The sequence below is a fragment of the Salmo trutta genome, chromosome 32 (assembly GCF_901001165.1).
Source record: "Salmo trutta chromosome 32, fSalTru1.1, whole genome shotgun sequence".
NCBI classification, from domain to species: domain Eukaryota; kingdom Metazoa; phylum Chordata; class Actinopteri; order Salmoniformes; family Salmonidae; genus Salmo; species Salmo trutta.
Window position 1 is genome coordinate 15,375,141 of NC_042988.1, and position 71,698 is coordinate 15,446,838.

General features: G+C 41.4%; 3 protein-coding genes across 7 annotated transcripts; 1 reads left to right on the forward strand and 2 right to left on the reverse strand.

Moving 5' to 3' along the window:
* The first annotated feature begins 4,760 nt into the window (after positions 1–4,760).
* LOC115171198 (putative E3 ubiquitin-protein ligase UNKL) lies at positions 4,761–20,286 on the forward strand. Of its 3 annotated transcripts, none has more exons than XM_029727781.1 (16): positions 4,762–4,973; positions 5,805–6,014; positions 9,038–9,214; positions 10,141–10,307; positions 10,994–11,129; positions 11,227–11,344; positions 11,474–11,558; positions 11,657–11,817; positions 12,303–12,491; positions 13,049–13,102; positions 13,779–13,956; positions 14,064–14,153; positions 14,252–14,485; positions 14,642–14,835; positions 14,953–15,210; positions 15,408–20,286. In XM_029727781.1, exons 1-16 carry the CDS (start codon positions 4,909–4,911, stop codon positions 15,561–15,563), a joined length of 2,472 nt encoding a protein of 823 aa, XP_029583641.1. In that variant the 5' UTR covers positions 4,762–4,908; the 3' UTR covers positions 15,564–20,286. The 3 variants fall into 3 exon arrangements, with proteins under 3 accessions (XP_029583643.1, XP_029583641.1, XP_029583642.1); XM_029727782.1 differs by having other exon boundaries at positions 4,763–4,973; positions 10,174–10,307; XM_029727783.1 differs by lacking the exon at positions 12,303–12,491 and having other exon boundaries at positions 4,761–4,973.
* Positions 20,287–20,398: 112 nt separating this feature from the next.
* LOC115171200 (uncharacterized) lies at positions 20,399–26,026 on the reverse strand. 2 transcript variants are annotated; one of them, XM_029727786.1, is made up of 16 exons: positions 25,853–26,026; positions 25,083–25,237; positions 24,832–24,950; positions 23,931–24,062; positions 23,677–23,841; positions 23,413–23,489; positions 23,093–23,306; positions 22,930–22,986; positions 22,809–22,847; positions 22,458–22,634; positions 22,166–22,361; positions 21,900–21,994; positions 21,667–21,777; positions 21,237–21,445; positions 21,044–21,084; positions 20,399–20,682 (listed from the first exon to the last, which is right to left on the reverse strand). In XM_029727786.1, exons 4-11 carry the CDS (start codon positions 23,965–23,967, stop codon positions 22,249–22,251), a joined length of 879 nt encoding a protein of 292 aa, XP_029583646.1. In that variant the 5' UTR covers positions 23,968–24,062; positions 24,832–24,950; positions 25,083–25,237; positions 25,853–26,026; the 3' UTR covers positions 20,399–20,682; positions 21,044–21,084; positions 21,237–21,445; positions 21,667–21,777; positions 21,900–21,994; positions 22,166–22,248. The 2 variants fall into 2 exon arrangements, with proteins under 2 accessions (XP_029583646.1, XP_029583645.1); XM_029727785.1 differs by having other exon boundaries at positions 21,237–21,448.
* Positions 26,027–27,800: 1,774 nt separating this feature from the next.
* LOC115171199 (insulin-like growth factor-binding protein complex acid labile subunit) lies at positions 27,801–34,215 on the reverse strand. Of its 2 annotated transcripts, XR_003871150.1 has the most exons (9): positions 33,527–33,635; positions 30,277–33,175; positions 29,942–30,046; positions 29,413–29,843; positions 29,163–29,265; positions 28,854–29,024; positions 28,641–28,768; positions 28,090–28,380; positions 27,801–27,824 (listed from the first exon to the last, which is right to left on the reverse strand). XR_003871150.1 is itself a non-coding variant. In XM_029727784.1 (2 exons), the coding sequence occupies exon 2, from the start codon at positions 33,168–33,170 to the stop codon at positions 31,368–31,370; it is 1,803 nt and encodes a 600-aa protein (XP_029583644.1). In that variant the 5' UTR covers positions 33,171–33,175; positions 34,098–34,215; the 3' UTR covers positions 30,993–31,367. The 2 variants fall into 2 exon arrangements, 1 of the variants encoding a protein (XP_029583644.1); XM_029727784.1 differs by lacking the exons at positions 27,801–27,824; positions 28,090–28,380; positions 28,641–28,768; ... (3 more) ...; positions 29,942–30,046; positions 33,527–33,635 and adding an exon at positions 34,098–34,215 and having other exon boundaries at positions 30,993–33,175.
* Positions 34,216–71,698: the final 37,483 nt, after the last annotated feature.

Here is a 71,698-nt window from a genome sequence, read left to right on the forward strand (position 1 = left end):
GACGAACCATCAAACAGGCAAACTGTCGATACAGGGCTAAGATTGAATCATACTACAACGGCTCCGACGCTCATCTAATGTGGCAGGGCTTACAGACTATTACAGACAACAAAGGGAAGCACAGCCACGAGCTGCCCAGTGATGCGAGCTGCCCAGTGACACGAGCTAAATCACATCTATGCTCGCTTCGAGGCAAGCAACACTAAGGCATGCATGAGAGCATCAGCTGTTCCGGACGACTGTGTGATCACGCTCTCCGTAGCTAACGTAAGACCTTTAAACAGGTCAACCTACACAAGGCTGTGGGGCCAGACGGATTACCAGGACGTGTGCTCCGGGCATGTGCTGACCAACTGGCAGGTGTCTTCACTGACATTTTCAACATGTCCCTGATTGAGTCTGTAATACCAACATGTTTAAAGCAAACCACCATAGTCCCTGTGTCCAAGAACACAAAGGAAACCTGCCTAAATGACTACAGACCCATATAGCACTCACGTCCGTAGCCATGAAGTGCTTTGAAAGGCTGGTCATGGCTCACATCAACACCATTATCCCAGAAACCCTAGACCCACTCCAATTTGCATACCGCCCAAACAGATTCACAGATGATGCAATCTCTATTGAACTCCACACTGCCCTTTCCCACCTGCGCAAAAGGAACACCTACGTGAGAATGCTATTCATTGACTACAGCTCAGCGTTCAACACCATAGTGCCCTCAAAGTTCATCACTAAGCAAAGGACCCTGGGACTAAACACCTCCCTCTGCAACTGGATCCTGGACTTCCTGACGGGCCGCCTCATGGTGGTAAGGGTAGGGAACAACACATCTGCCACACTGATCCTCAACACGGGAGCTCATCAGGGGTGCATGCTCAGTCCCCTCCTGTACTCCCTGTTCACCCATGACTGCATGGCCAAGCAAGACTCCAACACCATCATTAAGTTTGCCGACAACACAACAGTGGTAGGCCTGATCACCGACAATGATGAGACAGCCTATAGGGAGGAGGTTAGAGACCTGGCAGTGTGGTGCCAGGATAACAACCTCTCCCTCAATGTGATCAAGACAAAGGAGATGATTGTGGACTACAGGAAAAGGAGGACCGAGCACGTCCCCATTCTCATCAACGGGACTGTAGTGGAGCAGGTTGAGAGCTTCAAGTTCCTTGGTGTCCACATCACCAACAAACTATAATGGTCCAAACACACTAAGTTAACGTCTATTCCCCCTCAGGAGATTGAAAAGAGCCTCCTGACTGGCTGCATCACTGCCTGGTACGGCAACTGCTCGGCCTCCGACCGCAAGGCACCACAGAGGGTAGTGCGTATGGCCCAGTACATCACCGGGGCCAAGCTTCATTCCATCCAGGACCTCTATACCAAGCGGTGTCAGTGGAAGGCCCTAAAAATGGTCAACGACTCCAGCCACCCTGGTCAAAAACTTTTCTCTCTGCTACCGCACGGCAAGCAGTACTGGAGCGCCAAGTCTAGGTCCAAATTGCTTCTTAACAGCTTCTACCCCCAAGCCATAAGACTCCTGAACAGCTAATCAAAGGGCTACCCAGACTATTGCATTGCCCCCCCTCATTTACGCTGCTGCTACTCTCTGTTTATTATCTATGCATAGTCACTTTAACTCTACCTACATGTGCATATTACCTCAATTACCTCTACTAACCAGTGCTCCCGCAGATTGACTCTGTACCGCCTGTATATAGCCTTGCTATTGTTATTTTACTGCTGCTGTTGAATTATTTGTTTATTTTATTTAAAAATGTTTACTTATCTATTTTTTACTTAACACTTAGTTTTCTTAAAACTGCATTGTTGGTTAAGGGATTGGAAGTAAGCATTTCACTGTAAGGTCTACACCTGTTGAATTCGGCGCATTTGACAAAATACAATTTGATTTGATCACTTGGCTCTCAGCTGCTCAACATGCAGTAAGTCATTGTTTTGCAGGCCAGGAGTGTCCGTGTAGCCTCTCCCTGCTAACTATTGGTTTAATTTAAACAACATTGTTCCATAATGTTACAGTATTAGCTAAACCTGCTCAGTTTACAGTATCCTGGCACCAGAATTGCAAGCTTAATACTGTAATATTGCTTTGCAGCAGAGATTATGTAAAATAACTGACTTAACTGACTTGCCTAGTTAAATAAAGGTAAAAAATAAAAAATAATGCTGTAAATTTACAGGGAAATTTTTTAAGGTGTAACTCACAAATAAACCATGACCTGTAAATATGTAAAAATATTTCACAAATATTGACCATATGTCACTTAAACAATAAGGCACGAGGGGTTGTGGTATATGGCCAATATACCATGGTTAAGGGCTGTTCTTACGCACGACGCATCACGGAGTGAGGTGCCTTATTGCTATTATAAACTGGTTACCAACGTAATTAGAGCAGTAAAAAATAAATGTTTTGTCAAACCCGTGGTATACCGTCTGTCAGCCAATCAGCATTCAGGGCTGGAATCACCCAGTTTATAAAAATAAATATATGATCTGTAAATATATTCAACATAGCTCACACATAAAACTACAATTTGAACAAATGTAGAACGATTTGTGAGCAAATGTTTAGAAATCCCTACATTTAAAAATGTGGAATGTGCATTTGCACATTCAAAAAGTGCTTGTGGATCTGTATTCTGTGTTTACAGAAAATGTTGATTTTTTTCCCCCCAGCTGTCCATGTACTGCAATCCACAAATGTAGCTTCAGATGAGAGTCGGCTATCTCCATTCATTGGGATAATCTTTATGTCACGTGATGAGCAGTGACGAAATTACATCACGACTGTGTACTTCTTGTCCTTAGCTAGAAGAAAGAACACCTTCATGAAATGTGAGTATAACGTTTATTTATTCAACAAATGATGTTAAAATGTTCAACAAATGACTTTCGTATGAATATTACATTTGACCACATGCAATGCCGAGTGTGTGTACCGATAACTAGCAGGCGATCTCGTCACCTGTTCAGACAAACCACCTAAATTAAACTTACTAGCAGTTGTTGAAAAAGTACCCAATTGTCATACTTGATTAAAAGTAAAGCTACCTTAATAGAAAATGAGTCAAGTAAAAGTCATTCAGTAAAATACTACTTGAGTAAAAGTCTGAATTATTTGGTTTTAAATATACTTAAGTATCAAAAGTAAATGTAATTGCTAAAATATACTTATGTATCAAAAGTAAAAATCATTTCAAATTCCTTCTATCAATAAACGGCACCATTTTTTTTAACATTGTATTTACGGAAAGCCAGAGGTATACTCCAACACTCAGACATAATTTACAAATGAAGCATTTGTGTTTAGTGAGTCCATCAGATCAGAGGCAGTAGAGATGACCAGGGATGTTCTCTTGATAAGTGTGTGAATTGGACCATTTTTCTGTGTTGCTAAGCATTCAAAATGTAACGAGTACTTTTGGGTGTCAGGGAAAATGTATTGAGTAAAAAGTACATTCTTTTCTATAGGAATGTAGTGAAGTAATAGTAAAACTTGGCAAGTACAGATACCCCAAAACACTACTTAAATAGTACTTTAAAGTATTTTTACTTAAGTACTTTACAACACTGCTTAATTGTTAATTCAGAAATGTGTCAATTATTGGTGATCTGGCTACCAAGCTAAATTGAAATGTTGCAAATCATCTTTTTCAATCTGTCTTTCAGGGACTTAACAGGGCAATTGATGCTTTGGCAGGACAAATCACTCTTTCCCAACTGGTGTGGAGGTATTAAGAAATTGTAACATTATTTGATTAGAAATGTTAGAAATTCAGCTACTGTTTTCTGCTCCGTTTAGGCTTGCAAGCTAGCCAAGTCATTTGTTGTGCATCCTTAGATAAATGTATTAATATGTTGTTTCCTAGTCAATACATGCATTCTGTGTCTGAGTACTGTCAATACATCTCTGTATTGTGTTGCGTCATTGAGTTGAGGGGCTGGGCAATGTTGCCTGTTCAATAAAAGGCAAAGTTGTAAAAATTATTAACCTGACAATAACACTTGACCAGCTGCTTTTGGACCCTACTGCAACTCCCCACTAGTCAATCTGCCATTTATTTCAGACCTTTCCTTAGTTGTTTGATCTGACAGCTGACTCGCCCAAGGACCCACAGCAGCGTTTCCCAAAAACGGTCCTGGGGACACAAAGGGGTGGACTTTTGGGTTTTTTGTCTTAGCATGACTACACAGCTGATTCAGGGCAATTGGTCAAATTGATTATTTGAATCAGCTGTCAAGACCAACCTGTACAAACACTCCTTTACCAATAATGGCTATTGCCCTTTGAATGCAGGCGTGCGGGCAAGTCTGTGAACAGGAACTGGTATCATTGTCCTTCATCATAACATAGGGATGATGGTAATGTGATGGTGAGGTTGATGGTGCTGCTGATGATGATTTTGGTCAGCACATTTTTGATGTGATTCGAGGATGTGCGCTTTGCAACTTTGTACTTTTGCTATTTTTACAGATCCACATGCACTTTTTGAATGCGCAAATACACTTTCCACAGTTGTAAATGTTAGGGATTTCAGAATATTTGCACACAAATCTATCTACATTTGTTCAAATTGTAGTTTTATTTGTGAGCTATGTTCAATATATTTACAGATCATATTTATTTCTTGATTTATGGTTAATATTTGTGAAATATTTATACAGATTCACCGATTATGGTTTAATTTGTGAAATATATTTCTGGACTATAGTATTATTTTAATATATTCACACATCAAAGTTGTATTTGAGTTATGTTGAACATACGTACGGATCGTGGTAGACAGACATTTACAGAATAAAGAAACAAATCTCACTCCATACGCAAATGGAACGAAACGGGACAGTTCGCGCAGGCGCGTTTCATTGTTTTGACTGAAAATGCCGTCGGTTTCGAAAACGGCGGCGAACGCTTCTCCTCAAACCGAGAAACCAACCCACTATACGTAAGTAAAGCAAACGTTAAATGGACAAAGACGTATTCGTTAAAATACCGTGCTTCTTTTTTTGTACAGAATATTGTTTTATAGTTGGACTGCTTGATATTTCTTCACTCGTAGTGCAGTAAAACATGGTGCTTTTCCTTTTGTAAATTCTTCCCAATGCACGTAGCTAGCCTAGCGCTAACTTGCTAGCTACATATTCAAATTGATACAGTAACTGAATTTTAACAAATACATTTGTATAATTGTATTGTGTGACCGTGAAAATGTTCCACATAAAAAAAGAGGCGTAACATTAAAAAGCGGAATTCGCAGGAACTTGGTTGGTGGTTAACGTTAGCTAGCCAGCCAGTCAGCGTGCTAGCGTGGACTGGGTAACGTTAGCGAAGTTGAATGGTTTGCCAGCCAGCAGTGTTATCCTTTTCCTCTTTCCACCTCGGCCTTATTTGCTGTCTGTCTACGCATGTGTTTTGACGTACGTTCTGGTTGTTTGATAGAATGCAACGTCGAAAATCTTGCGTGGATTGTATGTGAATGGTCAAAGTAGATAGTTACTAGCTATCACTACCAAGTAGTTTTATCAGTTCGAGTGATTGTAAAATTCAGCTACATAGCTAGCTAGTGTCAATCAAATATTAGTTGTAGATGATGTAAACGTTTATCTCCTTACCTTTAGCATGGATATGGTTTAGTTTAAATTTCAAATAGCGAAGCTGTAACATTTCTATTAAAGTTAGATGTGATATTCCCCCTGAGCTTTGAACTCCGATACCACCTGACATCGTGTAAAAAAGTGTCTTTCATTAACACCGCCTTTGTCTTTCCATTTTGCAGATATTTGAAGGAGTTTAGGACCGAACAGTGCCCTCTCTTCTTGCAGCACAAGTGCACACAACATAGACCCTTTACATGTTTTCATTGGCATTTCCTCAACCAGAGGCGAAGACGACCGATTAGAAGAAGAGATGGAACTTTTAACTACAGCCCTGACGTTTATTGCACAAAATATGACGAGACTACGGGCATTTGCCCAGATGGAGAGGAGTAAGTGTGAAGCTTCAAGTTTTTTTTTCTTCTGTGAATTGTTATGTTCTGGTTAGATTGTTGCTACTGTATCATGCTTATCAATGTTGTGGCTGTTGTTCATTCCGGTTGAGAATTCACTCAATTTGCGCAGGTTGCCAGTTTAGTGAGCACACATATAACGGTGTTGCTAATATTTTATGGATGCTGCATTGTTTCAGTATGAAGTCAGATTCATGCGAATTCCTGAAGTGAATGATCATCGTTGCACAGAATTCAGCTCGCACCACGAGCTTGGTGATGACCTAGCTTGCACATGGTGTTGTTGACTTGTCTATTGTTCGAGCTAATGTCGATCCGTATGGCCCCGGAGTGGGACGACAGCCGTTCTCAATAATGCGGAACCAACTGAATGATTCAACCACATTCATTGTCATTTCATGGATGTTTTTTTGTAATTCTTGCTGGACACGTCTGCTTTGAGCTGCAGAGTGGGGTTGAGCTTCTTCCTCCAGCTTGCAAGGAAACGATGAACACACCCCCTGTTTTCTTGCTCGTGATTGAACCGCCTTTGCACATAGCCTTCTCCCATTGGTCGAGCAAGCAATGTTTATTGTTCATGAGTCCGTTGAATATGAGGTCGCATTGAACGAGTTCCTGCATTGTATTTGTATCCTTAATGTTAATGTTGTCACAAGTACTTATACATGGACGGGTATGGTTTTTACCACTTGTACTGTATCGTTATGTTCATTGTAACCTAAGTAGCATGAATTGATACGTTTCCGTGTGGTTTCATGCAAGTACAATACAAGAGGGATTTCCTAATTCAAGTATCAGCTCAGCCTAAGCATAACTACTCTTGTATGATAATTAATAGAGATGTACTGAGGGGTAGAAATGGAGTATGTAAGTCTTTATATATTCTTGCTCTATTATTTAATGGCTACTGCAGCATTTTTAGGCCCAACCCTCAAAGCATCAGCTAATTTCACTTTATTTTTTTAACAAAATCAGAGGAACATATTTTGAATGAGCTCATAAGCTCATTCTTAGAACTGTATTTTTTATTACTGGTGTGACATCAATCTACTGAAAATGAAAGTAACAAAGAATAGGCCTTATGAGCCTACACATTTGTAAAGACACAATCATGATAATGATACCATAAACAAATGGTAATAGATGTAGCCTAAAATATTTGTGACATGATATAGCAAGTCAAGTTGTACGGATAGAGTTTGTCACTTGAGATTACATATGAGAAGGCTTGTGGTGGTGCGGATAGACACCAAAGGAAGGATGAATAAATTCATAAATTAGCAGTTCATCTGCATCTACCTAAAATAAAAGCTACAGTATTCAGTTCCCATGTGTAACAAAGTCACAGGGTTATTGTAAAAAAACAAAAAAAACAGAATGCTACCCTGTAGTGAAGGGGGAACTTGCATATCAGGATATTATTTTTGACGATATATGTATTCATAATATCATATTATTTCTGCTATAGTTGCTGGTACCTACACCAAATCTCCAGTATTTTTCCTTCATAGAGAACAAGCTATCTTCTTTTTCAATAGGAAGCCAATTGCAATACTTATCGTATCAGCACTTAAGTATTGTAATAGTATTGTGAAGTCCCAGTTATTTCCCAGCCCTACTATCCTGTCCTGAGTAATATTACAAAATGCCCATACTTGGCCTACTGGAGCAGATGTACTTGTTAGTATACTTACTGGCAGCTCTATCAGTTAAAATTTTTAAAAAATGGAAATGTTGATATTTTTCTTTTTTACCTTTTATTTAACTAGGCAAATCAAATTCTTATTTTCAATGACAGCCTAGGAACTGCCTTGTTCGGGGGCAGAATGACAGATTTTTACCTTGTCAGCTCAGGGATTTGTTCTTGCAACCTTTCAGTTACTAGTCCAATGCTCTAACCACTAGGCTACCTGCCACCTGATGTGTTGGTTGGGGATTTTACAAGTCTCCCTACAAAATTAACAGAATTAAAGGTTCACTGAAAGGAAGCAGGCTATACAGCTAATAACCTAGCCTATTTAATAAGACATGATAGATGTTCTAGATTATATCTTGAGAAAGATGCTGTTCAACACTAAGAAGAACAGCTCTGAAACATGATATTCAAGCCACTCCTATAATTTGGGCCTATTTGTGTCAGAGCACCATAAAGAAATTGAGTAACGTCTCACTCACTAGTTCAATGACAATCCTCAATGGCACAGGTCTGGTTAAAGTGCTTTGGTCAGATCCACAGTTTAGTGGTAGAGACTAGCTGCGATGTTAAATGTATTTGTGGCAAATGTGTAGCGTACTGACTACTTTATAGAGTGGTTTATCATTGAGAGGTTGAGTTCCAGTTTCCTATATCAGTGTATTTGGAATTTCACAGCAGTAAGTAAACAATGTTCCTCAATTCAACCAGCTGTCATATTGAAAGTTCTATACAATATTTGAACTCTGCCTGAGAGCGAGCACTTGCACTCTATTCCTCATTCTACCAGTGGCTGCTCTTCTCGTGACGTCACATCCGTTGCCATGGTTACTGTTGCTGAGTAAGAAGCTTTTTGCTGTATTTGAGGAAATTATTGGTTTTCAATGTGAATTTGAGCACATTCATAGCGATGTTGCTATTATTTCTGTTCAATTCCTCACCATACATCAAAGCCTGTGAGAGTGCTGTATCTAAAAGGCGTTGCATTCCTCTGACTCCCACTGTGGGCATTGGCTACATTTTTGTTTGTCTGATGTGCATATTAAGCACCAAGAAGAACATTTGCCACTAATAAAGGGATGAAGACAGATATATCTCATTATGTTCTGTAACTCATTCCTTTAGCCTCGGTCTGTTTCCTTTCAATTAAAATCTGTGGAATGACTTCTTAGGATAAGCACAGCATAGAATTCTAGAAACATAGGGTAGAGACCGATTATATGCAGATTGTATCTCTGTCACATCAAATCCTGATCATTTTAATGAGGAAGCCTGCATTTGTCTAATCATCGCTTCCTTTCCTGTCTAGCTGTCCTTACTTGCACCGGACTACTGGTGACACAGAGCGCAAGTACCATCTTCGCTATTACAAGACTGGTACCTGTATCCATGAAACTGATGCCCGCGGGCACTGCGTGAAGAACGGCCTACACTGCGCCTTTGCCCATGGCCCACATGATCTCCGCCCCCCTGTATATGATATCAGGTGATCTATCATGCCTTTAGTAACCACTCTGTTCTCAAGGTGTCATACCTTCAACTAACATGTGAATAGGCTTGTTAAGCCAGTTAGCTGAGTACACAAGGATAAATCATGCAAGGTCTGACCATGCACTAACAAAATGTACCAACTGATTCCATTCGTACATCATAGTTTAATGAAATTCTTAAATTTACCCATATACTATATTTTTGAAGCTGGCTGTCAACCCCTTCTCTACCATTGTTAGTGTAACTTTGATTCAACATGGTACGTCTAGCTGTCTCCGCTGAAGTGATAATAGTCTGTATCCACTCCAGTACATGCCCATACATGGCAGTGGGAGAATGAAGCATGTTCATCTATTTTCTTAGCTCAATTAGTCTCCCTGATGCCTCTCAAATTGGCTGGGGCTAAGAGCAGATGAAAGCACAATTTTCTCTTCATAGACATCAGTCATAGTGTACTTATTGCCAGGGTTGTTGGTTTTGTTGACGACCATTTACTGTGCAAACAAAGTGTTAAATTATGGTTATTTCTTTAATGGGATGAAAGATTCAGTGGTATATTTGAAGTAATATCCCCCATGTATCTCAGAGATGGATACAAAAAGTAGGCCAATATCTGTATAATGCAAGCAATGGACTTAAACTTAACAATAACATACATTTGCTATTTTACTATGAACCATGTGTTCACATTTTAAATACCCGTCACTAGAAAATAGCAATACCCTGTCCAACGTCCCATGAATGACGTCACATTAAGGAATGGGAGCTTGAAATAATTCAACAAAAACAACAGTAAATGTGGTATCAGAGGTACGCTCAAGCGTTGCCTAGCAACTGTTGAGCAGAACAAGTCTGTAAGAGCAAGGCATTGCCTGAATATTCTACATTTGTCTCTTCATCTTTTTTGTTTGTTTTGTGTAGTAGCTCTCTCACTGATCTTCTTCATGTGCACAGAGAGATCCAGGCACAGGAAGCCCTCCAGAATGGCCAGTTGGGATCTGGAGAGGGTATCCCTGATCTACAGCCTGGAGTACTGGCCAGCCAAGCCATGATAGAGAAGACTCTTACAGAGGACCCCCGGTGGCAAGGTGAGCAGCAGACACATTGATTCTGGTGGCGGTGTCACCCAGAGCCACATTAATTTTCTATTGATTTGATTTCCTTGAGCTGTTGTTATATTTTGGCATTAGGTCAAGAACAGAATGTCTTATACTGAGTATGTTTATATGCACATTAATAAATCAATATTAAGCTGATTAAGGCAGAGTATGGCATTAGTCATGTAAACATCTTACTCTGCTTATCTTAATCAGCATAAGATCATAATGGTAGTAAGCATACGCCGATTAAAACACCTGGATTTCGGCGCAATCTTTTGCATTTTTAGGACATGTAAATGCTTTAATCAGAGTTCAGAGGTGTGCACGAGCTTCCTTTTGTGTGAGTGAGTATGCATATTAGAAATAGTTTTCACATACAAACGTTGTCTGAACTAAGAATCAAAATGTTTTCGCAAAAATAACATGGGCGCTGTGGTAGAACATTTTAGATATTTTTTTATTCATTTTTTTTTTATATATATATATTTTTTTGCATTCATCAAAGTCCCGTCAGGTAGCCTGATTTCAGATGTCCATGTAAACAAGATTATTAGGGGACTCGTTTTTGAAAAGCATGTAAACGTTTTAAATCAAGCGATTATGTTAATCTGACTATCCACAATAATCGTTTTATTGTGTGCATGCAACATACTCATTGTGTGCTTTCCTTCCAGACACCAATTTTGTTTTAGCGAACTACAAAACAGAGCAGTGCACCAAGCCTCCACGACTATGCAGACAGGGCTATGCCTGCCCTCACTACCACAATAGTAGAGACAGAAGACGAAATCCACGCAAGTTCAAATACAGGTAGGAGATTAGGACTGTCTAACGACAAAGAGAATGCCTTTTTACAACTGTGTAATAATTCTGTAATATGTAGTTAACCCCTTTAATGATGTGTCAGGTCAACTCCGTGTCCCAATGTGAAACATGGGGATGAGTGGGGAGAGCCATCGAAGTGTGACAGTGGAGACAGCTGTCAATACTGTCACTCACGCACTGAACAGCAGTTCCACCCAGAGGTAAGTGGGACATTGGACACTTTATAAACGCTTAGCACATTTTGTTTCTTGCAATGAGGAATCTGTCAGACCTTGTTTTGGGAAAATGCCACACAGTTATGAGCAGAGAACCTGTCTTTCTCACTTCAGATCTACAAATCCACCAAATGCAATGACATGAGGCAAACTGGTTATTGTCCTAGAGGGCCGTTCTGTGCGTTTGCGCATGTAGAAAGTAAGTGAAGCTCCTCAAAATAAGTCAACGCTGTCTTGTTTGTTGGCAACTTTTCAAAGTTAAAACCTCTCCTGTCTGTGATTTGTGTACTTTTTCAGGAATTCCCTCCACGGAAGAGACCATGAACTCGTTGCTAACAGCGATGCAGTCGGGCTCTCAGGCCAAGCTGGGCTCTCAGCAGTATTCAGAGTGTCCGGTCAGCGAGTGGGGCAGCAGTGCACACTCCATCAGCAGCATCAACAACGGCCAAGTGGGGAATGTATGTGATCTGATTACTACTCCCTCTCTGCTTCTCTCCACTGTCTTTTATAAAGGCATCTCAGTTTGTATGAAAAACATGCTGTCTATAGATTTAGACCCTGAATAGATATTTAAGCTGTTAACTTTCCTTATTCGTCACACCTTTGTTTTGTATATTCTTGTCATTTTATGTTTCCATTCTTCTGTTTTCTGTACTTGCCTTGTATTTCACTAGTCTGTAACATCATTTTGTTTCTGGTAGTACTAGTGCACCAAGAAATATACAGCGTAATTCAAATTAATATAGGATTCAACAGAAACCAAACCTTAACAATTCAGTGTCCTCTCTCTCTTTTTCTCTCTCTCTCTCTCTTTTTCGCTCTCTCTACCCCCCCCAATATTCCATCTTCAGCTATCATCTGCTCTCTGGCCTTGTTAGGAAAGCTGGGCTTGTTTGGCTGGCTCTAAAACCCTATTAAGACCATGTGTACTTCTCTCCCTCAGGTTTCATATTCTAATAGTCCGACTGTAACGCCAAACTCAGGAAGCAACAGTTCATTGTCCCCAATCGGACCCATCGGCAGGTCCAAATGCTTAACTAATGGTAGCTTATGTTCAGAGTCCACCACGTCAAGTGTGTCATCTCTGACGTCTAACTATCCCAAAGCGCCGGGCTTTGAACGCGAGGATCAGGTACTACAATAAGACTGCTCTCTCTCTTTCCCCGTCCTTACGGGAAGACCCCCGTACTCAGCTTAGTGTAGGGCCTGACCCACTGCTGTACACACTTTGGTCATAGTTTCCATTCTTTTGATTCAGAATTTTGATTTATTTCTATATTCAATTATTTGTCAGTCACATTTTTTATGTTATGTCATTTTCTATAAATTTGATGACTTGGTGAATACTGAAATTAACAACCAAGGCAAAATAAATAATAATTTACCGGTTCCAGGTCAAATTCAGTGTTGTGCTTAACGTTTTATGAACCTAGATTAGACATTATGTTTGGATATGGAACTTGTATTCATGTTATCTATTAGTTATAAAACAAATGTCTGCTTATTTAGTTTTAGACTGTCTTAATGGGTTGTGCTGATGACATTAGACATTTTCTCTCTTTTGATAGGGCTGCAGATGACTGATTATTAACTGAATTTTCTTCACTTAAGAAAGGTGTTGGCTTACTAAGACCCAGCCAATTGCTGGGTTTAAGTGTTGGGTCATGTGAATGTGCTGTCTGTTTTCAGATAAAGAACTATAAGGGACATAGCGATCAAAAGATGATGGACCAAGACAAGCAGGTGAATAACTAAAGCATTTGCCACTGCCTTTGTATTCCTAGAGGCTAGTGACTGTGTTTCCCCTATATTAATTTACCGCCGGCCCAAAAAATATGATTTATGGAGAATCATTTTCATTTTAAGTGTAAACTTAAATGACTAAAACCACATATAAAGTATGTAGAAAAGATAATGGAGCTATACATTTTTTAAATAAGATCATCTTTGAGAACTAACAATCACCAAAAATAAAAGCCATATAGTCAGGGAGTCTAAAATTCCAAAAATGGCATGGGGCCCCCATTGATATGTTAATGTTTGAGTCACTGATAGCATAAGCCATGGCAAAATGTGTAGAATTGCAGGAACTTAGATTTAAAACTGCAATTTTGCCACCTATGCTGAAAATAAACACAGGGGAAACACTGCAAGTGATATGTAGAACATTTTCTATTTAAAGGTATTCCTGTGGAGGCAAAAGGCTTTTGCTGTTATAATTTCAAAGTCATTGGGATTTGTCCAATCGACTTGATAAAAAAGGCCTATTCATAATCTCCCATCTAAAGCATATGACCAGGCACGTAATCTGTGGCTTGTCTTACTTCTTAACCGAGCACCAATGTAGTAAAGCTAAGTATTGCTCAAAGTGACACTATTAATGAAACAATGCCTTACTATGTACGCCTCTTTTTTACAGACACACAATAGTGTATTCTCTGGGATGAACCCTCTGGCATCCAGCATAACCTCCAGTATAGAATCTAGCCTGGCCTCCAGTATTGGATCAGATAGTTCCTCACCCACCACCTTATCAACAATGAATGCAAAAGCAACCCCATTCTATCCTGGGAGCAATACTGTGGAGTCAGTTATAGGTAAGTGTACTTGTATTGTGCAAACTTGTTTGAGGGGTTAATGTACCTCTTTTATACAAGGAATACTTATTTTTCTAATAAAAAAAACTACTTGCCTTTTCTTTCAGGTTCTGCTCTTGACCTGAATTTTTGTGACATCAATGTTGCCTCTCTTGATAAAGAGTTTGAGGAGCAAGAAAACAACAGTCTTGGTTTAAGTAAGCAAACCTTGTTTGAAACATTGAACACAATTGACTTAAGTGTGTTCTGCATTTTTAAATTGCGAAATTGATTTATGCTTCCTGTTGCCCTCTAGGTCAAAGGATGTTGGGAGGATCCGCTCCGGTCAACATTCCTGGCTCCCTTGCACGGTCTTCTTCATTGAATTCCAACTCATCGCTCTCTGCCTCCCCTCTGAGCTCTCTCTCCCAGTCCCTGTCCCAGTGCCTGTTGTCAGGAATGGCTCCACAGCAGACTCAGCCTCAGGGCCTGCTAACCAAACCTGAGCATGGCCTTCTGGGAACACCTACCTCCTCTCAGAACTCTCTGGGTAAGTAAACAATATAATATTTACTAGTGATCTTGACAAACATGCAAGAGTGAGCATTAATCTTTTACTTATGAGGCATCATCAACAATTTTATAAATGCATCACTTTTTTTGTTGCGCTTTGACATGAAACAATTGTCCTGATCCCACCTTGTAGGTTTGAATGGGGGAGCTAGCAGCATATGGGACTTTGTGAGTGGCAACTTCTCTCCCAGCCCATCACCAGTGTTCAGCAGCCTGGGCTCCACCACTGTGAGCAGCAGCGCTGACCTGAACCGGCTCTTCAGAGAGCTGGACGAGGCCAAGAGGAAGATCAAGCAGTGGGAAGACGCGTGGCACCAGGTCAAGCAGGTCAGCCACTAGTCCCATGCAAGAACTATGACATGAACTAAAGGCACTGCCTCAGTAAGCAATACATCCTGACCCTTGTTAAACCAATTATATATTTGACATGTCTGTCTGTTCCAGGCTTGTGAGGCCTGGCAGAAAGACTCCCATGATGCAAAAGAACAAGCAAAGTCAGCCGAGGCGGAGCGGCAGCTGGCAGAGCAGAAGCGAGAGGATACGGAGCGCAAGCTAAAGGAGCTCCAGGGGGACTTTGACGTGCTGTGTCGCTCCCCTGGCACACCCCTGCTTAGAAGCTATGGAGACCTGGACCAGCTCCCTCTACCAAAGCTCCACTCCATCCAGAGCCAGCTGCGTACTGACCTAGACCTTATAGATGGGGTAAGACGGGCCAGATACTAAGCACATTCTTATTTATAGTGATCAGGATATACATTATGGCAGACTATTTAGCCTAGTGAAGCATGTTAAAAAATAAAACGAATAATATATATATTTAAGATCTTGCTTGGAATCATTGTATTGAGTTATTATGTTGTGAGTAGTTTCTGATACAACCTCTTCTCTTCCCAACACAGGTAATATATCAGCTTCAGTCAAAGAAATGTATAGTTTGCCAAACGCATGATCGTTGCATAGTCCTGCAGCCTTGCCAACATTATGTACTTTGTAAGAACTGTGCACCTAGTAAATCAGAATGTCCATACTGTAAGACAAAAATATTGAAGTGGTGATGTACAATTATTCAAGGTACTACTTAAGGAATTTGCCCTTTGAAGAACTACTAATACATATAGTATGCTTACATTTTCTAAATAGCATTTTGTGTTTCAGTATTTCATATAGTAATTCAATTAATAGTTTAATTGAACTACATAAATGGTGTTTGATAAATCAAGTACTTAAATGTAGTATGTTATTTTGTATTGTAAAGGATCACTTGCATTTTCCAAAAGGTTTGGGCATCCATAGTTCGTGGGCCTAATTTTACTTTATCACTGAAACACATCAGTCAGACATTATTATTAGTATTGCAACCATCTTTGTGAAGATTGATTTCTTGTAAAGCACTTTGTTGACCTGGGAATTTGTTAAAGGGTATTTTAGAAATTAGCTTTGAGCTGGTTTTGTTTGTTTAATTTTTTTCTTAATATGCTAATGTATCGAGCTTCTGTGTGTACTGTGAAACATACTAGAATATTTCATGTTTCCTATTGTTAAATCATGGTATAGTTCTATATATCTTGTTAGTTTCAATAGAAAAGTACTAAACAATAGTTTCTACTTTTCATTCTTTAATTTACACCTTTCCATCAAAAGTACAAACTTTTGAATGCATTTTAGGCATAACCAGCAGCTGTAATATCAGTAAGGCACATTTATGCTAAAGGAGTTAGGAAATCAATTACTGTGTCTTTTAGTGATTACTGAATTGTTCATTATGTAGTTGTTAGAGGAGCATGTCTTGATGTACATAAGTCTGACATGGTGAAATTGAAAGGATTCCTACTAGCTCTCAAACATGTCTAGAACATATCTGATACTTGGCCTCTACTCTAGTCTCAAGTGCCTTGCCTTAGATGATAACCATGACCATTGATGCTTAGAGGATTGTTGTAAAACCAGACACAGGTAGTCAAAGCCTCTGCACACGTTTCTGCATATGTCTACTTAATTTTGCTACTTTGCATCATGTGCATTGCCCAATCCTATGTCAAAGTATTTCCTCAGATTATAGTTGTATGAAGATAAAAATCTTGTCAGTGCCTGTGTCCTGACTTCACGCTTACAAACATAAAACAATATATTTTCCTTGTCTACACAGGCAATGGTGCTTTTTTTGATGCGGCTTCAGTATAATTTCAAATGACCATCTTTGATTTAATGTTTGGGAGTATGCAAGCAAGGAAACAACTCTGGTCTTGTTTTTAAACAAGATAAAAACAGGCTCTGCTATACATTTTAGACTGGTGTTTGTTGTAAGATGCATCATTGGTGTTGAACCTGTAAGTTGTGTTTTCAAATATGACAGTGTAATGTGCTTAGCTAGGTTAATCTAATTGAAATGACCTTCTACTGTGTTCAAAATGTATTTTTCCTCGCTCTATATCTTGGTCCTTTTAATATTTACAGCAATTAGTATGTTCAGTAGAAAGAACCTTATAATATTCCCAGGTACACGATTTGTAACTTAGTTAGAAAAATTGAGAAATACAATTGTTTACATTTACATGGATGGTAATTCAGAAACTCAGAGAAAAACAAAACTTGTGTTTCTCCTAAAATAAAAAAGGTATTGTGTTCCCTCATGTTTATCAAGTTAAAATGGCAGGTGAAACAATTTTATTGCATGTCTTATACGCGTCATATGTTAACCAGCTACAAATCTAGATCACTGCCAGATATATTTGTATTGTCAGTAGCATACTGTAGAGTCGATCACTTCACTTTTGCAAGCTTTGTTGCTGCTGAGAGAAAGATGTATACATATAGTTGTAATGCATTTAGATTCTTGAATGTTATTGTGCATACACAGTTCAGACATCAGTAGCCTAATTTCTCACACAAGTTAAGCAGTGACACATTTTACTTTACATATAATCAAAATGGCGTCGTAACAATGACTCTTATTACCTAACATTCAGAGACGTGTCATGGTGTCTAACATTTGGTATACCAAGTTAAAACTTCTTTAATATTATAGTTCAAGTAAAGTACCACTTAAACAAAGACTCATTAGATTATAATGTTTTGATTTTCGTTTTAGGCAGTCACACGTTCGGGTACTTTTGTGAATCTTCGAAACGTTGTTACAGGCCAATCAATGTACTGCTATAGAATGTTTCGATTCTTAAATTGGTTGGAGAATCCTAATAAAGCTACTGGGCTACAGTAAATGCTCACCCCAGTTTTTAATATCGCAGGGTTTTTTTATTTTTCCTGTGATGCCAACTAAGTTAATGTGGACTTGACTCAAATGAACCAAAGTGGTGTTGTAGTTTGTTCTTGTAGTTACTTTTAAAATGTATTGAAATGTACAATTTAGTATAACATTCTCTTCAATGGTTCAATGACAGAAAGAACTATGCCAACTGCTTTTGCTGACAATAGTAATGGACTTGAAGCCCATTTGTAGTTTTACCAAAGACCTTTATTGCTATTATGTTTCTTTTTTTTCATTTTAGTAATCTAAGCAAATCATTAACCTAATTTGAAACAAACCTAATCTAACACCTAATGTAGATTGGTGTGCATTTACAGAAACTAATGGCATCGCTGTCCTTTTTTGTAAAACAAATGACTGGTTAGCAGCATACACAGAATTCTAATTGGCAGTTGTCTACAGTGAAGGAATTTCAGAAGTTAGGGACATGTTAATATTCTTAAGTGGCCATATAGATGAGTACCAGTGGAGGCTGCTGAGGGGAGGACGGCTCACAATAATGTCTGGAACGGAGTGAACCATTCCACCGATTCCGCTCCAGCCATTACCACGAACCCGTCCTCTCCAATTTAAGGTGCCACCAACCTCGTGTGATGAGTACTATTTTGAAGTATGTTTTTCTTTTCACTTTACAGCTAAAATCTCTTAATCAGTTTTAAATATTGATGGTTGTGCACTACTTGTATGCTGTCAGGAGTATAGAGTATACTTTGACTGTAATGTGCTTTTGTTTTCATTTGACTGGTGTTTTCTTTTTTTTAATTCACAATTTACTGCAGTCATTGGAAAGATGGTGATAGCGTATCATTTGTTTATTGGTTAGATATTTGAGTGGGTCATTGACGGGTGAAATTACAGAACTTGATTTATTTAAACCAGCATCAATGGCAGATACAGACGTGAGTAAGTTTAAGGAGCAACTCTTCACTCATTCGTTCTTGGTCCTTAAGCCCTCTTCAATGTGGCATACTAAGTATACATCTTCCTTTTACACTGAATAAGAAATTTAAGCTCATATTTTATAAATATGGCTCTAAATCATTCAATGTTATGGCCATATTAAACTAATGTTCTTTTACTATGGACCAATTTTTGTTTTTTTATAAATCTGTGCCTTTGATGTTAAAATGTCACATTTTAACTGGCATTTGAAGAGTATTGCTCTTAATGAGGGGTGGCTTCATTGAGGGTAAATTGTTATATTACAGTAAAACTGAGAAAAAAAATCCAAATTCTAGTGCCTTTAGATAATTGTATGTACCATAATCTCCCCAATTAAAATCTGTGGTGGATACCACTCAGATGATTCGATTTTTCGATATTATCACTTAATGGTTCTCGAGTGGTAAAATTTGCTTTGTCACTCTGAAAAGTTAAGAATTCTGTGTAAAGAGCTTGCATTCGTGAGTGATCAGAGAAGGGCCGTTTTGAACCAGACTGCATGTTTCGTAAGGGAGGGCAACCTTAGAATGATGAATACTGCTTCTTCATCTCAGTCTGTATTTGCCATATCAGTTTTCATAACATGCCACAATACCTACCACCAATAAATATGATTCCTTCTGTACTCAACTTTATTGGCACAAGAAAAAAAACACAATTAATTTTAAAGAAAAGCACCAAGTAGGACTCATTGTTTTGTAAATTTAAATGTAATTGAGATGTAACAATGCTCTGCAGTGGATTAGCATAATCTATTTTGCATTCTTGTGAAGTGTTGTTTCCTTGTTTTATTAAATATTGTGATCATGGAACCTGAAGAATTTATGCAATCTTGTACATACATAAATGTATGAAGCTGTTCCAATTTTAGAATGAAAAGAGAAAAAAATGCATATTGCAGCATAAAACATTTAATTGTTCCCAATAGTTAATTTCAAAATGTTCATTTAACATAGAAACCCTGAAATATTGAATGTACCGTTCTAAATTAGATATTTAATAGGTCACTGGAATAATATGGAGAGCAGTTCATCAGTTAGCTATGATGTAGCATCTAGTTTTGTGAATTGCTATACAATGAAATAAATGTAAGACTTAAACACATGCAGTTTTCCGGTCTCTGTATTTATCAGTGTAATGATTAAGGGAAGGGGGAATACATTTTATTTTATCAGGGTTTCAGTTATGACTGTAGGATAAAAGGTTTTTAATTGTGAACTGTAGTTCATAGATGTATTTACGCTGATGTCGATGGAAGTAGACATTTGTATTACGAATGAGAAACATGTCCCTTATTTTGTTACAAGTATGGACAAATAGGACATTGTATATTGAATTAGTATTCAACTACCCCATAGAAATTATCAATGGGAGTTCCCCTGTCTTAATGTTGATCCTCTTTATGGAATCAAAGGCCTGATTTGGCTTTTTACTCAAAATTAAGTACAAGGTATTGAATCTTATACTTGTAGTATCATTAACTTGTTCAATTGTACTGCAACATTATGCAATGGTTTACAGAATTCACAATTTGTATCATCTTGGGAATTAAAACCATTTTTGATCTTAAATGTGTTGTATTTGTTTCATGGATTTTAAAACCAAGGTATGTACTTCTAGTTCACTAAACTCCAACGATTAATGGCCCTTGACAAGTATAATCTTGTAATAACAAACATGAACCAGCATTTTAAGTATTTATTTTCTTCACATGAAAATACCCTTTTTTACTTTTTGGGGAGGGTTACATGAAAAGGTTTCTTACTACAACCAATTAAATAAATATCTTTATACAGTATTGGAATGTATCAAATGGATTATAATCAAAGATTGAAACAGAATTCCAGGAAATAGGTTGGCCCTCTTGGTAATGCTCTATAGAATTAGGTTCACTCAGATTACTGTGGTACAATGACATGATGACTATCAGGAGACAAGACATCAAATAGATAGCGCAGCTGCAATGCCTAGAGCCAAAACAGATTAGATATTCTCAGAGGTGCTTGTTATCAATGGTGCTTTCTTCATAGACATTCACTCACAATCTGTTTTTATCGAGGTCACTTGATCCTGTTAACTAAAGATAAGGGTCCATTTTGCCATTATTTGGTACTACAACACAATGTTTCTGCATTTAGAACAAGTTTTTTTTTTTCAGTGCTGGGATAAATCAGCATTTTCCCCACTTTGGCAAGGTTAGACCTCTGTAAATACTATAGTGCAAAATAAATAAACCATAGCATATTAATCTATGCATTCCATTATGATGCAAAGAAGAAGAAATGCAAAACACTAACTGGTACATGTTTGAGTAGCCTATTTCCTTACCTTTCAAGCATGGAGTCAAAGCAGGTCACAGCATAATCTTTCTGTAGAACAACGATAAAACAAGGGCACTCAGGTAGAGCAGAAATCTAGAGATAGTCAATGCCACAGGCAGAGTGTTACAGTGAGTGACCACTGCATGATGCTATTGCGCAACTATCAAACTTCTTCTACATAGCAGATACCCACTCCTCACCTTCCCATCCCTCTCAGAGGGTAGCATCAGTGTCTCAGCTATGTGACATCTCTGGGTCTCGTCCAGGGCACTCATCCTCCCGGCCACCAGGTGTCAGCCTGTCCTCAGCAGCTGCTCAAGCAGGTCCAGGTGGATGGGGGCTGGGCCCAGTACACTGGAGGGCAGCAGTAGGCAGGTGGTTTGGCAGAGAGCAATGCGGACCGAGGGCCCTGCTGCCACCCACACACAAACAGCCACGTTTACAAAGTTCAATTGCTGTTGATACCACATCAACTAAACACAACAACAGTTGCCCCAGACCAATCATAGGCAACGTCCCAATAAAAAGTCAATGATTTAGGGACCTGTTTTGTATCCACATAAAAATAGTAAATAAACGATTCAACAACAAAGATTCAGCTAGGCTAAAACATTCAAAACTAGACCTCACCTCCATTCAGTCCAGAAGCCATAAGGTGTGATAAAGATGGCTTGTTCGCAGCGGCAAGTGTTCCTCTGTTCACGGGCCAGACAAGCCAAATGGTCTGTGTACACTGGGTATCTGTGATACAGAACAGTGAGTGACAACAGACACAAAATGTGTTCCATATTAAACACAGGGCATATGAGACGGCTATACATCTAGGAATAGTAAATCATGTCTATTGTGGCACTGTGATGTACCTGCTCCTGTCTCATGGTGTTGGTCTCTGTGCAGCATAGGCCCTGAGGGAACAGCCTCTTCACATCCTGAACAGCTCTCTGATAGCTCCTCGATCCTACAACATAGTATTATATCATTCATTACGCACTACTAACATTACATCTGAAACATTAAAGCCTTGTTCCAAAGCCAGTCTCAGCCACTCTGTAACTGATTGATCTATGTTGTCTGGCAGGGCCTGGAAGGTGGCCCAGTATCGTGCGGGGGTCGAGGGGCACTGACTGACCATAGATGCCGCTGTGTAGATGATGTGAGCTTTAACAGGCCCTCCAGAGGAATTGGTCCTGACCGCGGGCCTGGGCAGGGTCCTCAGGTCCCAGCACATCCAGTAGCCTCTTCACAGCGTTCTCCCTCTGCAGGCACAGAGCCAGGGAAGGCCCAGAGCTCAAGTACTGGACATGGGCTTCTACGGCAGAGGGGTCCTAGAGGAAAACACAAGAGGAAAACTGAGCTGAGCCAATGCATTTAAAACAATATAACAATCTGTCCACTGGCCTGGTTTAGGTAAGTAGGAATACGTGAGTTGTCTGATTCTCTGCAACAGACACCAGTGACACAGCTGTGCCATTGTCCAGAACCAGCACATGCAGGCCCACCACAGTGAAACCACTCCGCTGGACTTTGCTGAGGATTTTCCCCAGAACATGGCTCCACACTCCAGGCTTGAACAGGAAGTGTGACCAGCGGCTGGGGACCTGATGGAAACAGACAAGAGTGGCAAATAGGGTGCTTAAATATTTTCAACCATTTTGTAACCATTGTTGAAGTAATCGACTTTGCAAGTAACCAATGTTTAATAAAACATCCTACATTACATCATGTTATTTAAAGGTCAAAGTTCATCCAAATAAACCCATTTCCAAACTCACCCTGCACCAAGCAGTTTAACAACGACTCACACTGGGAACCTGTAAGGAACATTAAACACAAGTCAGAAGGGAGGTGGGCGAGATAGTCGTTTGAATGTGCTGATGACCCGGTGACACATACCAGCTACATTAATGCGAGGTGGGGGTAGGAACTTCAGTAATGGGCGCACACTGTGATCTGAAGATGAGAGAAAATCCACATAGATCCAGCTATCCTTGACATGATTACCCCAGATATAGGGTAGTAGTGAAATAGTACCTAGCTTGCACTGACTAGTCTTTACCAGGGATCATGTCTCCCAGGGAGAAGAAGAGGGATGCTTGTCTGAAGGCCAGTTCAGGAGTGGGAGACAACAGTATGTTCAGGTTCCCGGGGTAGTCCCGTGGCAGGAACTGCCGTAGAGTGGCGAAGGCGTCCACCCTCCTCAGGGCACACACCAGGGCAGGGGAGGAGGCCAGGCCCACCAGGCTGCTCTGCCACAGCCGGTCACATACCTCCTAGGGGCTCAAAAAAAAATGTATGAAATGTATGCATTCACTAATGTTAGTCGCTCTGGATAAGAGCGTCTGCTAAATGACTAAAATGTAAATGTAAATGGCTCACCTCCCGCACCTGCTGCCGGGACAATGTGGGCAGCCACTTCATGGCCAGTAGCTGGAATCCATCCTCCTCGACATCGCCTGATGGAGAAACAGGGTAGAAAGGAGAGAAATGCAGAGCAAGGTTAGGTAGGTGAGGAGTTCAGTGCTACAGCTGAATTGCAAGTACAATATTGGTATTATGAATAATATTATGCATTTTAAATATATTTCATTACATGGGCTGTGTTGTGGGAATGGTGGGAATGGTTCATGTGGGGTAACGTGCCTGTTGTGTCCCCTGTCCAGAGCCTGTGTAGCAGGCTCAGGCCCTGACTGATGTCCCTTCCAGCCAGCGTAAGCACCACCACCTGCTCCAGCTCTGGGTTGAATGGACACCTATGATTGGACAGCACCACATTGCAGGGGTTGGGTACGGCCCACATACGCCCACCTGAGAACCAAGCATGAACATAAACTCAATTATACCAGGAAGCCAAGGAGGGGGTCATCATTGACAGACTGTGTTAACTCTTCCCTTACCAAAGCTATGGAGCAGGCTCTCTCTGTAGGGCAACATGTGAAAGCAGCTGCTCGGGTCCAGCTTTCCTTCATCTGACAGTCTGATGTGGATACATCCCAACAACCTCTGTGTCTCCAACTCTTTCACAAGGGCTGACAAAAAGAGGAATCAGTGTCAAAAGACTGAACATTGATGTCACAAGATCAAATGCCTCTATAGTGCCTATCGGCTTCAAATGGGAAGACATGTTCTTTATACACTGACTGTAAAAAACATTAGGAACCTATACATGGAATAATCACAGATAGATGGGCATACTTGTAGAGGAGAGGATAGACACTGAGTGGACAAAACATTATGAACACCTGCTCTTTCCATGATATAGACTGACCAGGTGAATCCAGGTGAAAGCTATGATCCCTTATTGATGTCACTTCTTAAATCCACTTCAATCAGTTTAGATGAAGGGGAGGAGACAGGTTAAAGAAGGATTTTTAAGCCTTGAGACAATTGAGACATGAATTGTGTATGTGTGCCATTCAGAGGGTGAATGGGCAAGACAAAAGATTTAAGTTCCTTTGAATGGGGTATGGTAGTAGGTGCCAGGCTTGAGTGTGTCAAGAACTGCAACGCTGCTGGGTTTTTCACATTCAACAGTTTCCCGTGTGTAACAATGGTCCACCACCCAAAGGACGTCCAGCCAACTTGACACAACTGTGGGAAGCATTGGCGTAAACATCGGCCAGCATCCCTGTGGAACGCTTTCAACACCTTTCCATGCCCCAACAAATTGAGGCTGTTCTGAGGGCAAAAGGGCGTGCAACTCAATACTAGGAAGGTGTTCCTAATGTTTTGTACACTCAGTGTACTTTTGAGGTGATAGAAGCAGAGATATTAGGTATTATAGGTTAAGTGCTATACCTGTTGGCACAGTAACGCAGGCCACTCTCTCTCCTCAGAAGTAAGACCAGGCAGTGAGAAGACAGCTCAAACTTCTTCTCATCCACAGTAAAAGTGGGCGGACTGCAGAACACTGACACCTTGTCAAAGAGAAAGACAAACTTTTAAGGGCATAGTCAACATTGATCTCGCCAGCTCCTCTCAGGCACTTTGCTGTCAATTCAGTGTGGTGTGACTGATCTGGAGACAGTGTGGTGGAGGTGGGGTCATACCTGCTGTCCGGTGAGTCCCAGTGCCTGGGTTCGTTTGGTGGGGAGCTGCAGCCTCTGGACCCCCCTTAGACTGAACCGTCTGCCCTCACACACAGACAGAACCTGGCTGTAGCAGCATGGCGCCACCGCTGGAGACACTATCAAGAACACGTCCACTATGAGGTGGGAAGGGAAGAGTCAGATCCACAGTAAGACATTTTGAAACTTCCAACTACTGTACTTGGGATATAGACTAGAGTAAAGCTTTAAGCTATAACTCTGACATTGTTGACCTCAAGTGTGTACTTGTTTCTGAGTTACATTTAACAGTAGCACACAGGGTAGTAGAGGACCTGGTTAAATACAAGGGGCTGCTTCCCTCTCCATCACCAGGGGCAGAGCTGAGAGTATTGGAAGAAAATCATGTTTTTTGTGAAATACTTTGATTACTGTTTGTGTTGTGTTGTGTGTGTGTTATATATATATATATATATATATATATATATATATAGCCCAAAAAGATGAAAACAAATGTATCAATCAGTGTTTACTGAGTAAACCTTCAGTCTCTTGACCTTCCATCTACTCATGATGATTAATGATGTTGTTTTTTAAATTGCTTGTTTTTTTGTTGTTGTTGCTTTACAACGCTTTGAGATTCTTTATGTAAGGTATAGAGCTATAAAATGTAAATAAATTATTATTATTAGTAGTAATATGTTTGTTTTTCTACTTGTAATGTTTGAGTGATGGTTGTGAGACATCAGGACGGCTCTGGACTACAAACACACCTGTCAGTTGGAGCCTGGTCAGGGTTCTGGGAATTATTTCCTGGAACTCTCCCTGCGAACCACGTGACCAGTTCCCTGTGCACACTGCTGGCCAGGCGAGGGGAGTAGAGGAGGGGCAAGTTCTTGCTGCTGTAGTGAAGGGTGTTGATGGATGCCGGGTCTGTCTTCCTAGCCAGCAGGGGGTCTGAAGGGCCTGTTACATCCTGTCACACGGTGCGGGCGTGAGGCCCTCGGACAGCCAGGGCAAGGACGGGCTGATCGGCCCCATCATCTCCCTGCCCGTAGGATACCCTGCCTGAATCAGAGACAGACTTACTATAACTTACTGAATCATTCCAGTCTAGGCCACTGAAGATCTGCAGACTAGATAAGAATATAACAGAATAGAAGTTTATTAGTTGATAAACGTTTTACCGGCACTGTTGGTCAGAAGGCCAGGAGGAGGGTAAACGAAGCGGAAGCCACAAACATCCAACCCTGAGTTGTGGAGAAGCTGGAGGGTGTGGTGAACCACCAGGGGATGCAGGAACAAAGAAGTGTATCCCAGAGCAACAGCTATCTGTGAGGAGAAGAAGAAAAAAACTGTATGGTTGATTTCCTCATCCTATACCAACAGTCATGATCATGGGGTATTAACACTGAGGTTAGATGATACCAAGGAGCTTTGGAACAGCTGAGACATAAGATGTTCTTACCTTTGTGTGTAGCAGCTGAGTGCACATGGTCTCAGGCCTCTGACAGCTGAGTTCCTGAGTCTCCACAGTCTGCCAGTAGAAGCCTGGGTTCAGACCGAAGGTCCTCTTCACAGCCTGAGACACAGGACAAAGATACAGCACATTACAGCGAACACATCCACATCATCAAGTCAATCTCAGATTCTAAGCATTCACCTGTACCTACCACCAACCATTTTGTCTGAGTTGACAGAGATAAAGCTGTCCAGGCAGGAGGCAGGTATGTGGACGGTTGGGGGATAGGCCTGTTGGTCTAATAGGCTCATGAGCTGGGGCAACCAATGGGTGATGGCTCTGAGGAAGGTCTGAGAGAGGAACCTGCAGACACGCTGCTGGAACACACTATGACCCTTATCCACACCCCGTTTCTATGAAGAAGAAAAAGGAAAATCACTTAACTGCAGAAAAGGTGGTGGAGGAAAAGAGGAAATGTTTGGGTGCATTCACATAGAATTAGGAATTAGAATACTACTACTACTAATAATAAGTAATTTAAAAGGATCTCTATGTTCATTCCTCTCACCCGGGGTTTTCGGAAAAGTTGTAGGCTCTCTCCGTGGGACACAGTACAGATGTGTAGAGCCAGTCCATCCTCTGTCCACAGCTGCTGTAGGCCAGCCACCCAAAAAGGTACAGCAGCCCTGTCATCACCACTTTGAGGGCCTGGTGCTCCAACCTAACAAGTTAGAGGCCTCAGTAAAACATGGACTCCATCTCAAACAGTAAAAATAATCAGATGATCTCAGTTGAATGACGTTGTCAAGAACTAGTCAAATAAATATTCACCAAAGACAGAAACCAAGCAACCAGAGCATTGTATATATGGGATTTGGTTGTGGCTGACTCCACTGTTGGTGCTTTCCAATGATGACTGCTGCTGGCTACCAGGCCTGGACTGGCATACAGTCAGCAGCAAGCACTTCTTATCCTCCATATCAGCAAGCAGAGTGTTAACTGTTAGTAGGTGAGAGGACCCCTGAAAAAAAAAGAACGAAAAATATTAAGGGGTAGCGCTCAATTTATGACAATGACAAAGAAGACTGAGTGGAGAGCTATTGAATTGTGAGCACTGAGTCTCTGTTCCAGATGAACTTACAGCGTCATAAAGAACATCAGTCTTCTCAGCGGCAGGCTCCCTGTCTCCGGCAGACCTTGTTGGTCTAAAGCTTTCCAGCTGTTTCTGGAGCTGTTGCTGGCACTGTGCTCTCTGTTTCTTTTGCTCTCTCTGCTCTCGGTCACTGACAGGTCACAAAACAGGTGTTCAGCCACCAGTGGAGGCTGCTGAGGGGAGGACAGCTCATAATAATGGCTGGAACGGAGCGAATGGAATGGCATCAAACCATGTGTTTGATGTACAGTATTTGATACAATTCCACTCCAGCCTTTAGCACGAGCCCATCCTCCCCAATTAAGGTGCCACCAACCTCCTGTGTGAGCCACTGTGACTAAGATTCAAGATACAGTATATGAGACAAAGTCCCCTAAAATGAATATCTTATCTACCTTTGTTTCTTTGGCTGCCCGGTAGTAGCACTCTGCTGAATACCAGGTGTTCTCTCAACTGGCGGCCTGTTTTGGTCACGCTTCATTGTGGGACATGTGGTTTTGTTGTCCACCTCTGGGAGCAGAGATGTTATCTCATTGTTAGCCTCAGGCAGCTTGTCCTTCAAGGCCACTCTTCTGGGGGTTCTGAATGTAGAATCTGCTGGAACTGGATCTTTCCTGTCCGGCTCTCTCCTGTTTCTGTTCGCCTCGCGTAACATTCTGAGTAACAGGCTCTTTCCAATTACTTCCCTGTGAGAAGAAAAAACAACATGAACTCAGGAAGGAGTTAAACTGAATTCATAGTTCACAGCCACAGAGCCATTATAGTATATTTACAAACCTATGTAATAATGTTTAGAGCTTTACAATGGGTCAGTTATTTAGGGCAATATTTACTCTTTTCCATTCAGTAAACCAGACCGTATATTACTCTGTTTTCTCATCAGATTGTTTTTTGTCGTGTAGGTTGAGGTTGGTCAGTTTCAAGGATTGTGATGAAGTGCTGTTACATGGTCTGGTTGTTTTCGTGGGAGGCTCAGGGTTACGTAAATCAATATAAACGGTGGGCGCTTCCTGGCGGCTTGGCTGCAACTCAAATGCCATCCTTTTGAAAGACTTTCTCCATCCACCATTTTGTCTGGACAATAAACAAAACATTCATGTTAATTAATTACATTATTCATAATCATGTGAAACCCACACAACTTGATCATATATTTTACCTGAAATTGGTAGGATGTTGGACAGGTGCTTTCTGAGGCACACCAGAAGTTTTATCTGGCGCAGTTTCTCTTTCCTCTTCAGCATCTCCACATGACTGTGTCCTACAGAAAGCAGCCAGCCTCTCCAATATAGTATCCTGTGACCTTACATTGTCTCCATCTGTGACCAAACTGAGAATGAATTGATTACACCATTATGATAATAGCATTGAGTGTGAATGACATGCTAGGTGCACACTGGTTACTCTACATCTACTAGTTGTTCAGCAGTAGCTATATCAGTGATACCTTAGTTACCCTATTGTCTACCTGGTTGTACTTCCATTGGTTCGTCAGACACACTGCCTCCTAAAAATAGTCTATCTGTTTGAAGAGTCAGAAGAATCTGGTCCAGATCCCAGTGCTCCAGTGGCTGGTAAAAACACAAAGGTACTGATTTGTAGGACATACAACTTCATCAGTATCTATGTAACTGCAGAATGAAAATGACCAGAGGTCAACAAATACATTAGTTATTATGTAGTACCTTCTCAATTTATAACAGGAAACTTAAACTCACCTCAAAACTATTTTGTAGTGGCTTTTTCATAGAGCCATTTGGTTCTGTTTTCTGTGTCTTTCTCAAAGCATTGAGTGACTCCAATGTGTTTTCTTCACAAGCTGTGTTATGTGAAGGGTGTGGCGATGTGGACTCAGTTGTTTTTGTCTGTTTAGTGTGCCATGGCTGTGGTGCGCTGAGGTGTCCCCTTTCATCTCCACAGGAACGTTGCTGCATGGATGGCCTCCTGCCCGAGCTGCATTCCTAATAGAGTCATGGCTGCATATCTCATTTACCTTATTACCTATGGGACTGGGCTCCTGGTGGGTGCCCTGCTGGGCTAAATCAGTGGCTTGATAAACTCCATGGGGTTCCGTTGTAGGCTCTCTATGAGGGCAAAGGGTCTCCTCTGTCCAACACAGTTGTGGCTGTGCCACAGATATTAGAAGCTCCTGTTTGGGATACACACAGATACACACACAGTAACCTTGTCAAGGACTCTTCAGCAATTGGTGTAAACTTGCTCAGCTAGCTAGCTACTTAACGTTACCTCTATTTCAGAGTCCTCCAATGACAGACACTCTAGGCCCTCTGTGTTTTTAGGAAGAAGGGCTACTGGTCGGGGAAAGATGGCTATGTCTTCTTCATTTTCAGACTGGAGAGTAAGATTAGCCAAATTTCAGTTAACGTTTGATACATTTATTTAGATTTACTCTGGCAAACACAGTTCAAAAACAAATAAACACAACTCTAGTGGAACAGCAAGTAAGTAGCAAAGTTCATACAAATTTAGGGCTTTTCATAGGGCTAGCTAGCTAACGTTGTCTTACTGCTGCACTTGTTGTTAGCTAGCTAACGTTAGCTAAGTGCAGTAATCAAACTCACTGATGATGAAGAATCTGAATCAATAGACGGAATATGGGGTTTGAAGCTGTCAAAAAGTACATTCCAACGCGTTGAAGGATCCGTGTCCATATTGACATAAGCTAATGCATCTATAATCATCAAGATAGACCACTCTTATGTGAAAGCAGTAGCAGTCAGCTACACTAAGTTAGCTAAAATTAAATAGCTGCTAACAACAACTAGCAAACTGTTGGTTACCATAACAACTGAACAACAAGAGTGAGGAGGGCATATAAATGATGGAGGAGCACGTGTTGCAGTGCAGACGGGATGGGACCTGGGGAAAGATGGCCAACATGAACATGTCAACATCTGTGATGCGACTGCGAGTTAAGTAATGTATGAACCGTTCAAGTTCTGCGGTCTATGAATCCTGCAGTCAGAGCTGTGTTGGAAATGTGCTGCTGTAAAATTGCTCCTGTCCACTTCTTCAAAATGAAAACGTTATAGTGTCGTTATATGTAGGCCCTGAAAGTTTTACTTCTCCCTCTGCTTAGAGTTCTGGACCGTTGTGGTACAGGAGGAAGTGTTTGCCTTGTGTACACATATGGTCCACCTCAATAGCTGGGCCTCTGCACCTTTAATTTGTAAAGGCTGATATTGTTTACCTAGGGCCTATATCTATATGTGGTTGTGTGACCAATTCCTTGTTGAGCAAATCTGTCTCTTAAATATTTATTCAGAGGACAAAAACATACATGACTTGTGTTTATTCAACGGATGCGTTTAATAGTCACCCATTCAAAGGTGGACTGCTTTGAAACATGTCCTAAAAGAGTACTGTACTGTACACTGTGTATTCTAGTAGGCTTACTTGCAATTTTTTTGTGTGCAATGATTTAATGAACATTTCATGAAATATAAAACTAACTAAAAGTGTATGATGCAAAAGCTACATACTTGAAACATGTAGGGCCTAATTACCACAGTAGCAAAAATAATTTGTTACATTACATATTTTGAGAAATAATTAATATAGGCTAAATCTTTGAATGTACAGGGAAAATTGTAGGCTAATAACAATTATTTTGAAATGATTGTCTTCCAAATGTCTGGTGTCTTTGACCCCTTCAGCAGTTGTTGAAATGTTCGTTGCTGATATCCCTCAGGTCATGGCCAACCAAGCCTGGAGGGCTGTTGCATGTTATATTGTTGTAGATGGTGACAACAGTGTGGGGTTCCTCTCCCTCAGCCAGGGTTTCCACTTGCCTGGGCACCGTCTGCGGTCTCCTCAAGCTGTAGTCTCTAAGGGGAAGGACACTGCAGTCACACTTCCAACGGTTCCCTGTCAGCCACAGTTGGTGTAGGGTGTCTGGGATATCTGGTGGAATGCTGCTAAGAGCGTTATCTTTCAGATTTAGATAGCGTAGCCTGGGCAGCAGCTGCATGGTACCATTGTGCAGGATCTCCAGCCTGTTAGCTGAGAGGTCCAGCCACGAGAGATGCTTCAAGGGCATGAGGGCCTCAGAGGGAAGTTGACGGAACAGGTTGCTGGACAGCAGCAGATAGTCCAGGTTCTTCAGGCCGTAGAAGGTGTGGGAGGTTAGGACCTCGAGCTTGTTGAATCTCAGGTCTAGTTGTTGTAGGCCTACGAGTTCCACGAAGCTCTGGCGCTCCACCACAGAGATGTTGTTGTTTTGAAGGAAGAGCCGTCGCAGACCCGATAGTCCAATGAAAGCTTGGGTCGTGACCCTGGTCAGACAGCCCTTATCCAGGTGAAGACTGTGGAGCTTGGAGAGACCTTTGAACACTTGGTCTGGAAGACTGCGGAAACAGCTGCCAGACAGGTTAATGACAGCCAGGTGAGAGAGGCCCATGAAGGTGCCCATCCTGGCCTCCTGCACCTGGTTGTGCTCCAGCTCCAGAACCTCCAGGTGCCCAAGCCCCTCAAAGATCCTGTCCGCCAAGGCCTGGATCCGGTTGTAGCTCAGACGCAGTTCTTCAAGGTACTGCAAGTCACGGAAAGTCCTGGGCCTTAGTCCACTGATGGAGTTGTTGGAGAGCCGCAGCACATGGAGGCTGTGAAGACCAAGGAAAGTCTCATCGTGGAGCGCTGATAGTTTATTGTTTGTGAGATCCAGCCATCTGAGGGACTTCATACCCACAAAGGCTCTGGGTACCACCGTCACTATCTGATTCTGCGCCAGGTAAAGCTTTTGCAGTTTGGGGAGCTTCATAAACACATTAGCCTTAATGACCTTCAGGTAATTTCCGGTGAGGTCCAACTCCTTCAGCTCGGTAAGACCCTGGAAGAGTTGTGGCTGTAAGTAAGCCAGCCTATTCCCAGCCAGCACCAGCTCCCTCAGGCCATGCAGGTCATGGAACCCAGTCTCAGGCAACACTGCTAATGAATTCCACCCCAAGTTGAGAAGCCACATATGTGAGAGGCCAGCAAACATCTTCTCCTCAATGCGGGACAGTTGGTTGTTATGGAGACTAAGCGAGGCGAGGTTAGGCGTGTTCTGGAAGATAGTGCCCGGCAATGAACGGATGCGGTTGCGCTCCAGGTGGATGTGAGCTAGCGACTTAAGCCCTCTGAACACCTGGGAGTCAAGGGACACCAGCTGACCGCTCTGTAGATTCAGAAAATCCAAGTTGCTGAGATCCTTGAAAGCGGTGGCAGGCAGAGTGGTGAACAGGTTTCCATCCAGCCAGAGGGAGCGAGTGGAGACAGGCACGTCAGAGGGGGCCTGGGTGTAGTTGCGTGCGCTGCAGTAGACATTGAGCTCTAGACTGTAGTCATCATGCAGACAGGTGCAGCCCTTGGAACAAGGAATGGGCTCCTCAGTAGGTTTCTCTACCCCTGTGTCAGGGTCTGGCACCACCAGCGATGTCCCCAGTACCCACAACACCAGTAGCACAATGGTGTGCATAACAGCTGGGGGTAGAGAGCAGAAGAAGTAAGCTCAATGTCGGTGCTCCTTATCTAAAACTACTTAATAAGCTTATTCTCTTTGTAATAAACATGTATTTTCTCACATTTTAAGTCCTCCCTGAAAGCCAATCAATTAACCTATGTACTCAGATTATTCAGATTTTACATGAACCAATTTAAGATCAATATTATAGACAATGCCTAGGCCTATTTCCAATACTAAAAATACAAAAAAATATTTACTGCAAACATTCATTACTAAAATATGCAAAGCTACTATAAAGTGTACATTTATTTCTATTATGTGTAATTTTAATAGATGAAAGTTCAATGAATCAGAATAATTTGCCCTACCTTATATTTCAGCAATTTTGACTGAGGTAGACCGACAGACAGCCACCCACTAAACGAAGGACGTGTGTATTTGTGTTTGGAAAGAAAAACCTGCCTAGTCTTTCTAGAAAAAGTCAGACCCACTGAACTCTCAGAATTAACCTGTTCATACCCTATGACCAGCATCATCATCAGTCTTTCAATGGTCTTATCTCGCTCAAATATACTTTTTATACGTATGCTAACCTATCAGTATCTTTATAAGTACATTTTGAGTGAACATTCTTAACTATTTGATGTTCAAGAATTTAATAAACAAAATGCATTTTTTCCCATGACCTCAGATTTGTCATAGTACATAACATCATTAATACCCCTAAAATTTATATTATATGAATGTCTACTGTACATATGGTCTGGTGGTTTGACTTTCAAGTAGCCTTTTGCTGAGTACATTTACTGTAGATTCTGACTGATACAGACAGCATGGCTGAGAGATAAGACAAACCTGGTGCAATGAACCTGTGCTGGCTGAAAAGTAGCAATGGCATTTTGAAATGTATTACAAAAAGAGATTCAAGTTTGTACTTGCATTGTGCGTAAAAGCTTTTTTTTGTCCGAATTCTGTCTTGATATCAGTGCACTTTAGCCAATCATTATCCCAGGTAAAGGAAAATGTAGCTGTTTCTTATCTCACAGCACACACATTGACCAGCAAACAGACTCTGATGATAAACGTGGGTTGACTTTCACTTTATTCTCTTTCTCTGTAGCTTGGTTTCATGAACTTACTGGACTACCCAGAACCGGACGTGTGCCTAAGGACGTCCAAATTCAATAAAATCTAACAGAAAACGTGACCATTGGCTGGACAATCCTGGACTTTGACAGACTGGCGGTTAAGAAAAGGCATGGGTATGTTGTGTAATGCCTTCTCTAATACTGACAGGCATTAAATGACATTGTTTTGTCACACTGAACATTTTAGTTGCTAAATGATATCCTAAACCTAGACTTAAGTAGGTATATCAGGGTTTTAAGACACAAAGTCATAATTTTGACACAGAATTGTCACCTTAGGCTTAGTTCTCTGTTTAGCTCAACAAGTTTCTCCCTTCACAATGTGATTGTTCCATGAAGGAACAACATGAGACTTGCCTGAAGGGTGTTAGAAAGATAACGCAACCCTCGTATTTAAGCAGTGTGTTTAATGTTTATAATTGGTGGTGCTATTCACTTCTTTCACCACTAGAGAACACTGCTGCTCTGTTATCTAGGCATATGAGACATGTTGATGGAATCCAAAAGCTCACTTTCTCTGAAAGAAAAGACCCTTCAGCATACAATCCAGTTATCCCAATCTGTTTGCAGGTGTTTACATGTTTTGAGATTTTGTTTTACTTTGAATTACTCCAATAAGTTAGCCACCTTACCACATACACTCTGTCATGGCAATGTTTCATTCAAGTTTGATTCAGAGCTTCCATTTCTGCTCTAGCAGAGGAGGCCCTTGTTTGCTACAGCGTAGTGTCAAATTAGAATAATATGGAAAAACATTGTTGAGTTTTATGCTGTTAGAATGATTAATGAGCCGTCGCAAAAAGATATACCAGCTTATTTACTTATCCTATTTTAAGAATTGAAGGGAATGGGTCTCATGAAGGAGTGTAAATCCATGTACCGGAGAGAAATCTGCCATAGTGCGTCTTTAACAATTCCTGCTCCCCAGACAAACACCTCTAATTGGCTCACTCCCCTGCTCTCAACCAGCACAAAGGTTCCCTTCCCAGGTCTGCCAGCACCGGGACAACAGGAAGCTTCATAGTGAGTGACAGAGCCCCAGCTGCAGTTGCAGTGAACGTAGAGCAATGTCTTGGGCTCTGCTGGGAGTCAGTGTTTATATACAGGAGGAATAGATAAACTCCTCAGTCACATAACTAGCAGTGGAAAAGTTGAGAACTTCCTCAGCAGTGGTGAACAGACCTGAAGGGCACCGTGTCAGTGTGTGTTGGAGGATCCGTGCTGATAGCTACAATACCGCATCTTCCTTATCTTTTTGTTATTCCTTCTGCTGCTCATGACTGTCTGTCAGAGAATGAATGCCCAGAGGGGCAAGTGCACTCTACTGCTTTCCAAATTCTATCCCAATAGAAGAGAATACTGCCTACCTCCGTTAGGCTAACTGTTGTGTAATCGTGCAGGCTGACACGGTTTTGATTGCTGGTTATGGAGCAAAGCTATGTTATATTTTACGATAATAGGGAAAATAATATTTTTGCCAGTTGCACAGACTTATTTTTTACAGCTGCCTTCTTGTACAGATTGTGGGCTAACTAAATACATTATATTTTTATTTTATTTTTTTATTTCACCTTTATTTAACCAGGTAGGCAAGTTGAGAACAAGTTCTCATTTACAATTGCGACCTGGCCAAGATAAAGCAAAGCAGTTCGACAACATACAAAAACACAGAGTTACACATGGAGTAAAACAACATACAATCAATGATGCAGTAGAAAAAAATAAGACTATATACAATGTGAGCAAATGATGTGAGATAAGGGAGGTAAAGGCAAAAAAGGCCATGGTGGCAAAGTAAATAAAGTATAGCAAGTAAAACACTGGAATGGTAGATTTGTAGTTTGAAGAAAGTTCAAAGTTAAAATATAAATAATATGGTGCAAAGGAGCAAAATAAATAAAATAAATAAATACAGTAGGGGAAGAGGTAGTAGTTTGGGCTAAATTATAGATGGGCTATGTACAGGTGCAGTGATCTGGGAGCTGCTCTGATAGCTGGTGCTTAAAGCTAGTGAGGGAGATAAGTGTTTCCAGTTTCAGAGATTTTTGTAGTTCGTTCCAGTCATTGGCAGCAGAGAACTGGAAGGAGAGACGACCAAAGGAGGAGTTGGCTTTAGGGGTGACCAGAGAGATATACCTGCTGGAGCGCGTGCTACAGGTGGGTGCTGCTATGGTGACCAGTGAGTGGAGATAAGGGGGGACTTTACCTAGCAGGGTCTTGTAGATGACCTGGAGCCAATGTGTTTGGCGACGATTATGAAGCGAAGGCCAGCCAACGAGAGCGTACAGGTCGCAGTGGTGGGTAGTATATGGGGCTTTGGTGACAAAACGGATGGCACTGTGATAGACTGCATCCAGCTTGTTGAGTAGGGTATTGGAGGCTATTTTGTAAATGACATCGCCGAAGTCGAGGATTGGTAGGATGGTCAGTTTTACGAGGGTATGTTTGGCAGCATGAGTGAAGGATGCTTTGTTGCGAAATAGGAAGCCAATTCTGGATTTAACTTTGGATTGGAGATGATTGATGTGAGTCTGGAAGGAGAGTTTACAGTCTAACCAGACACCTAGGTATTTGTAGTTGTCCACAAATTCTAAGTTAGAACCGTCCAGAGAAGTGATGCTGAACAGGCGGGCAGGTGCAGGCAGCGATCGGTTGAAGAGCATGCATTTAGTTTTACTTGTGTTTAGGAGCAGTTGGAGACCACGGAAGGAGAGTTGAATGGCATTGAAGCTCGTCTGGAGGGTTGTTAACACAGTGTCCAAAGAAGGGCCAGAAGTATACAGAATGGTGTCGTCTGCGTAGAGGTGGATCAGAGATTCACCAGCAGCAAGAGCGACATCATTGATGTATACAGAGAAAAGAGTTGGCACAAGAATTGAACTCTGTGGTACCCCCATAGAGACTGCCAGAGGTCCGGACAGCAGGCCCTCCGATTTGACACACTGAACTCTGTCAGAGAAGTAGTTGGTGAACCAGGCGACGCAATTGTTTGAGAAACCAAGGCTACTGAGTCTGCCGATGAGGATGTGGTGATTAACAGAGTCAAAAGCTTTGGCCAGGTCAATGAATACGGCAGCACAGTATTGTTTCTTATCGATGGCGGTTACGATGTCGTTTAGGACCTTGAGCGTGGCTGAGGTGCACCCATGACCAGCTCTGAAACCAGATTGCATAGCGGAGAGGGTGCGGTGGGATTCGAAATGGTCGGTAATCTGTTTGTTGACTTGGCTTTCGAAGACCTTAGAAAGGCAGGGTAGGATGGATATAGGTCTGTAGCAATTTGGGTCAAGAGTGTCACCTCCTTTGAAGAGGGGGATGACAGCAGCTGCTTTCCAATCTATGGGAATCTCAGACGACACGAAAGAGAGATTGAACAGGCTAGTAATAGGGGTTGCAATAATTTCGGCAGATAATTTTAGAAAGAAAGGGTCCAGATTGTCAAGCCCAGCTGATTTGTAGGGGTCCAGATTTTGCAGCTCTTTCAGAACATCAGCTGAATGGATTTGGGAGAAGGAGAAATGGGGGAGGCTTGGGCGAGTAGCTGTGGGGGGTGCAGTGCTGTTGAATGCAGTAGGGTAGTTAAGTGGAAAGCATGGCCCGCCGTAGAAAAATGCTTATTGAAATTCTCAATTATAGTGGGCTTATCGGTGGTGACAGAGTTTCCTATCCTCAGTGCAGTGGGCAGTTGGGAGGAGGTGTTCTTATTCTCCATGGACTTTACAATGTCCCAGAACTTTTTAGAGTTTGAGTTGCAGGAAGCAAATTTCTGTTTGAAAAAGCTAGCCTTGGCGTTTCTAACTGCCTGTGTGTATTGGTTTCTAACTTCCCTGAAAAGTTGCATATCGCGGGGGCAGTTCGATGCTAATGCAGAACGCCACAGGATATTTTTGTGTTGGTTAAGGGCAGTCAGGTCTGGGGAGAACCAAGGGCTATATCTGTTCCTGGTTCTAAATTTCTTGAAAGGGGAATGCTTATTTAAGATGGTGAGGAAGGCATTTTAAAAAAAATAACCAGGCATCCTCTTCTGACGGGATGAGGTCAATATCCTTCCAGGATACCAGGGCCAGGTCAATTAGAAAGGCTTGCTCGTTGAAATGTTTCAGGGAGCGTTTGACAGTGATGAGTGGAGGTCGTTTGACCGCTGACCCATTACGTGTGCAGGCAATGAGGCAGTGATCGCTGAGATCTTGGTTGAAAACAGCAGAGGTGTATTTAGAGGGCACGTTGGTTAGGATGATATCTATGAGGGTGCCAGTGTTTGCGGCTTTGGGGTTGTACCTGGTGGGTTCATTAATAATTTGTGTGAGATTGAGGGCATCAAGCTTGGATTGTAGGATGGCTGGGGTGTTAAGCATGTCCCAGTTTAGGTCACCTAGTAGCACGAGCTCTGAAGATAGATGGGGGGCAATCAGTTCACATATGGTGTCCAGAGCACAGCTAGGGGCCGAGGGGGGTCTATAGCAGGCGGCAACGGTGAGAGACTTGTTTTTGGAGAGGTGGATTTTTAAAAGTAGAAGTTCAAATTGTTTGGGTACAGACCTGGATAGCAGGACAGAACTCTGCAGGCTATCTCTGCAGTAGATTGCAACACCGCCCCCTTTGGTCGTTCTATCTTGTCTGAAAACGTTGTAGTTAGGGATGAAGATTTCAGAATTTTTGGTGGACTTCCTAAGCCAAGATTCAGACACAGCTAGGACATCCGGGTTGGCAGAGTGTGCTAAAGCAGTGAATAAAACAAACTTAGGGAGGAGGCTTCTAATGTTAACATGCATATGTGGGGGTTTTGTATAGTGCAGGGCTGTCGAAGGTAGCCTAATGTCACAAGTCCCTTAAGATCACATGCGACAGCCATATTGTATGAAATCTAGCATGTCGTCTTCCCTGGGATTACATATGCTGCTGGCATATTGGATTCTCCAGATGTAGGGAGCAGATAATAGGTATAATTTCATTAAAGAACATTACCATTCCTCCGGGTACTTTTGCATGATTATTGCAAGAGATGACATCAAACCCAATCCATTGACAAGTGAGGGGAGGCATGGAAGCTTAAAGTCATTTCCTTTCTCTTTATACAGGCTATGTATGTAGAGGGGCTAAAGTCAAGGAATGTGTCGTAGAAAGTTGGTTTGCAGTAGATCGTAGCCTACAACTACACAGGTGAAGTGGAACAAGCTTTTTTCGATTTCACAGTGATAGAACAGTACTGAATAAAAGTTAGGCTAGCGGCTTTGTGTGGAGCCGTGGGAGACATAGGCTAAGAAGAGTTTACCTCAAGGTAATATGAAATAACCATGGAACTTTTTCATTATTTCAGGGATTAATTGTATTTTCTTGTTACAAAAAAGTATTTTAATCGACTCAGAACATGAAGTAATCCCCTCGAGAGATTAATTATTACTCTCCAAAGACAAGATTCTTCTGCCCTCAAGATAAGACTAATCTTCCCTGAAGATGTAAGATTATTCACTTGAAAAGGATGTTCCTGTAAAATTGAAAATGATGCCCCAACCTGTCTCAAAATGGAGAGAAACTGTCAGAAAGGGCCATGATCCCCATCTGAATCAAAGGTAAAGCATATTGAAGCTGTAGCACAGAAAATACTTTGTAGGAATGAACTAACCTGTATGATTTTAAACGCTTGAATCAGGTAACATTACTTTGACCCACTGGTCTGCTGTTGAGATGAGTCCATATCAAACGCCATCTGTTGGGTACATCCCACTAGGCCTATAGGCATTAGATGAAACCTGCAGGCCTCAATCTCAAGCAAAAGGACTTATTGGCACCAATGTTTCCTCTAATGTTTTGGGGCACTGAGCAAATTTTAGGTCTTGTGAGCGGAAACTTGAACCTTGTGAGAATTCTATGCAAATTCTGGCGCGCATTTACAGTGAACACTGAGGCTGTACCCTTACAGTTTTAGACAGTAGCCAATAGGCTATTGTGGCTATATGAGCATAATGTAGGCCTACCAACAAAACCAATAGAGCAAATCACATAACATTTTTACATGGAAATAGCTTTTAATTTCTATGATATAGCCTACAGTAGCCTATATTTGGTGTTCAATGCAGGCCTACATTGTATGAGACTTTTAAGAACGTTTTTACATTATGAATGGCTTGACATTGATTAATGATTTTTTACTAGGGTCTGTAACACCATGGGCCAAATAGGTGACTGTAAATTGCATTGTATTGTATGATGCAAGAAACCACTTTAGAAAATAACAGTAATTATTATTACCATACAGAGAATTAGACAATCTAGGCTACCTCTGCCTATTGGCTTATTTGCAAATTCAAGCCTGCGTCAAAATACAACACTGCCCCTTTAATTAAGACGTAAGCTTTTTATCTGACTGGCTTTTCAAAGACTACTTGAAATGAAGCCTACGTGTTTTGTGCTCTTGTAGGAAGCAGTAGCTCCCCATGGCTGACCTATACTTACCTATAACTGGGCTAATACCTCGCTAACTAACAAAGAATATCAACAAACGTGCACATGCGCGGCTCTGCGCTCTGATCTGAAAAGGGCATTCAATTGCGGGCGATTGAAAGACCGCTCGTTGCCTACTCCCGCCAATAGAATTCTACTCATTTGCGCCCTGGCTCGGCCTACAACAAAATCAAAGACTAAATCTTGCAAAGTTAGATTTGTTTTGTTTTTCTGATATAATGTTGATTCGATCACAGAAAAAACGTTGATCTATATAGTCTAAACTAATGGGGAGAACTCAGTGAAGTTCAATCTCTTGCGTCTCTGCGGTCTGGCATTTCTTCTGCACAGCAGTCCTGGAGGAGGTAGGCACCCGCGCAGTTTAAAGGGAACATCGATTGGCAACAATTAATTCCATCTAACTGGATGGAGGCAATTTTTCACAATTAATAAGAACAGAGGCCTTCCTTCGTGATACACAATCAAATTGACTCCCGGTTTTCGGTATGAAAACGTCTGACAGAGACCTATCCATTCAAGAGCTCTGAAATGTCCAGCTGTGTGAGCCAAAGCCATTTCAACCATTTGAAACATTAGTGACTTAAATCATGCCATTCAGCCTCATACCCGGCTTGGGAGGTAGATCATGGTGTGATGAGAATGATTGTGACTATGTATGCTCTCTCCTTCATGAATTCCCTTGGTTGGTACCAGGGGCGAAAATCTGATATCAACTTTGGAGGGGACAATTACATGAAATTTTCTCAAGAGCAATTCCTGAGGGGGACACCAAAAGTAGTGCTGTAACACATAGCCTACATTGTAATATGGTAAATGTATATTGAGGAACCAAAGAAATAAGGTGTTTGCCGTACTCCTAACTACCGGTACCCAAAACTACACAACTAATCACAACAGCAATACCATTGCCTTTAACAAATCTTAGTTCAGTCACCAGTTTAAGTTGAGAGTGGGGGTATCCATGGCATTTTCCAATTATGTTCCTATTTTACAAGTAAAAAAAATTGAGGACCTTTCATAATGTTGCCAAACAAAGACTCGAAAAACTTACCTGAGACTCCCTGTCTCTGCCGGTCTGTCCCTGCATATCTGTCCCCAACACTGCTGTCTGTGTGCCATCTGTTGCCTGCTCTGCCTAATGACATCATTGTGAAACATTTCCATTAGAATTTAATTTCTTTCTTATGAGCATTTTATCAACTAGTCTTTGTGATATTAGGCTACTAGGGTTCTTACTTTGCTTTTTGGTGTACTGAAAAATACTCTGATGTCCGTCTTTTATTTTTCTGCCATTTTTCTACCTGGCTGGCTGGCTACACACACACTCACAGTGTGTAGGTTATTTACAGTAGGAGATGGGCTTCTATCATCTTATCTTTTATCATTCTATTTGGGCTTCGATCTAAAAGGTAGCTAGCAAATGTGAAACGGATTAAAATGACAAGAGTTGACAGCTGTATGAGTTCACCATTTACACAACATATGCTGCAACCTTTTGTAATTTGAATAGCTTGTTTCATATTGGCTGGCTTCCAACAATAGCTGAATTTGCAAAGCTAGCGAGCACCAATTCCGTTTCAGTGGTGTTTGCTATAATCTTTGCTACCCGGGTTAAATAAAGGTGAAATAAAATAAATAAATAAAAGTTCCCTTGCAACAATTTAGCTTTTGCAACGAGACCATTAAATATATTTAAGACAATGGTAGAAGAGAGTGTAGTTCTGTTCAGTTTGGACTTCAGTTTATCGCTAACCTTATCACAGGGACTTTGAAGCACTAACTTACATCATCTGCATGCTGATCTTGGAATAAATTGACAATAGCAAAGATTCCATCTTTAACGAGGCCACATAAATGGAATAATTACTAGCTAGCTTAATAGTTAATATTTGCCCGCTAGCTCTGCATATTCAGCTAATGTGTGTGCGCGATTGACTGGATTATCCTCACGTCAGTTACGTTCATTGAGTGCCTTTCAGACAGTGGATACCACCCCTCTGTTACCTTGCCAACTAAGGAACTGGCAGTGGATCAAACCATTGTGAGGCAAAGGGTGGGGGGGTCGCAATCTTTTAAGTGTCTATTAAGTGTCTATAATCAGCACAATTGCTTTCATTGCGTATTATTAATATTATTTAATTTACATAGTTATATTTCAGTGATATATTGGGAGGGGACAAATCATATTTTTCCCAGGATTGGGGGGTCGTGTCCCCCCCCGTCCCCCCGGGATTTCCGCCCCTGGTTGGTACCACGCCAAGCTGATTGCTGGTCAGATTAGAAAGGAGATCCACACAACCCTATTAAATTAGGAACCCAATTCATTTGGAAATTGAATTGGTCAAATGTAGCCCACTTTGAATCCATGTAAGCCTTAGCTAATACATTTCTCACATACACTTTCATATCCCTGGATGATTTTTAACCCTTGTCACATGCTGTAACCTGTGCCTCTGACCATTAGGCAATCAATCAAGCGTTGATAGAGGCATGATTCAGAGAGCAACAAAGAACCCAAATCTGAGGTGTGACCTTTTTACATTGATGCTGATTGGTGTGTGGTCTGTCTGATTGTTAGAGAAAAAAAGAAATCTGCCTTTCATATTAGGTTTCAAACCCGGTTTCAAACGGTTTCCTAGGCATTCATTTACCCTTGACAAAAAACCTTTCCACACAATGCAAACTCAACCAATGCATGATGGGAGATAGGCCTATCTGTACAAAGCATTGAGGGTTGGTATTAAAATGTGTTTTTATAAGTAGGCTAGACTGATTGAAATGTTCATTAGCACATTAGCAGCTGATTTGATCTTTAAGCCTCATATCTGAATCCCCCCAGAACCACTAGTCAGGATGTGCCCATGATTACTCATACTGTACCTCGACTCTACAATACCCATGTCTGTTGAATACAGGAGGCTTCATTGTTCTCTGCTTGTTGGGTGCATAAAACACAAAATGTTATGCTTAGATACGCAGACCAATTAGACTGTAAAATTGCAAGACCAATTTATGTCCTTTTATTCAATAGTGTCCTATGCTCATAGGCCATGACGTAATTGTGGACAAGCTGTGTTCTATGATAAATGGACATATGTTATAGCGCTGCTGGGTATGGTACATGGGTTGGCAAGCAATATATGTGTCTCAGGGGTAGTTGGGATATGCAAAAAACACATTTCATACTCGTACAGGTTACCCACCTGTACATGTAGTGAAACAGGCCAACTATAAGCAACCCCTATTTAGCCTTTGATAATAGTCCATTAGAGAGTCATTCGTTTTGTGAGAATCTAGCCTCTAATAGCCCCTAATAACAGTGTTCTTATCTTACCTCTGTCATGGTGCTTCAGAGTTAATGGAAAAACCTTTTACATTATAGCTCATTTTTGTTTCATTGTCCACAAGAGCCATCTCCCATTTAATATAATAATACTATATAGTATAATACTACTGTATATAATATACATAATATCATAATATATGTCATTTAGCAGGCACTTTTATCTTTAAGTGACTTACAGTCATGTGTGCATACATTTTACATATGGGTGGTCCGGGAATCGAACCCAAAGCGCCATGCTCTACCAACTGAGCTACATTGGACCTGATACATCCCACTTATTTAACTGATTAGTATGCTGTACAGGACAATGGGAGATAATTATTAGGAAAATGTAATATTCTGAAGAATGAATTTGCCAAACTTCCTATAGACAGACATTTTCCCATTTTAGACTCATTTACATACTTTCACACTTTATTAAGTAGGCATGCTTGAGGTGCACCCTCATAGATACAACCAGCCGCCATTTAGTTGATTGGCATCCACCCTCTGCTTACAACATATGACTTCAGTGTTCTAAACACAAGCCCCTGGTGTTACAGATTGTACTGCAACATGGAGTGTTACACTTCCCTTTCAGTCTCTGTTTTCAGATCCTTTTTTATTACAGTATTTTGCTTCTTGATGAGATTAATTTGTCACAGTAATATTGAGTCCCAGTAGGTTTTTCATAAGGCCATATGAGTGCACATAGTAGCCCACAGTATGAATTTGCATACTGCCTATATTGAAAAAGGAGGGGGCATTCACATTTCCAAACTACCAGCGGCCCCTTAAAGCTCAGAGTTTCTAAGAGACCGATGGAGCAGACAGAGCCCCATGGACGCTGTTGCTGTTGGCAGGTCTAATGAAACCCTGGATTGTGTGTATTACCATACGTAATGAGATACGATTATTCTGTGGGACCCATGATAGCCACTTCCCCTTTTGTCAGTCATTAAATCACCATGTGATAAGCAGACAGTGCTTGGGGGATCCATTAAGAGCATGTTGTCTAGAGCTTTTACTCAGTCTGATAACCCTAGTCAACCCTTCCCCATTACCAGATTCCAGAGCTGTACCACTGTCCCTTGTGAACACTAAGCATCCACATAAAACCTAACAGCTGCATGTGTTTAACAGAATTTTGGAATGAAGTGTTTTATAGGCTGATAACAGCCTGACAGAGCAATAACACTACAGACTATATAGCTTCCCACCTTCTGTATTTGGTGCAGTGGGCCTTTGGGGCATAAATGCTGTCAGACCATCCTGTTGGACTCATTTGTTGCATGATGTGCTATGAGCATGGGAGACACAGCACAGCAGTTGTGCCCAGCCCTGGGGACAGTCACAGCTAGGAGAGAGCCCTAGGGATACTGTCTCTCTCTTCCACATCAGCAAAAGGATGCCCACCACATAGAAATCATCCCTCCCCCGAAGATACAAAGAGGATCTGTTGGGTTTAATTTCATTGTTTTCTTCTGTCCTTGCGCTGTCATAAAAGTGTGAAGAAAACGGTGGCCTTTGTGGAAGACACAGCAGAATTGGAAGAGTCATGTCATGGCATTCAACAAGGAAGAGGCCTATATATGATACATTTTTTATTTGTTCTTTCTTTTGCACTCTTTTGAGTTTAGTGCTTTTCTGTTGCTGCTGCTTTGTTGAGCAGCCACCATTGTGTCTAGGAAACCGTACACAAAATTAATAATTTGACCAAATATTTAGGATGAGGTCATCATTTCATGGGGTCTGTGAAGGAAGAAACCATATGGAAAAAGTCTTAAGCTTGATTTTCACCAAAACAAATGAATTTATTGTGTTAGAGGTTTCATGATGCTTGTATCTAAACCAAAGTAGATTATTTGAAGATGTTGAGCCAATGGGAAGTTGAGCAAATTGAAACGTTTTCTTCCCAGGCATAATGCAAGGCGGGGTAAGTTTTGCCAAGAGACCACTTTTCTTGGACAAGCTATGTTTTTAAACTGTAATGTTTACATGAATTCTGATCATTTCCTGGGCTACACAACATCCTGAAACATATGTAGATATCTTTGTTATAAAGAATAGTATATTTCCCTTGACTGAGTGATGCTAAATGTACAAAAATGGATAAACTTACCCCAATCTCCCCTATGTCAATTTTGCTATAATTAACTTCAAAGAACGAGTAATAGGAAATGCAAAACAGTTACAGCCTACACAGTGCTCTGAGACACGAGGAGTCTCATACAGACAGCAAAACCAATGTAAAACCATGTGGGGAAACTTCTCTTGCTCTGAGAGTCCTCTCTGTTCTGTCAGTGTTGACTTTGAATGCCCCCATAGCCCATGTACCCATTTCTCTCTCTTTTGTTATGCAACACCACCACCAGGTCAACAGTGCCATCCACTGTTAGGAGGTATTTCAGATTAGAATACCATCTAAGTGACTCTCGCTCCAATATCGTGTTAAGGAGAACTGGTCTAAACCCTGGCATTCAGTACCACCTCAGTCCTGCTGACAGTTAAAGACCCCCCTCCCTTCCCTCCGGCCACCCCTGCAGCGCTGTCACCCAGCTATAAATACCCCTTCTCAGCCCCCTTCCAGCCCTGGTGAGGAGAGCTCCAGGAAATGAGAGATGTGCGTTGGCTTTGTCTTGACATCTGGAAGGCACCGGAACTCAGCCGTTTGGATCGTTGTAACTACAGCAAATCAACGCAGCTGATGACCCAATTAGGCCCCTTGAATCGGCCAATTAGCTGTGTGGGAGAGGATGCATCCCTGACATCTCTTCCTGCTCTCAGACCCCAGGAGATGGGCAGTACATGGATTTAATTTGCAGCATTGGAAAGTAGAAACGCCTAATTAAATCATTCTTACTTCTGTGTTATGTTTCAAAGCATATCCTACATAATGCAATTGACCAGGACAAAAAGTAAAGTATGTGTTAATATCAATAATAAGCAGTTTGGGCACCACTTAGAATAAAGCATCTTATTTGCAGCTCCCTTTCTGATCTGGAAGTACCTTGGAATTATGTCAACACCTATACATCCTAAAGAAATCTGTCAAAGAAGGCACAGACTCTGATCAGACTATTTCAGCGCTTGCTTACGCAGCAGGAAGATAAAAAGTTATACCTGCCCAGAGGCTCCAAGCCTCATCATGGTCCATTCAGTGGTGGAACTTTGTTACGCTCTCCACATCTGACTTGACAGACACTGGTTCACTGTTTCCTGTGGTGCTACTTTCTGGTGTAACACCCTTGAGATGAGACTAATACATAGAGAGAGTAGCTCTCTTCCCCCTGTTCCACCCTCAGGCTGGTCTGGGTAGGGCTGTGATGTACTGTGCTCTATCCCCAGTGGAGTATCTGCTTTGCAGGATGGGGCTTCCATACCTAACAGGGCCAGTAGTTTCATTCAATTTTACAGTAGAGGACTATTTCAGTGCATTGGGCAGCTGTTAGCAGATAATAATCCATTATGCAGATGTTGCTATTGCCACAAGTGATATAAGGTTTACGTCAGTAATGATTAGCCTATACCCTACATTTGTAAGTCAACGCAATACTGATTTAAGATTACAGTTGACTAAGGATTTGCATAGATATTGATGCTTTACCATTTGCTATCTGTTTATGAACACTCAAGCATGGGCCTTATGACAATGTTTAGCTGAGATTACTGGGGTTTTATGTGTGGAAACATTTCCACAAAATGTGTGATCTAGGCCTTTATTACTCATGAGCGGAGAAAAATACTGGTCAGCAGAGAGGACAAAATACTTCTCAGCTCCCCCAGGAAGATTATTTTACTTCTATTTATTTGTTTATTTTTTTTTGCTGTAGAAAACTGGCTCAAGTTAAGATCCTACGTCTATATAGTGTTTCTTTTAGTATCTGAAATTTGTTCTCCTGCCATCAAATATATGGAACACGTTTTCCCCCCCAAAATTGAAAGGCTTTTCTGATAATAGTTACGGTACTAGGCTATAGTTTGAATGTTCAATGTGTGTCTATATTTTTTGTGCACTTTAGATGCTTGTCTCAGTTTGTAAATCTCTTCACACATTTTTGTTATAGGAGTGAGTCACTGAAAATATGTAATTTTTTTCACTTCCAAAAATGTATTACCGGTAAAGATAAGAAGGTTTGGAAATTACTTTAGACTTTGAAATTACACAGGGTTCAGTGAACAACTTCCCTTCAAATATATTTTGAATGTAGGGTGTGTAGGGCAATTTAGAAAAAGTGTTTCATGAAATTGAATTTGGTCACAGGTAATTTTCAGATACCGATGGTTGAAGTTGCCCTCTCATATTTACCACTCTTGCTCAGTAATTCCAGATTTCAGCTCTCTCCGAGTCTGTTATCACTACGAGGGACCTGAACGTCTTGGATTTCCAATCAACCCACACAGGCAAGAGGACTATTCTTATTCAATTTCAGAAATCGCTCATCCTTCTTTATCTACCAAGTGAAGCATGTCTGATGGGTGTACCCAGACGTATGGCCATTATTAAGCCAGCTGTTTATTAAATTAATGAATAAATGAGTGTGCGTGCTTAAATGGTTGACATTATTTCCTCTCTTTTCTCAAAAAAGAGCCACTCCTAGATGCCATTTGGAATATTCTCTATGGGGAAGATTGCTTACCATTCAGGATATATTTAAAAAGATAGGGTGAATGTGAATTTCCCTCTATCAGGTGTGACACACGTCGCACAGTAATTTCATACCAGTCCTTGCATTTGCTTGTCTCCTGTCCTTCACCTTAAGCCAGTGTCATGCCTTACTTCAGAATCGATCTTGTTCTTACATGCCGATAATAGGTTTTGACAGTTGGAGATATATTCCTGGAGTGAGTATCCCTCTGGCTTGCAACCCTAGCTGACTTGAGTTGTAAAATGACTAGGGTGTCTGTGTGACAGGGTTATCTGATTCATGTCACAAACACTTAGTTTACATGTGGCGTTCCTCTATGATTGGCACCCAGCCAAGAGAGGCACCCAGCCAAGTAAACGTGTCATGTTCCTATGGCCAGTAAGGGTCGGACTGCTCTAAACCTTTTCCAGTTCAGTCAGGACATGAGGAAATGCAAATTATAAACACATTTCTATTTTTAACGCTAACAATTATTCACTAACGGCGAAAGATTGACTGACTTACACAGAGCAATGGAAACTCATTTAGCTCACCAGTGAGACCATTTCATCCCCTTTTAGCCCCATGTACTGAAGTTCATCTGATATGAATGCACCGAGCTGTCGAATCACTTAACATGCTTGTCCTGTCAGTGAGAAGGGAACCTCTGAGGAGTCACAGAGAGACACACACACTGATGTGTTAGAGAACTAGGGACACTAGGGAGTCATGTCTGAATAGGTCAAATCACAGACAAGGAATAATTCAGAAATTGGCCTAATGCAAATGATGATGTTAGAGGAAAGCCAGGGTCATCCCTTGTCCCAGAGCCTCATTATGATGACAGACCTGCTAGAGAGAAAAAATATACAATTGGAGTATGACATTTTCAGTCTCAATTCTTCAGTAATGAAGCATTGCTTAGACCGACGTTACTTATGTATACTAGCCTATACACAATCAGCTCTGCCCTCCAAAGGGGTGTGCTGTTTCCAACCAAGTTTTGGGGCTGTATCAGAGTTAAATCTTGCTACAGATTTTTCTGCATTCCTCGCTCCCTCACTAGTTAGCCTAATATTTGTTTTCATCATGTTCAGTGCTGACGTCAGTTCTCTTTAGAGCCGGTCTTTTGTCTCGCTAACAGTCTGTTTTGAAAATGCAAAGTCATTTCCAAAGAGACAGATGGATGACCATGGTAAAGGGAAAGTTGCCATTGATGTTGCTGATAACAAAGTTCAAGTGAAATGCAACCAGCTGAACCTTTCTATCTTTAACCCCCATCAATATGCACACACACACACACACACACACACACACACACACACACACACACACACACACACACACGCACAGGCTTTTATATTACACCTTTCATGTCTAAGTCAGCAGAGCATTGATTTGTTTAAAGGCGCATTGATCTGACAAAGACTTATCCAAGGCCCACATCCCAGAAAATTGGTTCTGTCTCGCTTAAGTGCAGTATTCAGTGGTTTTGATCAAGATTAAACTTTGAACAAATTTCATCCTACAATGTATTATTGAAGTTTATTTCCAGTTGATTTCTGGCACTTTCCAGTCTTCTGTGTTCACTTTCTCATGCTATTTATATAAATGTTGTTTTGTTGTCAGAAAAAGTCTAATCCCCTCACCAGAGGGTGCAAGTGCTTGATGAAAGCTTTGGTGGATAAAAATATCTTTGTAGGCTATCTGGGAATGTGTAGACGTCTTCCTGTCATTAGGCAAGTGCTGCAGCTCTTCAGAACACAAGTGTAAGTAAACTGTGAAGTGGCTCTAACTTCACAAATGGCCTTGTGTACCGTACCTTTAAAATTAGATTATAAAGGTACGGTACACAAGGTATTAAACATAGTACTTTATGGGTCAATGTTCATCGCTCAAACGAGAGCTGAAACCACCTCAAATGCGCTATTATTCATGTGGAAATGGGTTGTGTTTCCAGCGCAGGTTATTAGGGATTGGTTGTTGATGGGTGCCCCTAGCATGGCTGTCTCTATCCTGGCTGGTAGCCTGGGTGTGTGTGGTGGGCTGGGGGGACCAGATGGAGGGAGAGGGAGAGAGGAGCAGGTGGGAGCCCAGAACAGAGCGGCAATATGGGCCACAGAGTTCTGCGGGAGCCGCTCTCACTGAGCATCCTCTCTTTGATCTCTTGGCTTATTAGCATCCCAGCAAGCGACTCCGAAACCTCCAACCATGATAATGAATATCCCTGCATCCCTTGTGGCTACGGCAGGGCCGTGTGGTACCGTGGCTCGGCTTGTCTGAACATATGCTCTCCCTACATACTCACTGTATTACTCCTCTTGTCCTGGCAGCCCTATTGGGTTGCTTCAGGCAGACAGTCACATTAATGTGTAGTGGAAGAAGGTACAGTGATCATGGAAATCTTCATCATTATATCTATCTGATGCTACACAGGCTACACATGGAGATGTGTAATGGAATAAGGAAGGATCTTGTTTGTAATGTCATATTGGCAGATCCTCAGATGAAACATAGTCAAGTTGGGGTGTAAGTTAAGAGATGGCAGTAGTGAGAGTCATAAGGCCTGTAGGCCCCCAGAAAGTGGCAGGGCCCAGTGCTTGCCCTGGCTGGACTACATCCTAATATCCTACCATCAGACCTGATGTGGTGTGTTGTTTTTGGCAGCCCAACACAACGATCAGGCAGGCTGTTTTCTGAACAGTATGAATATTCAGGGCCACCGCTGTGTATGGAGAGGGATGCACTTGAATGAGCTGGAAGGGTTATAATTAATGCCATAGCGAACTGGAAAATGATTTACTTTCTTAGCCTGTTTATCAAACGCAGCACTCCCCCCCCCCCCGTCAACTCGTTGCCCAGGGTGATGAATAACATTACATTATGTTTTTACTGGGCCGACCTCCTTCTGGATGACATAAAACACAGACTGTTGTTATGATTCTGTAACCCATTTATATTGAGTCCAAAGCTTTTAAACATAGAAAGACCCAATCTTCTACCTTAAGACCCAATTGTCTACCTGCGCCATTTCCTGGTGGCAAAAATTCAAATAGTTCGCCTAATTTCAGTTTATGTGACAAAACAAACAATTATAGTGTAGAAAATCATTGTACCATCTAAACCGCTGTGAAATATATTTTCCAAAACCAAACACTTTGTATTTTCAGCTGTTTGAAGCTGGTATACAAAACCGAAAGTAAAGGACGCAAAAATGGAACTAAAGCACGGAAGCAAAGAAATAGCGCACATAGAACAGATCTACCGCTACTTAGACTTGTTTTCAATGAGAATGACAGATCTATAACTCACATTTTTATGTTATTTTGGTAGGGTTGCCCAGAAAGTTACATATTGCAGCTTCAACATATAAAGAAGACCTAATCATGCTAGAAATCACAGGGCTTGTGTAATGGATAATATTCATTTAGAAGTAAATACAGTATGTCACTTTGTCACTCATTCACACTATCCACTCAGATATGTTCATCCAAGAATCAACCATATCCTCCTCGTCCCTTTCCTCCTACCTCACCATTATACAGTAGCTCCTTTAGTCATCATTATGTTAATGTAATTACAGTGTCAGTCATTTGCCTGGTGTGCCCAAAACTAAAGCATGAGGTAATAATGAGCTTATCACGGTGATGATGATCACACGTCAGCCCCATCATTGGGCCAATTAATAGAGAAACAACCCGCCCTCTGTGGTACTATTGTTGTTTTCTCCCTTCAAGGCCCTCACAACAATAGTGTGACACTAGAATGCAGCTTGCCCATTTAAAACCATTCTATAGGATCACCCACCCCGTCCATCCTCACTCATTTCACTACAACCCTCTCCCCACGCTCCCAATGATGTCGATCATAACGCCAGTCACCCTGCATGCTGCCGTTTCTGCTTAGAAGGCTGTTTTCATTCCCAGGAAGCCCACCCCAGCAGAAGTCAGGAAGGAAAGAGAGTTTCACTGAGACAGATCAAAGAGGGAGTCTGACAGTACAAGTAGCAGGGGACGTGAAATTAAAACTACAGCAAATGAGCTGTTGATGCAATCCCATCCTTTGTTAGTCAATGTGTTTGAATTATGGGTATATGGTGTCAATTATGCAAAATGGTTACCCTATATTCTCAGTTTATTAGGTACACCCATCTAGTACGGGGTCGGACCCCCCTTTGCCTCCAGAACAACCTGAATTCTTTGATGCATGGAAACGTTGCTCAATTGGTATCAAGGGACCTAATGTGTGCCAGGAAAACCTTCCCCACACCATTACACCACCGCCAGCAGCCTGTACCGTTGACACCAGGCAGGATGGGGCCATGGACTCATGCTGTTTACGCCAAATCCTGACTCTGCCATCAGCATGACACAACAGGAACCGGGATTCGAAGGACCAGGTGATGTTTTTCCACTCCTCAATTGTCCAGTGTTTGTGATTGCATGGCCACTAGAGCTGCTTCTTATTGTTTTTAGCTGATCGGAGTGTAACCTGGTGTGGTCGTCTGCTGCAATAGCCCATCCGTGACAAGGACTGACGAGTTGTGCGTTCCGAGATGCCTGTTGTGCTGCAACGTTATTTGTCTGTTTGTGGCCAGCCTGTTAGCTTGCACGATTCTTGCCATTCTCCTTCGACCTCTCGAGCTGTTTTCGCCCACAGGACTGCCGCTGACTGGATGTTTTTTTGTGTGTTGCACCATTCTCTGTAAACCCTAGACACTGTTGTGCGTGGGCCGGCTTTTTCTGAAATACTGGAACCGGCGCGCCTGGCACTGACGATCATACCACGCTCAAAGTCACTTAGGTCACTAGTTTTGACAATTCTAACATTCAATAAAACAGTAACTGGATGCCTGTCTGCCTGCTTTATATAGCAAGCCACGGTGTTCCTAGTAAACTGGCCACTAAGTTTATCCATGTATGTGTACAGATTTCTGACAATAACAAAAGTAACATTGAGAACAAAATGGCTCCTCTTTCTAGTCTAGTTGAATAGTTAACTTGCATTCACTTTAAACTGCTAAAGTACATCGTCCAGGAAGACACTGCTTCTCAAAGGGTAAATCAGATCTACAGTACGTGCCATTAAGTAGCATTTCTAGGCAGGTTTATTTTTGTGTGTTGTGCATTGTGGTATATAATGATGAAATATTAAAGTGAATTTATCTATTCATGTAGTTCAGGGAGTGAAGTGTAAGGAATAATGCAAGAAACATAGCCATTGGAAAGCTACTGTTTTTTAAATGTCTTTTTACGAGTGTTCCCTACTGCTGTGTGGGTCGGGAGGTTTAGCTTAGGGGGAGCTACATTACAGACTGACAATAATTACAGCTTTCTTTATTTCCAAATTTAGCTCAGCTGTGTCTGCACAAGAGGAACATTACAACCCCCTGTTACTAAATGTAAGTGCCTTTTCTCTGTGTGAAGAACAGTAGCTACTGACGATATAGACGGTTAAGTAACCTTCCCCTATATTTATCTTTCAACCCTTTAACATTACTGACTGTCAGTAGTTAGACAGTATACTTTAGAAATTACTGTATAGTTTGGGTTGTGTGCAAAAGAAGGTCACAAAAGTAACATTTGTTATGACAGAATAGTTCATTTTGAATTAATAGTATTGTAAGCATGATTCCTTACTCCCGTACTACACAATACCTAACATCACATCATTTCAGAAGGAAACAATAGACTGCATTTCGTGGGAAATCACCAATGTTGTTGCACTTTGTGGTTGCAAATGATAAGTACATGTTGCAGCAAGGCTAATTTGTTGAAAATAAATCTAGTAGATAAGGCACTATGACGGAATAGAATAGAGAGTGAATGAACACTGCCTTTTCCATTCTCAGAGACACAGAGTAGCAGTGTCTTGTGGCCTAAACACTTCCTGTAGATACAACGCGTGCCAATAAATCAGATGGGAGTGGGAGTAACAAACTGATTAGCTCTCTTGTCCCCCATTTAATTAGTGCCCTTCATGCTTATAATTAATTCCCCATTTTTCTATAGTCTTGTTTCAAAGTCACACCATAAATAGACTCAATGGGTGACTGTGTTGAAAACTGTATTTTCATGTACACTCAATGTATCCGATATGAGATGTGCTGGGGATGGTCCCCATAGTAGACTCTGGTACAAAAGCCATACTATAGTACAGTTCAGTCTGAATATTGAATGGCGGTGTGTACCTGTCTTGTGTATTCTTCAGTGCTGTGCTGCTGTTGCATGGTATCTGACCTCGGTGGTTGCAGCTTTTCAGAGGTGAATCACATATTCATGATTTCTTGAGTGAGGGGGCTAGAGACGAGGCTGATAGAAAAATTATATTTTTGGGGTTAAGAGTTTGTTGAAGACAAATTGCTGGGAAATACGTTTGGGGGAAATGTGCCAAGTTGGAATTGCACATATTTGTAGATGTTTAAATTGGTGTGCTTTCAGAACTTCACCAAAGAGTAAAATATTCACATCAAAGCTTAACTCTCACTTCCATGTTATGCTGCATCCTTTTCCACTGGTTCTGCATCAAGTCACTCTTAGATAATTCTAGCCTTTTGTCCTTTTGTCTGTGTTTTACGTCTGTAGACAATATGAAGTCTGATTGATCTTACTTTCTTTGCAATTATTTCCTGTCTCTTAATACAAAGAAGCTAGGCTGAAGACTTCATCCTTTATTGTGTCTGATTCTATAAATATTCATGGTCGGCAGTCATCAATGGCCAATCAGATCACAATCGGAACTGAGAAGGTAGTGGCTTCAGAATATTCATCAGCATCTGCTTTCTAAGGGACTCTTTAGTTAGACAGAGCATCAGTGTATGTACTTCACAGATTGATGGGTATATTTCCAATGTAGACTATGATGGGCTTTTCTCCCCTTTCTCGGTCTATAAAAGTCACAAATCAAGTTATTTTCTCCCCTTCCTTGGTTATTACAATGTGCATGTGTTTGATGAAAGGGTAAATACAGAGTTTGTTCTTATTTCCTGTTTTCTCCCACATGTAGTTAGGGAAAGAGCCAAACACCTCAAAACCTTCATACAGATTGGCAATCCCGAGTATCTTGTACCATATTGATAATTTCCCCAAACCGATCTATTCCAGATGATCTGTGGAGGAAGCTGAGCCAAGTGCCTCCCGTCCAGGTAAATCCCTGGAAACACTTCTTCCCACTGTTTCATTTCCAGGGCTAATGATGTTGCTTTTCTTTCTGGGTTTGTTTCCTCTCCTTCTCCTTCATCTCTCAGGGTTTTCTTCATGGTCTAGTCTCGTGAAGAATCATTAAGGTGATTGTTGCATACACTTATCTTCAGACAGCATCCTTCACCTGTCAAGTCAGAAAGTGTGCATGTGTATAGAGGTCACCGTCTGAATATGTAATAGAAGCAGACGTTCCTGGAGATACAGTTAGCAGGACTCAGCGGGGGTTGAGAGTGTTGCAGTAATCAGGGTTGAGATGGTGCTCGTTATATTTGGCAACTTACTGGTGGTGGCACAAATGGAGTGAGTGTGCCTGCAATTTAATGTCTGCTGAATGAGAGTGGTGGTGAGTTGAGATGGCAGTGGCCCGTAAGTAATTCCTTGCAGGTTGATTTTAGTTACCGTGAACATTTGTATCCTGTTAGAATTTCAAATGAACCATTTATATATTCATCTTGCCCTCCACCAACATCTTATCTAGCCGTCCCTGGTGACATGTTGCCTGAGGTGTTGACCCCTGTGATTTGACCTCTAAGCGATCCCTTTTCCCCAAGGTGTTATTCACCCTGCAGGGCGTTAATGTTAGGTTACATATTACAACTGTAATGGCCAAGTATAATGGGATAACAGTACATATACAGTACCAGTAAAAAGTTTGGACACACCTACTCATTCAAGGGCTTTTCTTTTTTTTTCTTTATAACTCTGTGAAGCATTGATTTGGGCTGCAATTTCTGAGATCTAATGAACTTATCCTCTGCAGCAGAGGCTCTAGTTCTTCCTTTTGTGTGGTGGTCCTCATGAGAGCCAGTTTCATCATGGTGCTTGATGGTTTTTGCGACTGCACTTGAAGAAACTTTCAAAGTTCTTGAAATTTTCCGCATTGACTGACTTTCATGTCTTAAAGTAATGACGGACTGTCGTTTCTCTTTGCTTATTTGAGCTGTTCTTGCCATGTTATGGACTTGGTCTTTTACCAAATAGGGCTATCTTTTGTATACTACCCCTACCGTGTCACAACACAACTGATTGGCTCAAATGCATTAAGAAGGATAGAAATTCCACAAATTATCTACCTCATGAAGCTGGTTGAGAGAATGCCAAAAGTGTGCAACGCTCTCATCAAGATAAAAGGTGGCTACTTTGAAGAATCCGTTTAACACTTTTTTGGTGTGTTACATGATTACATATGTGTTATTTCATAGTTTTGATGTCTTCACTATTATTCTACAATGTAGAAAACAGTAACATTAAAGAAAACCCCTTGAATGAGTAGGTGTGTCCAAACGTTTTACTGGGACTGTACATGTATGGTTGAAGTCATTATTTTGTGAATGTTAAATCTATTAACAGGTTATTATTATAGTATTACACGACTGCGTTGGTACTTAACCTAGAGTTTAACTCTTGATTTTCAGACGTTGTAACCTGATCTAGTTCTATCCAGTCAGTAGGTATTTTGGAGCATCTCAGGGGATCTGATTATTGTCTGGAACATTAGAGGAGAGAACAATATGAGCCCTAAACATGAAAGCAGTCTTTGACTTTAACACGATCAAATAACTTATTCTAATTATTCATTAGAGGAAATAGCTGCCTGCATTTTATTTTGTACGTTTGTCTAAAATGCTCATTTAAACTGTAGATATATTTGACAATGCTGTTTCCACTGCTGATGTTGTAAATCAGGAAAGCATACAGAAATAAAAAAACATATCTAGGCCCAAATGTTCTCGTTTCGTCCCTCCAACTCTTCTCATCCCTTACCACCAGCACCACAGTATCAGAGGAGTGACTCCATCCAGTCCAGCTGCAGCTGTGGATCTGATCCTGACTCCTGACCCACACACACACACACCCCACCCCCATACCCCCACACACCCCGTCACCTCCGTCCCCCCTATGACAGATGCAGCCATTGGACTTCCTAATAGCAGATTTCCACCTTTCCTTAATGCTAGTCATTTTAATCATTAGTACAACTCTCCAAATGGATTCCATCTTTTTGCCTAATTTAGCAAATCTGGTGTCCTGATGTGACCTATTTCAATAAAATTGGGTCCAGCTCTGTGGTTATAAACAAACCGTTTTGTTGAACTAGTAGGCTAGCTAGAAGTTGGATCTCTCCTCCCCAACATGGTCCCTCCTATGGGGATATAGTGCCTGTGGTTTGCCTGGGGGCAGAATGGCAGTGTTGTCTCAGTGTTGTCTCAGTGTTGTCTCAGTGTTGTCTCAGTGTTGTCTCAGTGTATGCGTCAGTGTGTGAGTGTGAGGTAAGCAGATGTTGTCGTAGTGCCATTAAGGAGGGCGTGTGCAGGAGGAGCAGGAGACATGATATGTCACCCACCGAGCAGCCGGCAACAGCAGATGTCCACTCACCGAGTTTGCTACTGATAATCAAAAAGCCCCATCAGTCGAGCTAGATGATAACACATGTTGGTTACCATGATGGCATTGTCAGGAAAGCTGTGTTCTCCTACTTGGGGGGAGATTACAGGTCATGAATACATCCCTTGATTCAAATGGTTGCTCATGACATTTGTATTATTGGAGTCAACCACAGTGCCAGTGTATGAAAACACTTGTGAATTGAAGTATGTAATCACTGTGACTCACGATTGAACTTAATCCAACAACCAGCAAAGTAGTGATTGAGAGGAACAGGTGGGGAAATGATTCAACAGCGATACTGTATAATTGTAGAGTGAAGAAATATTTTCTCTCTGTGTTGTGTATCTCTCTCTGCAGAGACACACACACAGATACACATACACAATTCACTGTCAGTGTCAAATGGAGGTTGGAGGCCTTGTTTAGACTACTTGCCAGGCTGAAGTCGAGGATTGTTTATCAGGCTCATTCTCTGGCACTAGGAGGCAAGAAAGAGAGAGAAATTGAGAGTGGCAGGCGATAGCTGCTACTCTGTCACTGTCTAGCTGTGAGTCTCATTAGTCGTTCCATTTAATGAGCAGAGAGTTTTCTTCCCAGGGCTGGCAGCTTGTGGTCTCCACTCTCCAATCAGAGTCCACCTGGGGATCTGCAGCCAGGCTGCAGCACTGAAGCCACTTGCACCCACTAAGCCCCCGTGGCTACAAGTGGTTATCAGAGGATATTAGCCAATCACACACCTAAGGGGACCACTTGTCATGGTCACTATCTTTCCCTCTACCGACTGGTGGATATCCCTGATGGATGGATATTGTGATGTTACGCAAGAGTCCGTGGTTATGACTGGCTCGTATGCTGTGGGGAACAGATTCAGTCATACAGTTTCATACAGTCCCCAACTCTCACTACCTTGATGAACATTGCAGGCTCGGGGCTTTCAAATGGTGTAGAGAACATTTCTAGGAACATATTTTCATATTATCAAAATTGTTCACCAAGGCAGACATTTTACTGCCGGCTGGCTTTGAACTTCATACAGATGTAGGATTTTAATTTGATCAGCCTCTTGCAGGATAACTTTCCTGCAATGCAGTAGTGTATTTGAAGTTTAAAAAGGCTTCTGAAGTTTGTAATTTCCCCTTTGACATTTCAGACTTTGTTTCCCTTAAGAAAAATGTATCAAACCCTACACAAATGTCCACATTTCCTGTTGCTGCAGGATTCTTTTCCTGCTGTAGCAAACTGGCTCAAATTAAGATCCTACAACTGTAAGATCAAAGGGTGATATATGACATGGACAACAATTGTGAGAGAGACATGAGAAGAGTGGTCTTTGATGATATCTAGTCATTTTAGACAAGATTAAATATGTCAGTTTGGATCCTAAACGAATCTCAAAATTCTCTTAACTGAGCATTCTACTCAATGCATCGTCAATGAGCGCTGATGAAGATTTCATCAAAAGTACATTACAGTGGCTTGGAAATACAATGCCATTCAATAGGAGGCAAATAATTAGAAGGAACACCTTTTGTCATCATTTTGATGTCGCCAGATTGACTATAGATGCAGTATAATGTTAGCTAGTTACGTACGTTTGAGGGAAGGACACCGGATTTAAGCTAGTTACCTTTAGCCTTGGTAGCTATTTTTGACGAACTTTGCTAGCTAATGACAACATTGCCATCTGTCTAAAGTAAATTTGACGACATGATAATGCTGGCAAAGTTGTTTTGTACTAAGCATTTGACTACTTTATCAATGTCATTGTATTTCCAAGCACTACAGTGTAATTTAGACTAAACAGTAGTTAGCTTCCGTCCAGAATGACTGGTCTTATCACGACTTTAGGGCGGCTTGAGAACGTTCATAACAATGGCGTGACGCGACCGAGTGACGGAGGTGCAACCTATGAATAGGCCTAATTCCATATGTTCTGTATGTTATTATGGGCGTGGAGCCAGGAGAGTCCTTCTCCCGGCTCTGGTGGGAGACGCCCATGGTACAACGTATGGTGTCATCTGGGTGTATCAGGCAGGCGCCTCGCCGGGCGGCAGGTGTGATGAGTCAGTGTGGGAGCAAATCTCCTCCTCCTCCGCCTAGCGCCCATCTGCTGAGGGAAAAGCTGAGAGGAACGGGGTGAAAATAAACACACAGAACGCAACGTGGGCCATGAGATCCATGATAGAGCTAGAAGCTTGCCATGTAGAGTCTGCACAGTACAGTCAGATGGTATGGATGGTTGAGTTCAGATGGCATGGATTGATTGGATGCTTTCAATTAAAAAACAAAGATGGGGTAATAGTTAGTGTACGTTGCCAGTGGATGAACTGGAAGACCGTGTATGCTTTGCTTCTGTGTTTGTTGTTACCAAAAAGAGAGAAGATTGTTTCTACTTTAATCATCAAGTTCTATGTTAGTGTTTTCTTTGATTTTTGTCCCTAGATGTAAACAAATACCAATCTCAAAACTTTCCCTGCTCAGTTGAGTGTGTGGGAAAATGCATGTAAGGATTTTTGCTCAAGGTAGGTGTGTGAAAGTGGTCGATGTAAGAACGCATTGAGCTGTGAACGCACTGAGCTGTGAACGCATTGACTGAGTGAATGTAGCTCTTAAGAGGGTCAAATTTGTTATAAGCAGCATGAGTTTAGACTCTGCCCAACTTGACAAGCAAAATGGAAAATAAGAAAGACTGTCAACAGAGCGTCATAAGAGGCACCTGGCTGTCTCACTCTGTTATAAGATGTACAAAATATTAAGCCTAAATTAGACTGCCTAATGCCAAATGACTCAACACACCTACCTACCTGTCCTTTGAGATTTTACAGCTCTCCGTTCATCTTTGTTGGAGAGGCTAAAGAAAAGACGTTACCATTTCTAGCAGGGTAGGTCTACGTTTTAGAGATCATTAAACTCAAAATGGTAAGAATGCCTAAAACCTAAATGATGATGAATGCACTGGCATTGTAACTAAATAAGTTGTACTGCAGTGTTTCTGAGGGGGAACAGAACAGATGCTGAGGGATTCAGTCTTGGAATCAGTCGTCTGTCCCCCAGAAATAACCTAATCTTCCTATGGACACAAGGTAAGCTTTTATCTGTTTAGGCATAAAGCCTTTACCCCATCATCCAAGACATGCAACTGTCAAAACTACTTTTTACAGGGTACTTTTAATTGTGCGTGTGTCTGTGCATGCGTGTGTGTGAGTGAGTGGGCGGGTGGGTTCAAGTGTGTGCTGTAACCTTTAGTTGTGCATCTCAACAGAATATGTGTATTATCTGCGAGAGCGAGAAAGATCACAGGTCAGGCTGGTATCACGTTTCCACAGAGGGATTCTCTGGGTTCTGTCTGCTCATTATCAATGAATAGGACTTTAATGTGCTTTCAGATGCTTACAGAACTCCGGGGACCCCACGTCCACCCCCTCTACCCTTTTCATCTGGGTCTTTGATCAAGACCCAGCCAGGCTAACTGGTCCAGGGCTTCACTACCGCTGTTCTGCTGACGGAAACCTCTTTGTTTCTCACTTTGAAAACTGGAATAATTACGAGACATTACGATACAGTACTTTGTTCACCTTAGGCTGTGCAAAACATGCATGCAGTTTGAGTCCCCCCCCCCTTCACTTAAAAGTGCATTCTTAAACGTAACAGTAGGCATTTCAGCCATAGGGCTTTTGCAAAGGAGTTAGTGAGTACTTTCTACGTTTTTGAGCGTGCCTAGAGCAACATGTAAGAGCATTAAATGAAGATTCCCTGGACTTTCAGAAGCACTAATGTGACTCTTCAAAGAGTGGCTTGTGGTTGTTTTGGACTTGTGTTTGGGCTCAGGGACAGGAAATAAGAAAGATGATTGGGCTGTCTGATGTGGAGTAGTTGCCTGACGACTCAAACTGAAATCTTCCGCAGCTCTATGTTCGCTACATACTTCAGTCTGAGACTGCCATTGCTGAAGTCGTTTGTGTTGATGTCTGACCTAACCCTTTGGTTTCTGGGACCAATCAGAACGGTTAGAATGTGTTTGCGTTCTAGAAATCGTTAGGGAAGGACTCAGATCCAGACTCATTGCAGAGCAATGGAAACTGATTCACTAACACATGGAGTGCTAATTCAGGGGTTTCTTACAGTCTGTCTCCCCACACTGTCTCACAACATCTAGGATGTGTGAAAGACACCTTACATTACAGGCTACAGCATTTTCCAAGCAACCTGAGACACTGAGCGAGACTAACACTGTCACCAGTGTCATAGTGGGTGTACATTTTAGTTGATGTTGATGGAATAAAAACATTGCACATGATCATATAATCTCTCTTGCATACCCTCTTTATTCCAACGATTCTTAATAAATGCATTTTCTGGATTATGCATTTGTAGCAGCTACATTATCTTTTATTCTGATCATGTCTGTTAGTCCATACACCTTAGAGACCCCCGAGCAACAAATGTGTCTCAGCAATGCGATTACAATGGAAGAATACTTCTGTGCTCCTTCCGTCATTGAATTTCTACCTGCTCCCAGCTCTTCCTATTATAATTTGTCCAATGTTACCCAGGGTATTATTTAAGTCCAAGCCTGTATGCTGTGTGAATGTCTATGCTGTCATTGGCTGAGGGTATTAAAGCAGTGTATAGCTGTGCAGCAAAGAGGCTTGGCTCCACGCTTTTCGGTTTTTGATCTGACCTCCCTTCAGGTGCACAGCAGGAGCTCAGATAACGAGATAAAGGGGACAGGCTCTGCACGACTGCCGATGGGCTGCACAACGGCCGGCCCAGCCACCCGGAGCCCTTCAAAGGCTCCATGCCCTCTGATTCCTGCCCAAATGCACCCTGGGAGGCCTGGTGTCAGGCCTAGTGTCAGGCCTGGTGTCAGGCCTGGTGTCACAGAGACTCACACAGTGGTATTTGACACACAGTGGGACACACACTGGGAGATGGGACAGCACAGGGATCTAAGAGTATAGCAGGAGGCCTTCTCTTACACATTTGCTTCACATGACATCTGAAAAACAACTGTGGTGAAGGTTTTTATCTGCTGCTTGAGCTTCACAAGTCATTTATTGGTAGATCCCTATAATTCCTGGATAATATTGCATTTTTGTATTTCTACATCAAGGTATCTGATTAAGTTTTTCAGTTTTGTCATGTTTATATGACACTCCTTTTGGAGAAAAAAAATCACAATCATCAAAACACATTAAATCCATCGGAGCAACGCTTATGTTTATGATGAATACTCTTGTGTACATCTTGGGTTGCAAAGATGATTTTCATGGATGTCAAAATTAGCATTAGGCCTATGAGATTTGACAGCTCAAGGTAAGGTGTTGAAATAGAATAGGCATACATTACATGACCCGACCAGTATTCCAACAGCAGTATGATGTTTGTTATTGATACATTACATGACCCGACCAGTATTCCAACAGCAGTATGATGTTTCTTATTGATACATTACATGGCACGACCAGTATTCCAACAGCAGTATGATGTTTGTTATTGATACACTACATGACCCGACCAGTATTCCAACAGCAGTATGATGTTTGTTATTGATACATTACATGGCACGACCAGTATTCCAACAGCAGTATGATGTTTGTTATTGATACACTACATGACCCGACCAGTATTCCAACAGCAGTATGATGTTTGTTATTGATACATTACATGGCACGACCAGTATTCCAACAGCAGTATGATGTTTCTTATTGTATTAGCTAGCTATACATTCACACAGTTCACAACAATTAAGGATGACACTGGGGTCTAGAAAAATACCTGTTATAGCTGGGCACATATGGCTCCTCTGTTATGTTGCAATCGCTGTCAGCAGCATTTCTGCTCCACGTCTATGTTGCTCCAGAAATAGCTGTGCTATGAACTATGTCATTTTCTTTTGTGCCTTTGACACACTTCCGTCTGGTTATATTAACAAGCAACAGTTCTTCACTGTGGCTTTTTCCTGGTGCGCCTGTCTTTTTTTAACTTGTCAGGAGGAGACGGGCAGTAAAAAAGTGAGTTTTAAAATAAAATGACTCCCTGAAGGAAGTGGCTGTATTTTTGGGGCAGCGTTTCAGGTAGCTGGGAGGAGGCTACTTTTTGCACCTGAGCACCTGCATTTTTTTTGTCTGAGCTAGGGAGTTGTGAAAAATCTGTTTTTTAAAAGCTTCAACTTCACAATCTGGACCTGAACTTAATAATATCAATGCCCGGGTGTCTCCTTTTGAATAGCTAGATTGATTCTCTCCTTTCATGCTCTTCTCCATGCTCAGTTCAACTGATTTCACATCAGGGGTCTCATGTGGTTAAAAAACAACAGGGTCATGTTTTCACTGTCGTACCGATACCAAGAAAAGACGGGGTACAGAGAGGTGTGCAGCAGGTTCTGATCTTCTCCTGCCTATTGCCCTGGCCTGAATATTTAATGGTCTTCTCCTGCCTATTGCCCTGGCCTGAATATTTAATGACTTCCCCACACTTCATCCTTTCTCCTTTCAAGACTAATGTAATTTGCCCCGGGCTCTTTCTACTATCAGTGATATTGAAATGCATGAGGAGAAACCTGTATAACGCCTCAACCTTCAAAGACAGCTTTTTAGAGCATGAAAGTGATATGGTCTGTCTGTCTGTCTGTCTGTCTGTCTGTCTGTCTGTCTGTCTGTCTGTCTGTCTGTCTGTCTGTCTGTCTGTCTGTCTGTCTGTCTGTCTGTCTGTCTGTCTGTGAGTTACCATGTTTATGCATGTTCTAAATAGTCCATGAGCTACCACCTGATTTCAGTCCTGACTTTTCAAAAACAGGACAGTAGTTCCAGTGAGCCTATGTGTTCTCTCTTTGTATGCTGACCAGTTGTTATGATATCCCATGATTCCAAGCTGCTGTCAGTTGGACCTGTCAAGAGCTATTCAGTCGCTGGCAGACATCCTTTTGATTGACCTTTGACTTGATGTTGTACTCCGTCCACTTTTTCAGTCTCTTTCATGTGAAAGTTTCCCGCCTCACAGCTTCTACAGAGGGTTATCCTGAGCAGGTTGATTATGGAATGTCAGCCTATTCTAAAAGGCCTACTCTGTTCCTCTGGAGGTAAACCTGAATGAAGCTTCACCTTGACCATACAAAACAGGGCACACTCATTAACCTAGTTGCTATTTCGATAGAAACCCAGAGAGCTAAATTAAGCAAACCTATTTACCAGAAAATGTCCATGCATACTCTAGGGCTGCATTAGGCTAAACTGTTGTATAGATGATTTTTTTCTTCAGGTTCCATGTTATTGTAAGACAAATTAGCTGGTAAATGTGATACAGCAGGAAATCCCTCTATGTTAACAGAAAGCTAAGATGTCACCTGGCGGGCTGAGCTCAGGAGAAACCATGGAGCATGTAGGATTGCGGTGGGTGTTGTGTGCGAGCTGTGTCCTATATAAAGCACTGGGCTTCACAGATTCAGACAGGGTGTTGTGTTGCAAACTAGCTCATGGCTCAGCTCTCTGATTCCCACATGATGTAGATGTGCAACACAGTCCAACACTTTCGTCTTTCATTCCAAATGTTTCTTTGTTTGTGAACAGTAGATCCCCACTACTTATAAAAACATTATATTGAATGACTAGAGGGCCTTCCTGTTGAACAAGCTGTGGATTACATGGCATGAGTGTACTTTCATTGTTTTGGCATGAAGGTAGGCAATTACTAGTCTTAGCGTTGATTCTCTTCCATTCCTTCAGAGAAACAAGGTTACATTTGTAACAGGACTTGTTTTACCCATCAATTGGGATTAGTTTGATTTGGGGTTATTTTAGAACCACCTAGATGAGCCTGGAGCCTAGTCATAATGTACAGGGCGCAGAAGTTGCAGATTTTAATGACTTTGACAATGCAAAATGGCTTCAAACACAAAAGTCCTGAGGGCAATGAAGAGACATGAGCACTGAGCACAGAGGAAAGTGTCTGTGAGCTCAAATGAGGAGGACTAGCTCTGTCTGTCTGAGTCTGGGTGTCGACAATGGGGCTTTTGCTGATAATCGCTCGGTCCTTTGAGACTAACTGTCATGTAGCTTGTCCTTCTGGCAGGTCACCTTCCTGACCAAGGTCCTTCTTGCCAGGTTGATCAGTTTGGTCGCATGGTCATGTCTAGGTAGTTCCATATTTTTTCAATTTCCCAATGATGGAGACCACTGTGCTCTTGGAAACTTTCAACACTAACAAAAAATGTATACCCTTCCTCAAATACAGTATATGCCTCATCACAATTCAATCTCGATCTACGGACAATTTAACTCTAGGCAAAGTTGCAAAGAAAAAGCCATATCTCAGACTGGCCAATAAAATAAAAGATTAAGATGGGCAAAAGAACACAGACACTGGACAGAGGAACTCTCAGCATCCCGGTGTCGCCTCTTCACTGTTGACGTTGAGACTGGTGTTTTGCGGGTACTATTTAATGAAGCTGCCAGTTGAGGACTTGTGAGGCGTCTGTTTCTCAAACTAGACACTCTAATGTACTTGTCCTCTTGCTCAGTTGTGCACCAGGGCCTCCCACTCCTCTTTCTATTCTAGTTAGAGCCAGTTTGCTCTGTTCTGTGAAGGGAGTAGTACACAGCGTTGTAAGAGATCTTTAGTTTATTGGAAATTTCTCGCATGGAATAGCCTTCATTTCTCAGAATAGGAATATACTGACGAGTTTCAGAAGAAAGTTCTTTGTTTCTGGCCATTTTGAGCCTGTAATCGAACCCACAAATGCTGATGCTCCAGATACTCAACTAGTCTAAAGAAGACTAGTTTTATTGTTTCTTTAATCAGTACAACCGTTTTCAGTTGTGCTAACATAATTGCAAAAGGGTTTTCTAATGATCAATTAGCCTTTTAAAATGATAAACTTAGATTAGCTAACACAACGTGCCATTGGAACACAGGAGTGATGGTTGCTGATAATGGGCCTCTGTACGCCTATGTAGATATTCCTTTAAAAATCTGCCGTTTCCAGCTACAATAGTAATTTACAACGTTAACAATGTCTACAATGTATTTCTGATCAATTTCATGTTATTTTAATGGACAAGTGGACCAAAATGCAGCGGAGTTCGTGTTCGTCATCTTTAATGCAAATGGAACACTATACACTTACAAAACAATAAACAACCGACAGCTAAACAGTACTGACAGCATAACACACTGAACAGAAACAATTACCCACAACCACAAGGAAAAACACACACTACTATATAGGACTCCCAATCAAAGGCAACTCAACACACCTGCCTTCAATGGGGAGTCCAACAACCAACTCACACGTAACACAAAAATCGCTGCCACGTCCTGACCAAAACTAATACAATTGCTCCCTCTGCTGGTCAGGACGTGACAGCGATTTTTGTGTTACGTGTGAGTGGTAGTGTATGTAAATTTGATATTTTTGTATTTAATTTTCAATAAATTTGCAAACATAAAAAAAAAAAAAATTTACTTAGTCATTATGGGGTATACTGTGTACATTTTATTTTAAATAACATTTTCAGTCACACTTTAGTTGCACAAATGCCATATAGAAATTGAATAAATTGGCACAATTAATAATGTCATGTCTTTGGCATCATTAAAACGGAAGACATGTTTATCAAATAACTCTCTGTAATTATTATTACGCGATTAAACTGATTAATCGTGTAACTGTAATTAACTAGGAGGTCGGTTCACCAAGAAAAATATTCAGATTACAAAGTTATACATTTCCTAATATAACTTTCAGATATCATAATATCTGATCTCTGAGTCTTCTGATTTAATGACGTATTCTTTACCTCGTCAGTCACATTCCAAACGTCGTAAATTGTTGGTTATCTGCACGAACCCAGTCTTCACTATGAGTCATCCGTACATCAATTGTCTTAAAATCATTTATTTACTAACTAAATAATTCACAGAAATGCATAACAAACAGATATGGTTACAAGGAAATGATAGGAGAATGTGCCCTAGTGGGCTAAACCGGCATGGCGGCTTGTTACACAAAGAAAGGGGGTTGGGCTTGAATAAAAGAGCGGGAAGACTGAGGAACCAGAAAGCAGCTATGCCATTGTAAATACAGTATCGTATGCATTCTAAATTACCGCCCATTTGGAAAAGGAAAATGCAATAAATATTTACTCTGAGCTGGGCATTGGTAGGTTGGTTGTAGATGCTGGCCGTGTTGGCCAACAGAGATCTTCCTGTCCTCGGAAGAATGTCACTGGTGGTAAAATGGATACGTTGTAGTATCTTCGTTGTGTGTTAGACTGGATACGTTGTCCGTCCTTTCCTAGCCCACGTCTACAGAGGCCGCTGCTAACTCAACGGCTAGGAAGTATCACTTCTGTAGTGAATCAGAGTTCAAAGTTCATACCATTCGCAACCAAAGCTCACGCTGAGGTTGGCTTAGTTCTGTACTTGACATGTGTGTCCTTTTAACGCAGAGGCTGCAGAACTCACGTACCCGGAACAGACTGGTTACATTTCGTCACTGGCTTATATAGTAGCGAGCGAGAAGGGTGTGTTTCATCGTTTATAACCCCTGTCTCTTCACAGGGGCGGGCCACTGATTGGTCAGGGCTCTTTCCTTATGAAAACCCAATTCTCTCATTTGGAAGCTAAAATTACATTTAATTTCCTAACAAACAGTTTCAATATCAAACATTTTAAATTGCACAACAATTCCATGTGAATCTGATAACTAGAATGTGTAGACTTTCCCATGTACAGTTTATGTCGTCCTGTCATCAGTCATAATGTCTCAGATGACAACCGAACTGACATCCATACTCATTAAGTACCTGGTATATTTCCAACTGGTTCTATTACCGAAATATGGTTCCTTTCCCCCCACTTGTTTGATGTTCCCAGACTCTCTATATTTAACAAAGGCTATTCAAAAGTCCTTCAGTCGGGTCAGAGAGAGAGGGGAAGGGAGAAAGGTATTTATGGGGGGGTCGTAAACCTAACCCACAGGCCAATGTCATGACAATAAGTAATTAGAAATAAAATTGAAAAATGTTTGTGGGTCTGTTTTATAGAACTGATCATGCCCTCAAGGCCATGCTATATTATAAATATTGTCATGGCTAATCCATGGGTTTCTGTGCCAATATTCAACTCCCTCAAGCTGAATATCCATAATATGCCACGGCCTTGAGTGTGTTACCATTTTTGTTGTTATCGTAAATAAATGTGATTGTTGTAAATACCAAACCTGATGGTTGATGGTCAGTAGTTGGTATTTTAATAAGATACGTTAATAATTGATTAGATACAGTACAACAGATTGGCAACCTTAAAACATGAATTAGGCTAGATGTTTATCCTGTTACATCCTTCATTTTAGATTGATTATTTGTCTCTGTCTTGTGCATAGCCCGGTGGTCTCACTGTTATTTGGTTTTTATTTTGGGGTTAAAGCCATTTCATGCCATTTGCCTTTCTACAAGGGGGTGTGGTTTATCATATCACCACTCATATCAATCACATAGTGTCCCAGCGGTTCCATGGCTAGATGAGACGTCTGTTTGTCTGTCTGCTTGTCTGTCTCTAATGTTTGTCTGTGTCCTATGCAGGAACACATTGATTCCTGCCCTCCTTCACCTCATTGACATTCCACAGCTGCCGCAATTGCACACCAAGGACCCGATTCATGATTGTTTAAAAAGTTGGGCCAGACAGGTCCTGATTGTGAATCAAGTATTTATTGAAGCACTGAGCGTTACATCTCTTTACTGTAGTACAGGTCTTTTCAGGCAGGAGGTTGAATATGTGGCACTTTGGGCTTTTTACTGTTTGCCACCACTGGTCTGAGGGCCTCTGTGCACAAAATGTCCTGAAATGTCATCCTCCAGACAGCAGATTAGTCATGGAACCCTAACGTTCTCTCTACACTTCCCTCCCTGGTCCGTCCACCTGTGATGTGAGTTCTGGGCCGGTTTCCCTGGCTCGGACAGAAGCAGGCGCTGGGAACATGACATGAAAGAAAAAAACGAGTCTACTGAGAGGATCCAAACTGTCCTCATCACTCACACCTTATGTTAGACCTTGTCTTTCAAAAAATGCATGTGATACTCTATTTACACTGAAACAGGTGTTCAGGGACCTCTCTAAACAGATTTGCAAAATGAGATAAAACCAAATGTACCAAGACTAACGAACTCCACTGCTGGCTAAGTAGATTCCATAGTCATGTTTGGCCGTTTAAATATGCTTCGTGTGAAATTACAGTAATGGGGGTTAAACCATTGTGAACCCAGATTGTTGATTAAATGCCAGGGTTTCTGTAAAAATAATCTAGGATTAGACTGTCTGCATTGAGGATAATTGGGGGCATTTATGGTGTGTGAGACTGCAGTACAGTGGTGTAAAGTACTAGTTAAGTAGTTATTTGGGGTATCTGTATTTTATTTTACTATTAATATTTTTGACTACTTTACTTTTACTTCACTACATTCCTAAAGAAGATTATGTACATTTTATTCCATACATTTTCCCTGACACCCAAAAGTAGTCATCACATTTTGAATGCTTAGCAGGACAGGGAAAATACCTAATTCCCACACTTATCAAGAGAACATCCCTGGTCATCCCTACTGGCCCTGATCTGGCAGACTTACTAAACACATGGAGCATGCCCCTGGCTATCCGCAAGTAAATAAAAAAAAAAAAGAAAATTATGCCTTCCCTGTAGCTCAGTTGGTAGAGCATGGTGTTTGCAACACATGGTGTTTGCAACGCCAGAGTTGTGGGTTCGATTCCCACGGGGGGCCAGTACGGGGGGGAAATGTATGAAATGTAAGTCACTCTGGATAAGAGTGTCTGCTAAATGACAAAAAAATAAAAATGTAAATGCCGCCTGGATTGCTTTATACACAGAATTTGAAATGATTTATACTTTTACTTTTGATATTTAAGTATATGTTTGCAATTACATTTACTTTTGATACTTAAGTATATTTAAAACAATCATACTTTTAGACTTTTACTCAAGTAGTATTTTACTGGGTGTCTTTAACTTGAGTCATTTTCTATTAAGGTATCTTTACTATGGCAGCAGTTGATCACTCTGCCCTGGTCTGATACCAGTCATTGTGGGCCTGGGAGAGCATCAACAGGATGACATACCGATCGATGACAGCATGGTGTCTGTCTTCACAGTATGATGACAGGCATTTGTCTTTTAAAATCTAATGAAAGAACTATGTTAATGCAGTGGCATTGAAATCATAACAATTAGGTTATTGTTTGGTTAATCTCGGCAACCTCAAACAAATGTTTTCGTCAGTCACAAGAGACTAGTATTGAGTTAGAGGGCTTGGTTCAAAATGTTATTTTGAACCAACTAATTGAAAGTACCACTCAGTAATTGAAAGTAGCA

Bases quoted from the DNA above. Each gene is read 5' to 3' on its own strand.
- LOC115171198 (XM_029727781.1), top strand. From the start codon at position 4,909: ATGCCGTCGGTTTCGAAAACGGCGGCGAACGCTTCTCCTCAAACCGAG. The intron at 11,345-11,473 runs GTAAGTGGGACA...TTCTCACTTCAG, and splicing joins AACAGCAGTTCCACCCAGAG to ATCTACAAATCCACCAAATG. The intron at 13,103-13,778 runs GTGAATAACTAA...TCTTTTTTACAG, and splicing joins TGATGGACCAAGACAAGCAG to ACACACAATAGTGTATTCTC.
- LOC115171199 (XM_029727784.1), bottom strand. From the start codon at position 33,170: ATGCACACCATTGTGCTACTGGTGTTGTGGGTACTGGGGACATCGCTG.
- LOC115171200 (XM_029727786.1), bottom strand. From the start codon at position 23,967: ATGTTGCCCTACAGAGAGAGCCTGCTCCATAGCTTTG. The intron at 23,842-23,930 runs GTAAGGGAAGAG...CTTGGTTCTCAG, and splicing joins GAGCCTGCTCCATAGCTTTG to GTGGGCGTATGTGGGCCGTA. The intron at 23,490-23,676 runs GCACGTTACCCC...TTTCTCCATCAG, and splicing joins CTGGACAGGGGACACAACAG to GCGATGTCGAGGAGGATGGA.